Source organism: Diadema antillarum, unplaced genomic scaffold (genome assembly GCF_040938485.1).
Source record: "Diadema antillarum isolate AM-2024a unplaced genomic scaffold, OU_Dant_1.0 seq00001455_RagTag, whole genome shotgun sequence".
In the NCBI taxonomy this organism is placed as follows: Eukaryota; Metazoa; Echinodermata; class Echinoidea; order Diadematoida; family Diadematidae; genus Diadema; species Diadema antillarum.
The window spans coordinates 1,658,844-1,730,932 of NW_027272201.1; the positions used below are offsets into that span (position 1 = coordinate 1,658,844).

At 38.7% G+C, this 72,089-nt stretch overlaps 4 protein-coding genes across 4 annotated transcripts in view; 1 reads left to right on the plus strand and 3 right to left on the minus strand.

Moving 5' to 3' along the window:
* Positions 1-7,688: 7,688 nt before the first annotated feature.
* LOC139709657 (general transcription and DNA repair factor IIH helicase/translocase subunit XPB-like) lies at positions 7,689-26,911 on the minus strand. Its single transcript, XM_071621618.1, has 19 exons — positions 26,727-26,911; positions 23,634-23,705; positions 22,931-23,067; positions 21,791-21,906; positions 21,168-21,288; positions 18,497-18,571; positions 17,888-18,019; positions 17,028-17,245; positions 16,577-16,648; positions 15,973-16,079; positions 15,308-15,484; positions 14,603-14,722; positions 13,302-13,570; positions 12,190-12,326; positions 11,595-11,691; positions 11,167-11,284; positions 9,182-9,330; positions 8,483-8,602; positions 7,689-7,831 (listed from the first exon to the last, which is right to left on the minus strand). The coding sequence occupies exons 1-19, from the start codon at positions 26,758-26,760 to the stop codon at positions 7,712-7,714; spliced, it is 2,391 nt and encodes a 796-aa protein (XP_071477719.1). The 5' UTR covers positions 26,761-26,911; the 3' UTR covers positions 7,689-7,711.
* Positions 26,912-27,107: 196 nt separating this feature from the next.
* Positions 27,108-44,385, plus strand: LOC139709658 (nucleolar MIF4G domain-containing protein 1-like). The gene is made up of 16 exons (XM_071621619.1): positions 27,108-27,222; positions 28,051-28,297; positions 29,141-29,281; positions 30,130-30,283; positions 30,786-31,464; positions 31,953-32,023; positions 32,600-32,728; positions 33,650-33,774; positions 34,165-34,258; positions 35,151-35,253; positions 36,447-36,577; positions 38,799-38,922; positions 40,938-41,079; positions 41,769-41,933; positions 42,338-42,469; positions 44,077-44,385. The coding sequence occupies exons 2-16, from the start codon at positions 28,064-28,066 to the stop codon at positions 44,383-44,385; spliced, it is 2,733 nt and encodes a 910-aa protein (XP_071477720.1). The 5' UTR covers positions 27,108-27,222; positions 28,051-28,063.
* Positions 44,386-50,835: 6,450 nt separating this feature from the next.
* LOC139709629 (UTP--glucose-1-phosphate uridylyltransferase-like) lies at positions 50,836-58,921 on the minus strand. The gene is made up of 9 exons (XM_071621587.1): positions 58,776-58,921; positions 56,402-56,608; positions 55,228-55,317; positions 54,307-54,386; positions 53,627-53,742; positions 52,752-52,849; positions 52,156-52,218; positions 51,459-51,517; positions 50,836-50,947 (listed from the first exon to the last, which is right to left on the minus strand). Exons 2-9 carry the CDS (start codon positions 56,591-56,593, stop codon positions 50,836-50,838), a joined length of 810 nt encoding a protein of 269 aa, XP_071477688.1. The 5' UTR covers positions 56,594-56,608; positions 58,776-58,921.
* Positions 58,922-64,711: 5,790 nt separating this feature from the next.
* The window catches only part of LOC139709630 (uncharacterized), a 7,715-nt gene continuing 337 nt past the window's right edge, over positions 64,712-72,089 (minus strand). The window contains exons 1-9 of the mRNA XM_071621588.1: positions 72,033-72,089; positions 70,623-70,775; positions 69,501-69,641; positions 68,177-68,278; positions 67,429-67,626; positions 66,702-66,866; positions 66,143-66,269; positions 65,416-65,645; positions 64,712-64,903 (exon numbers count right to left, since the gene is read on the minus strand). The exon at positions 72,033-72,089 is cut by the window's right edge and continues 337 nt beyond it. Of these exons, the coding sequence (XP_071477689.1) occupies positions 64,712-64,903; positions 65,416-65,645; positions 66,143-66,269; positions 66,702-66,866; positions 67,429-67,626; positions 68,177-68,278; positions 69,501-69,641; positions 70,623-70,775; positions 72,033-72,089 (1,365 nt within the window). The remainder of the gene's footprint in view (positions 64,904-65,415; positions 65,646-66,142; positions 66,270-66,701; positions 66,867-67,428; positions 67,627-68,176; positions 68,279-69,500; positions 69,642-70,622; positions 70,776-72,032) is intronic.

The window sequence follows — 72,089 nt, forward strand, 5'->3', positions numbered from 1 at the left end:
CTGTTGTGCTTAAAGTCAATTCTTCGTATAGATGAGACATGATTCTCTTATATTGCACACTACAACTTAATAAGGTGTCTAAAATTAAGTCTTGATAAAAATGAGAGGCAAAGAATATGTTAAAATGGATAGAAATTCCTCAGTTTTGATGTGACTAATATGCAGTTAAGTTGACTACCTGATATTGCTATTATTCACCATTTTGATCATCAACCAAAGTGCAGAATTTATTATTTCTGTGCTGCAGTCTTATGTGTGTTTGGTTTGTGTGATATATTTTGATAATAATTCACATCATCATCATATAGAACCATAATTGTGTAGTGGAAGCATCTATAGCCATTACATGTATTTCCTCTTCTAAGAGACTTTCTAAATAAGACAGAGTCAGTTTTCACTGTCAACTTTTCTAATTTCTGTGCTTGTAATATTTCATTGTTTTTGTCTTCCAATCAACTCTCTAAATTGAGGATAAAGAGGATGATGAAATATAACATTTTATTTATTGTCTTCAAGACTCAGAGGTAAAAAAAAGAAGGAAATTGTGTCCTATTTAGCTTTGTTAGATTATTTACATGAAAATTGGGGTCACATTTACTGTACTACATGGCTAGTGTGGATTTATTGAGATCGAAGGAATAAATATATGACCTTGACTCTGGACAGTGAAGTTGTGCGATTACTATTTCCAGTGTAATGTCTGATTTTAACCTGACGTAATTGCAAGTTCCACTGGTGCAAATAAATGCAAATCAATCTCTAGTGATATACATTTGTATATATCTAGTTCAAACTGCTAATCAGCTGTTACTTGCCGTTCCGATGAATCAGCTCTAGTAATATCTGTCGTGATCATTGGTGCCAAATAAGATTAGAAATTTGGGTTCAAAGAAATAGACAGGAGTCATTAAAGCATGACTAGTTCTGGTCGTGTAACACACATCATCAGACCTCAGTCTAAGAAGGATGAAAGAGTTATTGACTAGTTGTATGATGGCATGAGGAGTTATAATGATATGCAACCATAATTTTGTATTATATGTGAGCAAGTAGTAGCATGGCTCACTCTAATAAACTTATAATTCATACCCCATGGAGAATACATTATTATATACACTGTCTGTATCTTAAAGGAGACCTCCGGATGATTTTCAGATATTTACATTTGAACAACTATAAATTAGCTATACTCAGGACAGAGTTTCAGAATTTATGATAATTGGGATGAAGAATAAGAATATTTTTGAAATTTATAACAGATTGCAATGAACAAGGATGATGACATGGCAGAGTCACCATAAGAATGCTGGAGTTGGGGCTTAAGGAAGCTGCACAAAAGAAGAAGACATGCATAGATTATACACAGGTGAACTCGCAAGCAAGCGGTATTGTAATGGAATTACACTGCTACATTTCAGAAATATGTGAACCTCCCATGTCATCATCCTTGTTCAGTGTAATTTGTTGAAGATTTTTCAAAGTATTGTTTCTGTGCTCAAGAACCACAATAAATTCCACAAATCTGTACATGGAGCTGTTGATTTATGTACTACATGATGTGAAATTATGAAAATCGTCTGGAATGCCCCTTTAAACTAAGGGAAAATATTAGATTAGCAGGTTTGTGTATCGAAGATGTGTGTTTGTTCTTTAATTTTTATGTGACGTTGTGAAGTCAGTGGAAAGGTATTTCTGAAAGACCAAAAATCACAGGCCACAGAAGAAGGAAATCTACAGAACAAAATTGATTGCGAGTTCAGTGCAAATCATGTATCTGCGTGATATTTTACTTATTATTTTTCACATGATAGACTATTGGAAATGTTCGCCTTATCTTAATACACTATTCACATGAGCAAGAGTTTGATGGGACCACCAATGTTACCTCGTGGACACCAATTTCAGCTGTTCTATAATAAGGACAATTGATATCACAGTGGCTGGCCTGGACATGGCACATATTTTATCTAATTCCAAACAAGATTGTTTCATATTATCATGTCTGCACTGCCATCATTTAGACAACACTTTATTCACCGAGATACAGGATTGGTTTTCTTTCTTTGTTCTTATAGTGAAGTTGATGCCACTTCAGGCATATCAGAAAAAAATAGTTTATATCGGATTCCTAGGATGATACACATGCACATGCATTTCAGGTTTTTATCATGCAGTATTGCTGAAGTTATTTTAAGCGATATTACTTTGTACAGGTTCTCGTTTTTAACATCATGTTAATTTGTTTTTACCCAACTTCTGCATCATGTGACTTCTGCGTCTTTTACAGAAGTTACAGATTTGTGGATAGCTTACCTCTCCATGTTCTCCATGCTGTGTAAAAAAGGATATCCATGAACCAGGACACAATCTAGAAAAGGAACCAATAATCTTACTGTATAAGCTGCTATTTTCGTGTACAGGTATTTTTGTTAAAGGTATTAGCCCACATTTGCAAACCCACGAAAATCAAAACTGCATAAAACAGGTCCAATATGACTTCAAGTACAAGTTATAACAGTAACATACCTCACCTGTTGCTCTTTGTCTATACCATTCGATAAAAAGAGAGAAAATCATCGTTTTAAAATCAATTTTCAAACCGGGTCAACCCGACCCAAAATTGAATTACGAGCGCGGGCTAGCTACGTACATGTAACTTACACATATTGTATCGCATGCATGTAGTATTGTACGTGGACCGGAGCTAGCGAGCGTTATACGCATGCATACGGTGCATTTTCATTTATTTTTATGAAAGTAATGGACTAATTGGAATGAAATTTTGCACAGGTGTTTCTGCAATCATATCCAAACTCCATGCTAACTATGAGACCAATTGCTGCAGGTTTACAAATGTGGGCTAATACCTTTAAAGAGCAGATCACAGACATTTTCATGAGATGTTGTTTTCACAAATTGACAGGCTATTGTAAATTATGCTCTATTGGCACATGGCAACATTTTTGCATGTTGTTAAATGTGCAGTCCTACTGTGATTCGTGAAATTCGCAAAAAATTAAACCCTCACAAAAATAACAGCTTATACAGTATTAGCTGTCATCAGATAACATCTACACGTGCAACTGTACTGAATGTGAATTAATGATTCATGATGGACATTGTCTTGGAGGGAAACAGGAAATTTACAGAACACTTGAATGGAAAATAAGTGTCACATGATATATTGTGTGATCAATAAAAGATTGTATCTAGACTGTATCTTCAGTGTCGTTTCCGTATATATGTGTACTACATGTTTGTACATATGTGTGCATACCAAAGAGATTATACCTAGATAGAGTAAGTAATCGCCATACACGTGTGTACAAATGGTGCGTCCAAAATTGAAGAGGGAGCGCACACTCGGGTCCTGGCACTGGATCTAAGTCTACGTTCAAGTCATATCTTCTCATATCATATCTGGAGTGATATGTTATTCTTCATTACACATTTTCATTTTCAGAGTCGCACTGTGGTTAATTGTTTAAATATTAGTTTCTACGATGATATCATATCATTTGAACCATTTGGTAGAGTCCAGACCTTTTTGTTGTTCGCAAAATTAACAGTGGGAACTTGGGTGTAGACTAGACAGTAGTTGAGCATTATGACATTTGTTTCGCGTACATTCCCACTCACGCCATAAAATCAAACATCATCAGCACCATTATGACGCTTAAACATGACCATTGTGACGTCACAATAAAACAACGCAAGGACACTGCGCCGAATATACAAGTCGAGCGCATTAAACAGTGCGCTGCCATCTACTGTACAGGATCTGTGCAATGGCGTCTCCCACAACGCGAAATGGCAGCTCCCTTGCGCGGCTGCCTCTCCACTGGACTATGCCCTCTTGTGGTATAATCTCTTTGGTGCATACTAACTGTTGGCACTATTGGTTTTCAGTGTTTCAAGTCACTAATGTCCCTCAAATCTTTGTCATCTGGATCAAATATCATGCTCTTTATATCTCACATTGTCTATAAAAATGCATCAATTTTAGCAAACGTTTCAGAAAAATAAAATCTTAAATGTGATTTTTCTTTTATCATACATCCATCCATTATACCTCTTGCCATCTACTGTAAAACTGGAAACGTTTGCGGCATGAAACTTTCGCTAACTGGAACTGCCGGCAGCTGTTTTCGCAGCATGAATCTTTTGTGAATCACCACTGGCATTGACTGCATTGTGTAGACAAACACTTTTGCATGCATTTTACTTGCTCAAATCTTAGCCTCTCGCAAATTTCATGGAAGTTTCAAGCATGCAAAAATTTGTGATTTTACAGTAAATATTATACACACACATCCATCTATACATACATGTACATATAAACACACACACACACACATTCACTCATGCTAGGTGTTACGAAAACATTTCCCACTTTTGATCATTAATAGTTAAAAAACTACATATATAAGATAACACTGAAATTGATATGAGCAATAGCTGAATAGTGTACAATTTTGTTGGCGGTAATTTAAAAATGAAAGCATAAATCAGTTTCATTAGATTCAAGATTTATTTTTTAGTAAGGTTTCAGATTTTGCTCTATTTTCAACCCTCTGTAAAAAACTTTAATTCTGCATAGGTGTCAACTGGTGTGTATGAGAGTGTGTGGTTAACACCCAGACAATGGTCCTCAACAATGGCCAGGGTTTTAATGCTCTACACGTATTACATATTCATGAGAAATTCCACTATCACAGCTAGTCTGTATTCATCCTGAAATGGAAGTGTATGCAAGCACATGAAAACATGAGCATAGTATTCTTTCCACGTGCATGCATTTTACCCTTTACCATGATTTCAGACTAGCTGTGCCCAGAGCAATCCATCACGAATTATTAATAAAGCATTCATGTGCCTTGGAGCAAGATTCCAGAAGCCTAGTCAGCAGAGCTCTGAAAAGGTGGTATTCGTGGTATACATGTCTATTGTTGAGGGTCATTGTAAGTACACACTCATACACACACCATTGGTTCTTGTGTAAAGTTCAATTTTGTACAGAGGGTTAAAATTTGACCAAAATCTGGAACTTAATCATGGATTTAATGAAACTAATTCATGCTCTCATATTCAAATCACCTCCAACTAAATTGTACACTATTCAGCTATTACTCATATCAATGACAGTGTTATCTAATGTATAGTTTTTGAACTATTAAGGATCAAAAGTGGGAAATGTTTTTGTAACACCTAGTACATACACACAAGTACATACAGTCCGACCTCTGTTATCCTGCCATATTGGCAGAGACTCCAACCCCAAGCACCTTCTGATCTGGAGATTCTCCCGCCCAAAACCCCTAGCAAACGGGAGACTCCAAGTTGATGTGTGCGAAGCGCAAAGTTCCTATAGGGTTCTAGATGTTCTCTGGTGCTACCTAAGGCTTATTTTTTCAACATACGATAGCAATAAGTAAGAAATCCTTTCCACTGGGAGACACTGAGATCAAATCTTAAACGGGAGAACGGGAGATTTTGCAAAAATGGGCTTTCGGCGGGAGATCTCCCGTCGAAAACGGGAGAGTTGGAGTCTCTGTATTGGGACTGGTGCCCATCTGGATAAGAGATTTGGCCGAATATGGGAGAAATAATGTTCATGTACATGTACATTTAGCTGTGGACACAGTGGTACCTACAGCTGTAGCTAGATCGTTACACTGCAACAGTGGTGGAATTTATGCTAGCCTAATGAAATTATAGCCCAATTTTTTATGATATTGACATATTGTTAAGTTCATAACATATTCTCTTGGGAATATTGTAGGTAAATCGTGTGAGTTTCATAGGAGATTTACTGAAGCTTAAAAATTGATTGTTTCTTCTTCTTTTTTTTTTCTAAATCTTCACTGCGTGAACATGTCCTGATGATAGAGAAGTTTGGCTAAAAGATCGCCAGATAATGAAGGTCGGACTACCATACTGTATACCGGTTCTTCATTTTCAGGTCACCAGAATGAAACACAGATGTACATTCTCTCCACATGGGGCATTCCAGCCAGGCTGCCATTTAATGACCCATCTAAGCTACAAAGTAAAAGCACATTATAGGAGGACACTGTGGATATACATGTAGTGTCAAGCTCATGGACACACATGCTGGACAAATGTCCAATTTTACAGTATTTAGTGCCTATTGGTCACATCCTGGAAGTTCAAAATCTTTTGTAGTGCCAGAATGGCACAAATATTGATATTTTTTGGTAGTGCTGGAATGGCACAATGTATTCATACAAATTTTGTACACATGATACTCTCTACAATTTCTCTTCCCTATGCTCTTTTCTATGTTAGTTTACTTGTATAATGATACAAGATCTGGAAATTCCTGATTTTTTGTTTGTTTGTTCGTTTGATTTTTTTTTTTGGGGGGGGGGGGGGGGTGGTTGAAATGCAAGTATACCCCAGTCTTACAAACCATATATATTTGATTAATCATTATTTTGAGGTTGTTCAGCCAAGAAAAGTCTGTGTTTTACATTTTTATAGCAAAAAAAAAAAAATCAATTTTCATTAATTTTTGGTACACAGTTAACAGAAATCTATGAGGTGATGACATCATCAGCTAAAATATTTGCATATTTATCACAAGTGTTTGAGAACTGTTTTGCAAATATTAGCAAAAAATTAGGAATTTCATAACTTCCCTACGTTTTATAGAATTTCGATCAAATGTTCACTGTTCAGCTCATAAAACTTTACCCTTTCTTTTCATTTCCCTGGTCTGAAATTCCCCTTTAAGAAAGGACAGTTTTAAAACTTTCATTTGTTTGAACACAGACTGCTAAAGAAACTATGTTCTTTGTGGAACTATACAAGGTGAAAAGAAAGCGTTTCGGCTTTCTCTTTGTTTCATGTAAAGCTTGTTGTGCTAAAAGCTTAGACATTTGGCTTCCTGGTTTCTTTTTTTTTTCCTCTTGGCTAAATTCCATTTGAAAATGTCATGAGCTCTCAATCATTCTTCCTGATAGAAGGCCTGATCTGTACAAACTTGTATTGAAAACAGAATGTGAAATATTGCTACTCATCCCTCACTATCCAAAGACGAGAACAATTTTTGCAGATTTCCTGCTTTAATATCTCTACTGCAAAAATAACAAAACAAAAATGTTTTGTGCCTATATCAACATAGGAACCCAAATACCGGTACTCCAATCTGTGCAACAAGAAACGAGCATGGTTCTCTCGTACTGCTCTGGAGTCAAGAGTTTCCACTTTTGCACTGTGGGTGAAATATCACAGTCTGGTATGTTCACGCAATGAGTGATAACAAAAAAAGATGCATCCTCCTCCACTATATCCACTCCAGGACTGGTGATGGTACAAATGTAGCTCATGAGATGGGACATCACCAGGGTACCTCACACCCTCAAGGCATCATGATGCACTGAAAACTTTTATAGTTTCGCTGGCGATGACTTTTAGAGTGAGTCATGTGCATCCTTGCTCCTCGTGTCCGTCTCCATAGCAACATCCTGTGGGGTTGGAAACTGCCCACTGTCTCGGTGGCTAGATGAAGGCGCTGGTCACACATGGATCCCCACGAAGCAAAAATTACATCACTGTGGGAAGTTACCATGGACGAGCAAAGATTAGAGTTAATGCCTTCCCTTAAATAGTTATACAGTGGACATTTTGCTCGTGTTCCAATACACGAAATTGATGTTTTCACTCCAGTCACTCCATGATGTGTGCTTCATTTCCTGAATTTCTTGAAGAGGGGATGGACATGTTTGGTGCCACGGGACTGATACTCCATGTAGACCTGATCGTCGGCTCCCGACAGGGAACTCATGTTGCCAACCCGACGAACCACCTGGAAAAGAAAAAGGCATAGTAACAATGAGAAATTAATGTTTTAGGTACATTTTAGTACTTCGAAAAATGGCTATTTGCTGTCCTACCGAAAGAAAAGATCACAATCATGAACACTGCAAAAACAACAATAAACCTGAAAGCCTTGATGATGAGTTACTTCAGAAAAATCAGTTGAACATGTTTACAATACCAACAAATGTAATGCATTTTTTAATGTACTAACTAACAGCAAAGTGAAAGCAGTGGAATCTTATTGGTTGTAACATCAAGGAATTGCCTTACTTTTGTTGTTTGTTTTTGTTTTTTGTCACTGGATCACCTGTGCATTACCCGCATTCATCAGAATTCAGTGCAACTGGGACCTACGTGGCAATAATAGGCATCATACCACTCAAAACAGTACTCACAAGTCACTTGCCATGCCAGAATGACCCGACTGGAGGTGTACGAGATTCTGATTACATCACCAAGATTACATGTAATGCTAATAATATGGGACCAGTGCCACATTAAGCCAATCGAAATTCAATTTCATTAAAGTTAGAACCAATGTCTTCCTCATCCCCAGTTCTTGTGGCTAACATTCCAATCACACTTGATCACCATGACCATCACAACCCCACACCATCATCTCCATCCCAGCCCCTACCTGTGATCCTGTCTTCCCGTCTCCCGGCAACCGTTCCTCCTCCGCATCCGCATCACTGGCAGCCAGGACCTGCTGGAGGAGCTGCTGCTGTTCTTGCCTGGTGGAATACTTCAGGTTCTCCTGCAATTGGAAATTCAGTCAAGATGTTGCCATTATCTAACTTTTATCATTATCTCATCAATTGAGCACTGGAAACAGTCAAATCTTTACTCCAGACATTAGTCGAAGACAAAGCACGAACATTTGAAATAATGACAGATTTAGCAAAAAATGCATCAAAACGGGAACATTCCCACAACATACTGTAAAAGCTGATATTTTCACACGACTAATTTTTCGCGCTCGGCCGGTTAAGAAGAGTTTCGCGTGTTTTTTAATTCCGTGGAATCAAGACTTTAACTACAGGAACATTATGGCAAGCAAAAATATTTGCATGCTTTTATTTTCGCGCTAGCTTCTGGTTACGCGAAATGTGCGAAAATTTCAACACCGCGAAAATTTCCACTTTTACAGTACAACTGCACAAACCTCAACAAAATGCTCAAAATTCAATCACTCCTCTATAACTTTAAGAAACTCAGACAATTTAACAATCCAAAAGACCATGGAAGACCATAAAAGAGCACAAGTATTTTACATTCCAGTGATGATAATCTAGATTAGAATTGATGAGGTCATAAGGATGGGTCATCTGGTCACCTGGTCCATGCCAGCCAGCTTTGTGATGGTCTTGAAGCTGTAGCCCTGGTTGACCAAGAAGCGTTGTCTCTTGAGGGAGTAGAACATCTCTTGGGTGTCCTGCGACACCAGGGTGTAGAAGAAGGCATTGTATTCCTCCGCTGCCGAACCTGTCATGGAGAATACAGCGCACTCTCGTTATAACAAACACGGTTATAACAAAATTCCAGTTACAGTATGTAATTTTAGGAGGCAACATTTCCCGCTCTAGGTGTTTTATTGTCTATTTGTTTGGTTATGATGAAATTTCGATATAACAAGAGAAAGATGCTGGTCCTGAGGACTTCGTTATAACAGGAGTCCACCGTACAATGATGAGTAGCAATCATATAAAAGGCAAAACATAGTTCTCAGAAGGAGTCAAAATGCATCTTCTATCATTTGGAATTTGCTTGTGATACGTCAAAAGGGTCTACCAAAAAACTTGTCTGCCTGATGTGATTTGCCAGGATAATGGGTTGTTTTGGGGTATTTTGTGATTTAAAGTGTAAGATAATACAAGTCAGTGTACCTAGCTTTTATTTCTCAAGAACCCTCCCTGTTCAAAAGTGGGTGGGTGGAAGGTTATGTGATGATTGATCGCGCCTTAGCAATCGCATTCCACAACAAGCTGCATGTGATTCACAATAGTGTGGAAGACCGACATCTACTGCTACACCTCAAATTTGATGATTATCTATTATAAAACATTACATAGCAACCACGGTTGGATATATTCTCAGACCGCAATACTGTCGGTGTACTTGTTTGGCTAATGTTTCACATTTTTGTTACCCTCCTGAATTGTGTGTTTTTACAGCATTGTTTCACACATTTGTCATACATATGTGTACATTTAAGAGCAGAAATCGACAGTTTCTGTAGGCGCATAGATGCTATGTTTTATCTTCTACTCTGTGTGCCATGTAGACGTTCACAGGCCTGACTGATACTGTATACGCTATAATTTTCGCGTACATAAATTTTCGCGAATTGCCACTGTCACACATTTTCGCGAGTGGTTAAATTTGCGATTGGGGGACCAGAGAAAATATGAAGTGGCAAAGAAAGTGTGAATTTTCAACTTACTAGCAAATAAGAATGATACTAGTTATACAGAGAAAATATGAAGTGGCAAAGAAAGTGTGAATTTTCAACTTACTAGCAAATAAGAATGATACTAGTTATACACTGCATGAAAATACTTACCAAACTCTGCGAACTAGTAAGTTAGAATTCAACATTTTTGAAGTGGTTAATTCCATCGCGCTAGATATCTGATGAGTGGTCCCCTTGCGATAATGGATTGGCTCTCTACAGTATTCATAGGTAGACGTGGACGTGCTATATGTACGTAAACAATATGGTCTGTTCGGTAAGCCGTGACATGGTATACTAGTACTGAAATGTTCGTATCATCAAGGCAAGGGATTCATTTTGGAAGGTAATATTTTCGCATGTTGTTAAGTTCGCGAATAGCTCCCGACTCGCGAAATTCGCGAAAATAAAACCCCCGCGAAATATATAGCGTATACAGTAAGTTAACAGCTTGCTAACTTTGTATATTTTGACAGCACATCTGAAGTGTCACGTGGGATTCCATATTCCTCATACATATCTACACTCAAGCAAAGCTTGCAATTTTCTCCACAATTTTGCTGTACTGTATATCTAGCATGAATGCTTCTATAAAAAAGTTACATGGTTACAAAAGTGTTCTCATTCCTGTATCAGGGCAATTTTTACAAATCCTACATTCCCTTATCACTTATCTAGACATGAGGAGATATTGAAGTTCTCGGAAAACTCCGGCAAAGTTGGGGAGACTTGGCAGATCTGAAATCAGGTGTGAATGACAGGGCAGACATGTAAGTACAGAGCTAGTCTGTTCACTTCTGATGTTAGGAGCATTTATGTGTCAACGCAGAAAGATGAATGCCACAAACGCAGTGGCTTTTGACACAAACCTTTCTTCGCCCGGAGGATGCGGCCAAGGCGCTGGGCCTCCTGTCTGCGGGATCCACCATGGGATGAGATCTGGATCAAGACGTTGGCCTCAGGGAGATCGAAGGAGTTGTCACCGACCTGCGCAAAATTAAAGTCAGAATTCATGGTTATGTACCTGTAACTATTAACTATATTTTTTGTATCATGTAAAGGTATATTCAGATGTTATTCTGTAACATCTCTTTACATTACTGTGACACAAAACTGTTCAGTATTGTGTGTGTGTGTGTATTTCAAGTGACAACATAGGCTTTGCATGTTGCATGGTTTATTGAAATAATAAATAATGCTGAACTACTACACACAATACACTGGAGCACTTTGTGTTATCCATCCCTTGAAAGCATCTTGTTGGAGTATCAGTACACAACATAGTGCGGAGACAGACCTTAGATATGAAGATGGTGTTGACCGCTGGGTTGTGCTGGAAATTCTGCAAAATCTGCATCCTTTCTCCTTGGCTCGTCGGTCCGTAGATGTATGGCCTGAGAGCAAGGAGACACAGAGAAGATTTCATTTTTTAGATACTCATGAGGGCATCATAAGTACATTTTGCTGAATTTTGATGGGCACTTGCCACAGTTTGTTTGAATTTAATATTTTTTTCTGGAATGTTACATGCAACTGATTCTTTCCTTGGAACAGAACTTCATTTGTGTCAAAAACTCTAATCTGCGATATGTATCCTACACTGAAATTTACCATTCTCATAAACTTTACAGGTCAATTGATTTTGATACTTAAAAAAATACACACATTTTTTTTTAGGGTAAAGTCTTTTACAATACATAGTGTTGCTTTGTGTACAAAATATCTTATGATTCTTGTAACTGTTTTGTTTGGCTTGGTTCGATAAGCAAAACAAACAAACAAGAGTGAATAGGTCAGTAAAGTGGGGATCAAAAATATCTCTTTGGACACACATGAAGGACAGTAAGCCAAATTATTCTGAGATGATAATGGCACAACAGCAGTTGACTCACTTGCCCATGGCCACCGCATAGTGTTTGAGGGCAAACACGTTGTCAGAGAAGACGATGACCTTGTCGTTGCGCTGCTCATGGAACCTGACCAGGAACTGGCAGGCACGGAATTTGTTTGGGTTCATGACATACAGCAGCTGTGGGAAAAACAGGAGCCAGAAATCATCATCATTTGCTTCTTCTAGAATCAATTGCATCAACAAATCAATCTGTCAAATCATACCAGATCTTAAAGTCTTGAAGGAATTCTTTTTGAATACTTGGAACAAGTGCATTTCATGAAATGACATTTGGCATGGAGTTGCATGTGATTCTAAAGGCAAATAGGACAATTGCCTGGCAAATGAAAACTTCAATATAACTGCATATTATCACATACTTTAATTGAATATCATGATTACAGTTTTTGTAATATCACTGTTCAGCAATGGACAATGTGACAATGGGATGTTACTCCATCATACATCCATACGGAATTCATCAGGGTATTTTGCTAAGGTTACATAAATTTTATTGCCTTAATTTTTAAATCAGAATGTCTTTGATAGTTTGCTATCATCCTCAGAAATTATACTTCAACACTCAACTTGACATTATCAGAAGGGAAAATTCACTCATTTGTTCTTTGCTTGTCTGTTCACTGCTACATTCATCTGTTCATCAATACATCTTTCCTTCCAACAATCTATCCATCTTTTCACACATCTATTCCTTTTCTAATCCATCTATCCATCAATTACTTCATCCTATCATTCAATCTCCAATCATGTAATCGGTCATTGAACTCATAACCTCATTCAAGCTCTTCCTATCTTAAACACTCACGAGCCCATGCCACCTGCCACTAGGCCATGTTCACTACAACTAGGCCACACCTATCACCACTAGGCTATGTCCTCCACCACCACTAGGCCACATTTGCCACCACTACACCATGTCCACCACCACTAGGCCATGTTTACCACCACGACTAGGTCATGTCCACCACAATTAGGTCACGTCCACTACCACTACACCATGTCCACCACCACTAGGCCATGTTTGCCACCACTACACCATGCCCACCACCACACTGACCACCAACCACTGTCTAAGGAACAAGGTCCACCCACCAGTCTCTTTCTGGTCCGGATGGCCAGGTACTCCCGGTAGAACTCTGGTACCATGGGGCACCACACCTCGGCGCACTGCACCCTGGCTATGAATCCGCGGTTCTGCAGCTCCATCCAGTTGGCCTCATAGAGCTTGGGGCCGATCAGGAAGTTGAGGTCGGCGATCTTGTCGTCCTCCCGGACCAGGGTGGCCGTCAGTCCCAGCTTGCAGTGGGCCTGGACCTGAGTCAGGACCCGCCGGAACTGCTTGGCTGGGATGGTGTGCACCTCTGGTTGAATGAATTATAAAGAGGAGAAGTTGGCATCATCGTGAATCATAATAAAGACTGCTTCATGAAGGTTATCTGGAAAGATAAAAGGGATTGTATAGTTTTGGTTGAGGCCTAACTTCAGGTTTCTCACATTTTTTGACGAGATGATGAGAATCCTTTTATGAAATATGAGAGAGTATGAAATTAGAAGAGGGATTCAACATTTATTTGATGAAAATTGGTTTTGAAATAGCTGAGAGATATCCAAAACAGAGCAATCCTAATAAAGGGTGGGACCCACCGTTTATAAGGATCATTTTGTTTTACTTTGTTTTTGGATGTCTCAGCCATTCCAAAACCGATTTTCACCTACTAAACTTTGAAATCCTCTTAGAATGGTATGCTCTATATTATCCAATAAGTGGTTTCTTGGTATCTTGCAAAAAGAAAAAGTTCAAAGCCAAATCCTCATCTCCACAAATGCAATGTAGCATGGAGATTTATGGAGTGGGAAGGCTAGCCCAGTTTGGATATATTTGAAAATATGTATCATGAATTGTGAACAGCTTTATCATTGATCTCTATGTAGGCTGCAGAATCTTGACTGGATTAGACTGTTACCGATGAGTGTATGCTTCGATGCATGTATTCGCTGACTGGTGTTATTTGTGGTTTTCTTATGTACCCCTGTGAGCAGTGAATGAATTGGACCACTCATGGATCTCCACACTACAAGGTCTTTAATAGTTTGGGTTTCCTTGGGGTTTTTTTTCCAGATTACACAGATGATCACAGAAAAATCGCAAGAAACTTGGAACAACAGTGGGTATGAATCACCATTACATGGAGAAACCATTTTGTTGTTGTTGTTGTTTAATATTTACATGCTTTTACTCGCTAAAACAGATCAAGAAATTGTCAGTGAAAATAAAAACAAAGCTTCAATGAAATACATGTAAGAATAATAACTTACAAAAATATTACACTTACCAGGTTTAAAAGAAAAATATTAAAGAAAACACAGAAAGAAAGAAACAAACATCTCTTTACCGTCGAGAATCATGAGGCCCCACTCTTGGGACTGCATCCATTGCATGACTTGGTCTGCCTCCCACGACCTCTTGGTGGTGTGGGCCACCATGGAGTACGTACTGATGCAGATGTTGCAACCTGGTGTGACAATAAACAGCAAAGCGTGAAATGCATTTACTGACAAAGGTCTGAAGAATGATCCAGTTTGAAGTGATGAAAGCAATGAACAATACACTGTATGTCCCTGAATGCAATTGGTTTTGAAAAGGTAATCATAGATGAATATACTACAGATGATGATACTGACAATAATCATACTATTGACACTACAACTATCAAATTATTGATACTTCTCCTCCTCCTCCTACTGCTGCTGCTGCTGCTGCTGCTACTACTACTACTAATACAACAACTTCTACTACTACCACTACTACTACTACTACTACTACTACTACTAATAATAATAATAATAATAATAATAATCCCACACCCACTTCCCGCTCGGTCGCTTCGTTCCCTCGCTCACGCGCATGCGCGTGCACCGAGACACTGAGTCAAGAAAATCTCACTCATATATTTTTTTTTAACTTGACATCTCTGCAAAATGCACATCCAGCCAAAAAGCTTTTCTTTCTTAAATAAGCCGGTGAAGCTACATCAATGCCTACAGGCCTTTATTTTGCATCTCATGAGGGCAGTCATATGACCGGCAATGACACCCACCCTTAGGTTTGTCCTTGGCATCCGATGTGAAGCGACAGATCATAGAGTCGTCCATGGTGGACCACATCCTGAACTGGGACCTCCACTGCTCTACCGCCACACCTGAGGTGCAGAGCACGATGCACCGTTTCCTGACGGTGCAGGCTGCGGTCACGCCCACCAGGGTTTTACCGGCACCTGCAGGGAGGGGGTGGGGGTGAGGATGGAGAGGTAAGGTTTTTGGAGAGGGGTTGGGATATGGGAACAGCAGCTATGAATGAATGTTTGCTTGACTTGTACTCTATGACTTCATGTCATCTGTATTTTGCACAACGCCTATGAAATATTGATCATCTTTGCTCATTTGAAGGAAACTTGCAAAAGTGAGGAAATTGTACCATCAATATACATTGCACTATTCAAATGCAAATGTTTGGACCATTTCTCTTTCTCTAGTAAACCATGCCAATGTTACCATCTACTATATCTATGAAGAAATTTGTGATGAAGTCTATTGTCAACACTCTCACCTGTCCATATCAAACAATAATTTTCCATCACAAAACAACATTATAACTACATTCTCACTGTAACACTATAATTTCAATATTCTATTTCCAAGTTTTTAATACCATACTATGCTCTTCATAACTTACAACAATGCCAGGAGTGAGTTAAAGACTTACCACAGGGCAAGACAATGACCCCTGACCTCGCCCTGCCGTTGCCAAACATCTTCCGCAGGCTTTTCTCCTGGTACGGTCGCAGAACTGTTGTGGGCTTCAGATCAATGCTGCAAGATGTGGGAATTGGAGGGGAGGGAAGGGAAAGTAGACTCAGTTTAACTATAGCACTCTGAGAGTTTATCTACAGAATCATGTAACAATCTTCCACCCTACGGTTGTAAGTTTCTTTCAACCGACACTTCATAAATGTTATCATTATCACTGCACTCTGTTAGAATGGGTTGATGACATCACATTCACTATGGAATGTCAATCATAATACGAAATTGCATCCTAGCTTCATCTTATTTTCTTCAAGCACTTCAGTCATCTCTGAGTCTGCTATAAACTGCATTCAACAATTTTGCTTTTACATGATTATAATGCAGCAATATAAAGTACACTCACATTCTATTTCACTGTACAGGCTGTGCACATTGAATGCAAGTAAAGACTTGCCATTGTTCATTTGCTGGTTGCGTGCTTACACAAATGCACAAATTGAATGGAAAAGAAGAAAACAAGCAAAACTAAATGTAAATCTAATGATTTACTAAAGTCTTACCTGAGATCTGGATTCCTTGTGTCATTCCGGAAGTCATACTCAGCTAGCAGGGGGTATTCCAGCTCTATGCACCTAATCACCACACACATAAATAATAACAAATAAAATTGTCATGTTTTATGTTTGAATATTTTCAATGATAAGTTAACAAACAATTTGAATCTTAACAAAAACATTTCATGATAAACTGATATAAGGTGGTAAACAAAGTGGCCAGATAAAAACCTTTCTCTGATTAAAAAACAAGAATTTTATGAAATTTACTTTCAAACACAAATGCCACCTACACTTGTAAATGCCCTCATCTTTACTTCACGGCCAAACACTTTAACCAAGTTGCAATTTACTCTTCAGAATAAATGCTTTCAGTAGTCTAATTTAGTAATGTCAAAAAAGAAAGGGGGATGGTTTGTAATGTCTGCTGGAATAACGGTTATGAGAAGTCACTCACCTCTTCTGCAGGTTTTCAATCTCGTCCTGGACGACTTCAAAAGAGACAGCAGTCAGGTCCTCTCCTTCATCTTCTTCTTTGTCGATCTTCTCGTAGAAGTCGAAGATGTCGGTGGGGATTTTCTCCCCGTCTGCCTCCCCTCCAGGCGCGGCATCCCCGTCCTGTGATTGGGATGTTCCAGCTCCATTGGTGTGCCCTTGAGAGTTTGGGGCATTCAACTTGAAGGGAAAGGGGATGCATGAGAGTGGTGGGATATGTTAACGCTACAATTTACATGTCTGATACCTCTTTGCAAAGATTATTTATGTAGCATCAATACTGCAAAACAATGTGTACATCCATCCACATTTCTTGGGAACAATTGATCAGCTGATTAGAAAAATCAATTACAAACACATAGTCATTGAGACAATGACTACTTTACGTTATAAATAGAAAAAGTAAGCACTTTACTGTAATGCTTGTAAATCTTGTGTATGAAAACTATAACATAGAAAGTTAGTGGATTAAATTAAGAAATGGAGCATGCATACCTGTACAGAAGACATTAATCACATAGAGACAGTGTACAAAGACCAATAGGTGGTTTTACTGTACAGGGAAAGCATCTATAAAAGGCTGGTAGATCAAGTAAAAAAACTTCAATTCCATCAATGACTTCAACAAGCCTGATCAAGGTAGAGAGTTAGGTGATGGACGATTTGAGTCATGAGTAGAAGAAGACTTGATTCTGGAAAACAGGACACATGTTTTAAAAGGTGTGCTGAAGAAGGAAACCATTTGAACATCTCTTGCACCCGTGCTGCAAAGGCAAGGGCACAGATTTGGCATGGTTATGAAGAGTGATAAATGGAGTCTACCTTGAGCACAGACGAGCCTCCTGCTGCCCTCTGGGATACCAGCAAGCCCTCCTCCGTCTCTTCCTCGTTCACATCTGACCTCAGACGACACTGCTGTATCACTGGGTCCTTCAACAGTCTCTGCAACACATCCTAATATTGAAGATTGATGGCATGAATTTAATTACATACTGATGATGACACATTTAGGTCTTATATTACTTTATATTACTTGACAGCTACTGAACAGAATCATCTAAGCTGGCTGAAGTGTTTTATAGTATTTTGTGTGTATTATTTCATATGTAGTCCCTTTGCACTTCTTTTAAGAATATAGTCATGTCATCAATATTAATGCATCCCAGGATCCGCAAACCATGAAGTAACCATTTTCACTTTTTCTTCAACTTCAATCCATAATCAAAACCCTATATATATGTCACCTACCAGTGTATAAAGTTGTCTGTATTACTATATTACCTATGTGTAACTCATAAAATGTTACAAACTTATTTTTTTTTTGTATTTAACTTAATTCTCTTCTCTTGACCAAATGAAGAGGTGTCACTTCACACATATGAGAGTGACGATACAGACGATACATTAATGACCAAGCGGGGGCGCACTTACAGGAAATGGACTCTCCACAAAGTATCTGTTGTGTTTCAGAACCAGCTTCACTTTGCCGTAACTCAGTGTGCAGAGCTGGAATAAAGACAAACAGGGAGCATGTCAGTCACCAAATAGAACAAGAGACCCGCGGGTCTAGCGCTCACCTGAGTATCGCAAGTTCACCTTTCACGCAGTCACTAATCTAAATTATTCACAGCTCTACCAAAATTTGACGAGGCATTCTCAAGTGGAAGATGAAAATGTACAATAAGGGCCCAATTTTTTCAAGATTCCTTAATTTGGGGGAATTGGGGCCCCCTGGGGCCCTCTGGGTGGGGCATGGTGCCCAGTTTGATAAATTGAGATCCTGACCACCTAGGGACGCTACCTGCCAGGTTTGACAAAAATCCATCATGAGGTTTTCAGGAAGAAGATGAAAATGTACAATTCAGGCCCCCATTTGGACCCTTCCAACCACCCCCCTCCCCCCTACCCCCAAGAGGGGCACCCCTGGATCTCCTATGAACAAACTTGAAACTACAGTCATTAATGTACTCACTCATAGTATTATCTCAGCTCTATAACTTCTGATTCTAGAGAAGATTTTTAAAGATTCCTTCATTTGGGGGGTTTGGGCCCACTGGGGGCCCCCTGGGCGGGGCATGGTGCCCATTTTAACAAATTGAGATCCTAACCCCCTAGGAATGCTACCTGCCAAGTTTGGTGAAAATGGGTCATGGGGTTCTCAAGAAGAAGATAAAAATGTACAATTTAGGCCCCATTAGGACCCCTCCTCACCCCCACCCCCCCCCCCCCCCCCCCCCCCCCCGGGTCCCAAGGGGGGCACCCCTGATTCTGCCATGAACAAACTTGAAACTACAGTCATCAATGTGCTAACTCATAGTATTAACCTAGCTCTATCACTTCTGGTTCTAGAGAAGAAGGTTTTTGCGGATTCCTTAATTTTGGGGGGTTTGGGCCCCCTGGGGGCCCCCTGGGTGGGTCATGGTGCCCATCTTAACAAATGGAGTTCCTAACCCCCTAGGGATGCTACCTGCCAAGTTTGGTGAAAATGGGTCATGGAGTTCTCAAGAAGATGAAAATGTACAATTAAGGCCCCATTAGAACCCTTCCCCACCCCCCTCCCCTGGGTCCCAAGGGGGGCACCCCTGATTCTGCCATGAACAAACTTGAAACTACAGTCATCAATGTACTAACTCATAGTATTAACTTCGCTCTATCACTTCTGGTTCTAGAGAAGAAGATTTTTACAGATTCCTTAATTTTGGGGGGTTTGGGCCCCCCTGGGGGCCCCCTGGGTGGGGCATGGTGCCCATTTTAACAAATTGAGTTCCTAACCCCCTAGGGATGCTACCTGCCAAGTTTGATGAAAATCGGTCATGGGGTTTTCAAGAAGAAGATGAAAATGTAAAAAGTTTACGCACGACGCACGACGGACGACGGACGACGGACGACGGACGACGCACGACGCACGACGGACGCCGGACGAAGGGCGATCGCAATAGCTCACTTGAGCCTTTGGCTCAGGTGAGCTAACAATACTTGAAGAGACAAATTCATCAATATTTGATCATCTTTAAAAATTCATCAATATTTGATCATCTTTAAAAATTCATACTTTGACATCACAAACACATGGTCTTCTCAAACTAACATATGATTCTTGAAACGTATATCTAACAGGGTTAAATATGCAGTAGATCTATACACTCGTATTTTCTCACTTCACTGATCACCAGAAAAAGACAAATGTGGCACAGTTCACTTTTGATGCACCTTTGGCAGCAAAATGGGTATTTATGGGAATTACAGTGAGAGCACGAAAGGATATGGTTTGCGGTTTGTAACAGGGTCAAACCTGTTGAGATGTTTTTCTTTTTACAAAGTGTATGTTATCAACTGATTTCTGTAAAGCCTCATGGGAGTGAAATGAGGTGTCATCCATGATTGATGGTACTTAAATCCTCAACATATCTTGTCTTTGTAAGCTTTTTCGCTGCTCCCCCATCCTGTCCGGGGCTTTCATCTTAATCCTGCAAAACTCTGCAGTCTCCACAATCTGTTCTCTCTCTCTGTTATTAGTTCTTTCTGTTTGGCAGAGAAACATTCCATGCATTACCCCCCCACCCCCACCCCCCCCCCCCCCCCCCCCGCCATCTTGAATTCTGAAACCTTCACAATACAGGGCTCTGCCAACCATGACCACTGCATATCATTAAACATACTGATGAAAGTCAGAAACATATTTTGAAGGCATTAATCATATTTTGGCTGAGAATTGGAAAGTCGCATATAATCTTGCTCAATGATGTTATTGAAAAAAAACCAAACACTCCTTTTCATAATTTTCTAGCTTTTATATGAAGACAAAGTACAGTCAAACCTGTCTATAGCGGCCACCCAAGGGAGACAAAAAAAAGTGGCCGCTGTAGACAGGTGGCCGCTATAGACAGGGTCGTTAACATGGCTTTTCTCTTGGGGGGAGGATTTGTGTTTAGTGTCGAATACAGCAGATGGTTGCTATAGACGGTGGTCGCAATAGACAGGTTTGACTGTATACTTAAATCACAGAAACATACTACAAGTTTGCCCTGCATACACTTTTAAGTGCATTGTTTCCGCTTCATCACCCCTCATTAAGTCGCAATCCTATCTACATCTCTCGTACCTTGATGAATTCCACAATGCCATCAGGGATGGAAGTCTTGCTGAGTCTCCTAAGGTATTCAATGATGTCACTGGTCTGGAGACCCACAGACACGGCAGCATAGAGTGAATATGCTGTTAACCTGTCAATCAAAAACAAAGTCTCAATTTAGCTCAACACAAAATCACTAAAGAGGCAAAAGATTCCCTTCATATGAATTGCTCTGATTTCTTGTCTCTGTGGTCCATACACAAAAAAACATCTGCACACCTTGTACTTGAATAGCTCTCAAGACAGCTCACTTAAACATTTAAGAAATGTGAGAAAGAGGCAAAATGAAGTATGTATTGAGATTCTTTTAAGTGCAAGCATATGAAATGCAAATCTCAACCCGTTGAAGACTGGTCCCGAGTATACATGTACTTGGGCTGGTGTCTATGGGAGATACATGTTGTAGTAAAATCAGCATGTCTTCAAAATGATAATAATGATTAAAAAAATCTTACTTAGATAAGCATAGACTTCAAATGAAGTCTAAACTGCTGGCATGGTGCACAAGGCATTCCATGATCTTTTGAATGAGGAATTCTGTCAGTAATCATGGCATTTCGACTGAGGGCCTACAAATTTTGTCTACAACTAACTTGTATTCGTGGATGTTTTCCGGTCGGCACACAGGTTCTGAGATGGCGATGAGGAAGTCATGGGCGTGCTTGTAGACTGGAGAGAAAGACTCTAGGAAGATGTGTCCATCTGGAGCCTGGTTTAAGAAGAGAATATGCCCATCATCAATATCAGTATGTTGGACTAAGCTGAGCTTTACCTCTCTGAACTACCTCCTTTACATTGAGAGTTTTCAAGGCTCTGTTGAGGCTTTCTCAAACTCTGGGTATTGGGGCATTAATGTCAGATTATTTCAGGAATAGAAAACAAAAATATTGGGAATCCCATACATTTAAAAAAAAGGCCCAAAGTGCCAACTTTACCACGGATACTACACAACCAATAAAGAAATTATAAATTTCATTCATTACAAAAGACTGTAATAATGAATTATAAAATCATTCAAACTTTTTATGACATCACAATGATGTTTGTTGTTAAAGGTCATATCATCCCTGCATTATTTCTGGATTAAAATTACCGTGCTCTCTTAGACATGACTGTAAAATAAGGAAGCTTCCATTAAAGGGATGGTATAGTATTGGGGAGATAAGGATTGAGCTTCTAACGTTTTGTGAGATACTAAGAAACCACTTATGAAATGTTAAGAACATACAATTCTAAGAGGAATTCAAAGTTTATTTGATGAAAATCGGTTTTGAAATGGCCGAGATATCAAAAATCAAAGTAAAACAAAATGATCCTAATAAAAGGTGCATCCCACCTTTTATTCTACGTATCGCTTTGTTTTTGGATATCTCAGTCATTTGAAAACCAATTTTCATCAAATAAATGTTGAATTCCTCTTGGAATTACATGCTCTTTCATATTTCACAACATGTTTCTCACTATTGCAGTCTACAATGTTCAGAACAATTGTATTCTTTATCTGGTATTTGTGTTTGTTTGTTGTTTGCCATTTTCTTCTCTGTTGTCATGTTTGAAAATGTATATATCTACCTTTTCATTTTTTGAAGTGCCATAAGCATCGAAAGGTGGACCTGTGCGCTATACAAGTAGCCACTATTATTATCATTATCATTATTTCACCAAAACAGTAAAAACCCTAAAATCAGGTCTCAACCAAAGGTGCACCATACTTCTAGAGAGAGAGAGCCTACCAGCCAGAGGGGTCTTGAACTGTGGTCCTTCTTGAGTTGCATCTGACTGCGGTAGTCCTTGGCCCCAAACTCGTCCTCATCTTTATCCTCCTTCTCCTCCTCCACCTGCCGACTGGCATTTTTGGGCAGATATGAACCTAGTGCAAGAGAACAGAAAGGCATGGTGAGATGACTGTGTGTTTGTTTTTGTTTTTGTTTTTTGTTTTCATCCTTTAATTGTATTAAATGTAACCCTTTGTGCGCTTTTGAGTACACACTGGCACAAAAACCCCATAGCATTGCACACACTGTCCAAAGTCCTTGGCAAAGAAAAGGTTAATATATCTTATCCTAACTCAATCTCTGCAATTACAGGTGACTCCCTACCTCCTTGTCTGAAATATGCAAACAAACAAAAGTCACAATTTGTCTTCAGTCTTGATGAAACATATATAAACATACATGCATAATCAGATCACTTCATCACTGAACATCTATGAAATTTCAAAGAAATTTGAATTCTTTACAGTATCAATAACTGGTATAACGACATCTCATACAGGCCTCTGGTACACAGGATTATGTTTGCCCTTTAGTATAATCATCTTGAATATTCACTGTAATGCTTCAATCAAGTAATCCATTCAAAATCTGCATGAATAAATGACTAGAATCTATTTCAATTAAAAATACAAATAGTCTACACCATGCAGACCTTACTTACCATCTGCTCCCTGAGAATCCTCATTTTCCAGATCTGGAGACTCCACTCGGAATTTCTTTGACTTCTTGGAATCTGGAGATGGAATAAAAGGAATGATAAACATCTGGCTTTTAATAACACCATTATTCATCTGCCAGCTGAAACTACATTTACCAATTATATTTTGCCAACAATCTGTCCTTATTTTCATTTACCATAATTTCTGATGTACAACAAACAAATTATGAGTCATTTCATTGCATTTACTGTTGGTGGCATATGATATGGCTCATTGGATGATCACATGTTAACATATTATTGTATTCATGATGTATGTATAGCAAGTCACCCATAATTCCACCGTAATGGTGTTGACTAGAAACCTAGAATACTGTAAAAGTGGATATTTTCGCGCTTGGCCGGGTTGGAAGATTTTCGCGTGTTTTTAATTCCTCGGAATCAAGACATCACGCACAGGCACATATGGCAAGCAAAAATACTCGCGTGCTTTTATTTTTGCGCTAGTTTCTGGTTGCGCGAAATGCGCGAAAATTTGTACACCGCGAAAATTTCCACTTTTACAGTAATAGTAGCCTGGATGCTTTTGTACAATTGTGTGAGGTTGAATTTTGGCATGGGAGGTCAACAAACCTGGGTGCAGGTTTTTTCAAGGCTTAAAAGCCTTACTTGAGATTCAGGCAGGAATGATTCATACTTTGTCTAGCGTTACATCCATGATTTACATTATCATTATTAAATCATTATCACTTACTTGGCATTAATTTGTAATACTACTGAATGAACAAACAACAGACAAACAACACAAGTGTGATACAACATTGGCCCAATGGGTACAATTTTACAGGATGTCAGGCTTTCCCTGTTGCGCTTCCCCAAGTTGCCAGGTTGGAAAAAAAAAACACCAACAAATAATCAAAATCACTTTGGCCCTTGGCCTCTCCAACCAACTTAGGGAAGCACATCATGAATAGCTGAACATGGAATTCTTTGCTGTTTTGTTGTTTGACATGCTAGCTGGGGAATTAGGTGATCCGAGTATCCTCTCGGATCACCTTCTGTATCTGTACTGATTCTTTGTTTTTCTTCTTCTTCTTTTTTATTTCTCCGCAAAAGTTGTGCAGAGGTTAGCTCAGAAAGTGCATTGCCTATCATTGTCAAACTTATACCATTAATGTATCGTGTCCCAAAGATGACAGATCTAGTTGCTTGTTGGAATGTTAGTTGTAGGTAGGGCACTTCAGTCTCTATATTTATTTCGGACATATATGCTTGATCATGTTGATTATCAAGCAAAACAACTGTGCAATTATGGAGGTTATGAAATAGGTGTAAATTTTAGACGTAAAGGGTAAAGAGTTTTCTTCTTTTTTTCCGGCAAAATCATGAAATTAGCCCCACCGCAGCGCGCATGCACCCGTGCGTTAACAAGCAGGGTTAGGGTTGTATATTATATACTTGTATTCATGGTTAAATTGGCCGTTAAATTAGTTGAGGGACATTGGGAGTCCTTCCAAGAATGAAAGGTTGAAGACCAAAGAAAAAAACAGAAGAAAGGGAGGATGAAAGATGCTACAGGCCCCACCACTGCATATCCATACTAACAGTAATTACTACAGCAGGTGGCCTGTTTATACTTGTGAATTCAGCCCCACAGTGTGAAATTCATCGGTACATATCAAGCACAGCACGCAGCGGTGGGGCTTTCTTCCACCACAGTATAATACTTATGATACTGGCTGGCCTCGAGGGAGATACCAGAAAATATTGCCCAAACTGAAATAATATTGCTCGAATCAAAGACGAGGGCAATATTCTTTCAGTGAGGGCAATATTTATCTGGTATCTCCCTCAAGGCCATTCAATATCATAATTATTACCTATCCCCTAGGTAAATAAGGAAAATATGTGAATACGGCTATACACTATGATATAGATCAAGCCACATTTGACTACCTGTAGATCATAACCAACATGTCGAAAAATTGTTCCTCAATGTAAGTCATTCAACTCCAACTTCCAAGATGTAGTTGTAACAGGCTAACTTCAAACATCTGAACGTTTTTACTCTTTATTTTTATTTTTGCTTCTGTTTCAATCTGGAGAGTTGTAATAGCTGATGGTAACTGTGCAGTTATTGAGCACAAATGGACTAGTCATTGTTTGACGCGTAGTGCATGCTGCTGGAAGTGGTCGACCTTGTACAAGTTGATTTATCGGCGTTCTTCTGCGGTGCATGTAACCGACACACAGCGACGTCCTTGAAGTTGAATGTCTTCTCTTTGTGGTCGACCGGAACGTTTACATGAAAAGTGATTGACGAGACCCGGATGCTCGTGATATGCTCTAATGTCGCCTGCTGACGACCTCCACGACCCTGCAAAATACTAATTGCAATTGCCTCTCATAACTACCTCTCATATGGGTACTAATCATGAATGCAGCCCCAATAAATTGCGTTTAAATTACTCGAGATTGATACAGCGGCAGGGCCAATTTCCACAGCACAAGCTTAGGTTAGGGACTAGGCCCCTAGTAGGGTATGCCGTCTTTTCTACCCCATCACTAAGCCCGCCGCGGGGTGCTGTAACTGTTGGGGTCGCTGGTGCGGTTACCCCATCACCTGCCAATTGTAGACGTACTTTAAACTAAATTTAATCTTAAATACTATAGAGTCTAGGTTTTGCACTATTCATGCTATTGAGTATTGGTGTATTGACTAGACTAAAGTTATTGTATTTTACTATTAACAATTAAGTATTATTGTAATTTGTAAAATTGTATGAACAGATTCTGGCTAGCTGGGCTATTCCATGGCATGGACCATGGCCATGGTCGATTCAATTCACTGTACACACCACAGACTCGAGTCTTCTAACAATAACATTACACTAATCAGGTATTGCACAGCCAACTATCAACTACAGGCTAGTTAGGCGATGATGACAACACTACAGTGAGTACAGTATTATCATACAAAACCATGTTTACCACAGGCACGGCACAGGCCCGCTGGTGCCACACACAGCATCACAGACACAACATCTAATTTATCACCATGGCCATGTTCACATAAACTCACTGAACTTAGCTTACCTCCGTCTGTACGGTCTCTTTTGTACTTGCCCATCTCTCAGCTTGATGACAAGATTTTCCCAGGATAGATTCTACTCGAGTTCGTTATCGCATTTCACGAGTTCCAGCATTATCGAGCAAAGGAGGTAGGAGAGACTTTGGGATCATTTGGCTTAGTTTCAATCTTCACATTCGGGCCGCACAATACCGGTACGTGGAATGAGCATGCAATACTAGTATGTACGAAACACACACAAAACTGACACAAACAAGCCAGCGGCAGCCAACCAGCAGCTCCAGCCTGCATGCTGCGCCTCGCTAGCTAGGCAATCCAGTCGGTCAGCGCGCGGTGTTGCAATCGCTACTGGCCCCCGCACTGCACGTGCGTTACGGAGGAGCACACACTGCACTGCACACACACTGTTCTAGAGGTGACCGCTGAATTATGGCTGCTGTTTGAGTTTATTTGAGTTTATCAAAGATCCTATACACAGTCTTTGGTAGCATACGATCATTAGTAAGTTCATCAACAAATGACACCTTATAGTTCTTTTTAATACTGCCTGAGTTACGTTTGATAAGTTTTACTTGCCTGGACACTCACATAGTTTTGGATAGGTGGGACTACGGTATTCACGTCGTGAACGCCACCACACTAACACACCTGCATGCTGCAATTTGGTGCTTGCTAATAAATAGGAATTCTAGAAATTCATGAGGCTTGGAAGGGATTCAGTGACAGATGCATGTGCGACTGACGCAAAGATCAGTGAAGAGCCTAGTTATACAAATTTACAATTGATACGTTAGGATCTTTATCTTTATTGATTTCTAAATTCTAGCCGGGCCGTGGCTGTTCAACACCCTAGTGGGTCAGTGATTGATATTAATTATATGATAAGAATAGAGAGAGCAGTAATTTATGTCTTGATTCATAAATCTTGTGTCATCATGATGTGGAAACTGCAAGCAATGTATGGTAATCTGAGTTTGATTAATTACAATCCTAACAGTGACAGAGTTGGTAGTATGCCAAAGAAAATTTGTGTAACATGTATAACATGTTTTGTAAAAAAAAAAAAAACCTGTTCTAATTGGGTTCGACCATGTAAACCCATGCCAAAATTTGACCACGCGCAAAAGGACTGGTTTTACGTGCAGTCGGCGGTAGAGTTTTGGATAGCGTTTTATGGTTGAATTTAATATGGGCTGCTTGCTTTACCTGAAAAAAAAAAGTACCAGTAGGTTCTGTAAGAACTAAGCAGGTATGCAAAGTTGCTTTTCAATGAATGGCAGAGGACTTGAATAAAGTTTTGACTGTTTTATGTTGTACTCTGTTGTGAAGAAACGAGGAGAGAATGAAAGCGAGAGGGGGACAGTCGAGGCCTCGCAGGCCGATGCAGCAGAATCTGCGGAGAGCAAGGAAAGCCATGAAGAGGATGGTGCAGGTCACCACTGAAGAGGCGAAGGAGGATGGAATGGCAGGAGGAGATAGGCGCTTCAAGAGACAGCGGGGGCAGTTGCCCCGGAAACAGAGGAGAAAAGAGGAGAGGCGGTTAAAGAAAGCAAAGAAACATGCCTTTTTATCCCGAGTGGTAAGATAAGTTGATTAGAAAAATATAAAAGACCATAAACTTATGAAAAGTTAAAGATGTTATTCTTGATCTTCCCAACACTGCTAAAGCAAGACCATTTGCATGTTTTTTTAAAAAAATCAAATTTCATGTGCTATAAAGTTTGTCAACAGTGATCTATTGAATGCTGGTTGAGTTTGTGGAAGCAGTTGTGGTGGAAATTACTTCTGACTTTTTTTTTCTGCAGTTTAATTTTTCAAGTTCTAAAATTCAAGGATGTGTATTAGCTGTGGCACCAGGAATTTGTGTTAAAAATGACTAGCAGTGATTTGTTCTGAGTAAGAAAATATCAATAGACAAGACTGGGGGAAATCATACCTATGCTTTAGCCTTAAAGATGAGTGTTAAAAAATGCACATTGGCATACAGTTTTATATACAATTTTATATTCTTCTGTGGTATGTGAATTGCTGTATGAAAGTAACCTCTGCCTATCTGAGAACTGAATGATGTCATGTGAATCCCAAGTTTTAGGCCAAACCAAATCAATGATCAGGCACCGACTGAACTTATCAAAATGGATCTTCTGTAACAAGAAATCCTCCCCCCCCCCCAAAAAAAAAAAAAAACCCAACAACAACAACAACAACAACAACAACAACAATAGTATGACTTTAAAGTTTGTATCAAGCAACTGTGCACAACAACAGCAGCTGAAGTACTCAAAGATTACCCAGACTCAAACCACTTAGGCTTGAATATCGTTCTGAAAATTGACAATTTCATACTTTATCATTGAAAGAAGACAACAACAACACTGCTGTGGTATTGATGTTATGTCTTTTCTTTATGTCCCTACAGAAATTTGATGAGCTGGAGCAAGTTTCCAAAAAGCAGAAATCCTCAAAGAAAGGAGAACTTGAAGCCAAGCCTAAAACAAAGTCAGTTACCGAGAGTAACACAGCTGAGAAGAAAAGGAGAAGGGAGGAAAAGTTACTGAAGGTGAATATTATCAAGTGTAATATACACATATCACCCTGAGAATTAACATTTTACTAAATGGTGACAGGAAAAATACACAATTACTGTTATCTAGATGTGGAGCAAAGATGTCTTCAATTTTGTTCACTTGATCTGTAGTCAATGGTATTCAAGTGCAATTGATTTTCACAACATAAAGCTGACTACGGAGAGCAGTACCAGTAGTTTCTAGCACAAGTATAAATTGAATTTTTTAAAAAAAGGACTATGGAAAGCCATTTGCAGAACAAATGCAAAAGAATAGGACTGGTCCTTTTCATGACTCCACTTTTTGATGAGTATCCTCTGGAGAAAAGCAGCAAAATAAAGACCCATAAAACACTGGTGTGTATATACCGGTAAAAATGTTTATAGGTATATGAATCTTCAAAGTATTTGATAGGCTGCTCTATTCACTGTACTACATTTTAAAACGAAAATACTGGAAGTGTCTGTCGCATCAGGTGAAAAAAAGATACAAATTTCTGAGTGACAATAAACTTCACAGTTATTCTCACAGATTACTGCTGTGGCCAGTGCAGGTTATTCTCTGTAAACTTTTTGGTGTTCTTACGTTTGTGATAAAGATCTACATGACCAGAAATTTAGAGGGTTAGAGGAGGAGTTGTAAACTGCAAAAAGTTGTAGAAATCTCTCACCAGTTCTGAGGTATATGCTACCATAATCCACTTTCATGGCTAATTCATTTAGTTAAACAGAAAGGAAAGTAAATCTGGCTGGACAGAAATTGTACACATTTAAGCCAAAAAACGTTTGCAGTCTCTAGTGTGTTTAAAATTGATTCACTGTGCCGCTCCTTTTACTGATAGGAAAAAGAAGAGCAGCGGAGGCGCGAGCTTCTGGCAGCCAACGAAGATGAGGAGAAAAGCATCCGCAGGTTGGAGAAGGAACTGAGATTCCGAAAGAAGAAGAAGACGAAGGAGAAGATCACGCCGACAGCGTTCAGGGATGATGGCCTTGACTGTATCCTTGTTTCAGGGGCAAACTTCTTCCATGTAAACTTATGGGGAATAGGGCGATGCAGTAAAGATGTTTGGGATGTGGAAATTTGTCGGGACATCTTTGTGCAAGTTGAGGAGTAAAAGACAAAATACGCCTTCAAAAAAAGAGAATGGGGTGGGGGGATGGGATATCCTGTGTTGGACTATTTTGGATGCTCTTGGATTTGGATATGAAATATGATAGATTAAGCAATTTATTTTGTGTGTGTGTCCCGAAACCATTCTTTGAAGTGCATGTAATGTACTCACGTACTCTGGAATTTTAACATAGCCAGTTATGTGCATCAGTATGTTGTCATTTCTCATCTAAATGATTTGTACGATGTATTTGACATTTGCTCATACAGGATTTATAAAAATCATTTGTACACGTGTAGTGATGTTACTAATTAGTATGGATGTTAGTGGTGTGTCATGCAAAATGTGGAAACACCTAATTTGTCTTAACCAACACATCACCAAAGATCTCTTGGACATCGTTGACCCAGCAAAACTTGAGGAAGCAGAAGAGGAGATGGAGGGTTTCATGAGCTTTGGGAAGGATTCCGATGGTGAAGATGATACTGGTGCCACAAGTGATGACGGCAATGAGGATGAGGAGGATGAGACCTTTGAAGAGGATGATGACAGTGATGATGGTGTCAGTAGATCGACCAAGAGGAGCAGAGAAGAAGGGTCAGGCAGGAGGGAGCGGCGGGAAAAGTCAAAGTTTGTCGGAGGCGATGACGACTCCGATAGCGAAGGATTTGATGATGGTAGTGATGAGTCGGAAGAACGGGAACACAGGACAAAGAAGCGGAGGACTTCCTTTCCCCAAAGAGTAGACAAGAAATCATTGGAGAGTGATGAACTCTCCGAAAACGACTCCAGTGGAGGCCTTAGTGATGAGAATAGTGCTGAGTTTGACAGTAATAACACAGATGGTGATGATGATGATGATGATGTTGATGCCGAGGAAGAAAAGAAGCCACCACTTCCAAAGATGGACCCTTATGGTAACATTGTCGGTGAGAAGCCAGTAGAGAGGACGGGGGCATACATACCACCCCACAAGAGGGCGGAGATGATGGGACAATCTCTTGATGCTGAGAAGCAAGCCAAGTTGGACAAACTGAGAAAGCAGCTCAAAGGAGCTATAAACCGGTTTGTGACACAAGCAACAATCTGTTTTTAATGAGAAACAAAACCATTACACTGTATATAAAATATGATCTTGATGTACATAAGGTTTTGAAAGCAAAAGTAGTATGCATTCCGTTGTAAGAAATTATGATATCGTACAGCTTGTGGATACTGAAATGTAAGGATGACACATCATCTTACTGAAATGTTAGTACACCACATCAGACACATCTGTTAATACAGGATTTATATCATTTGTAGTGATGTTACTATTAGTGTATCTATTCTTTTTTTTGAATGCACAACTGCCAAAATAGGCATCAATATCAGATCTAAGTATGATTTAATCAAACCAATTTTCATATTGAAAATGATTTGAGACATTTGGAAAGGCATTACAAACACCTGTCTTTTTGTTTCTGTTCTGGAATATTTTCTTTAAGAATGCTAACAATTGGAAATGAATGATTAACTATTAAAAAAGCTGATTTGTTCTCTCTCTCCTTTAGACTGAGTGAAAGTAATGCCCAGTCAATATGCAATCAGATTGAGGAGCTCTACCTCAGTAACAGTCGAAATGGTAAGCCCTTCCTATTTCAGTTTTCTTGGTTTATTTTATGGATGGGGACATGCATCTACCTTGTAGCTATATGTCAATTTTTGTGAGAAGGAACAATACCGAGAGGGAAGAGATATTTAAAAAAAAAAGAAGTAGAGAAAGCATCTTTTAATTAGAAAATATAGATCTCATAATTTCTTTGTCAGAGTTTATGTGAAATCGTCAGAGATTTCATATGTTTTTTTAGAAAGCTGAAAGATTTTCTTGTTTCATTTGGATTTCAGTACCAAATCCTCGGACATTGAGATCTATTGTCACATTGACTTATTCAAAGATTTTGCAGGTTTATTGAAGATTTCATGTAGAAATTTATTTATGTATTTATGTATTTATTTATTTATTTATTTATTCATTTGTTTTATTAATTAATTAATTTATTCATTTATTTATTTATGTATTTATTTATTCATTTGGTTTATTAATTAATTTATTTATTTATTCATTCATTCATTCATTTATCTATTCCTTTATTTTTAGAACAGATATTTCATTTCACGCTTTAATCCAAATAATCAATGGCTCTTTCTCTTTCTGCAGACATGAATGAGACACTGTGTGCCTTGGTGCAAGATGCCTGCATCAGCCCTGCCCTGACACCTGAACGACTGGCCATGGAACACGTCCTACTCGTGGCAGTCTTGCATTCCAACGTGGGCAGCGAAGTCGGTGAGACAACCAGATGGAAGAAATCTAAATCACTCATCTGACAGTTGATCTCTTTTGAACCTACAGATGTTGCTTGCCATCAGAATATATCTTGGATAGAGTGCGTGCCTTAGTAAAGTTCATGTTTGGATCTGCAGAGTTTGGCAGCCGTGCTGTAGTAAGAAGACAGAAAGTCAAATGATTATGAGAGTATAAATTTTTGAAATCAAGAGTAAAAGAAGAAGCAATTGATGGAGTTTTGAGGTATGGCATGCCCTTGCAAAATGATGCCATTAGTCTTAATTATTCAATTCATACAAGCCTATGATGTGGGGACTGTCATATACTGAAATGCCTTTATTAACATTTTGAATGCATCATGGCAACTTCTATGCATGGTGTCTGATCCAAGACTGCCTCCTATGGGGTATTCCAGTGCCTTGGTCCTGAGCTGAAGTCTCATGGTCTTTAAATGCTATCTGATCAGCCTCTAGGGACTGTAACATTTCAGAAGTGACTTTGTAAATGGAAGCATGATAACATGGATTGAAACACTGCATGGATCTGTGCATCACACCATGTCCCATGTTAAACGTCTAACTTCAAAATGTTGATTTTGTTTGTGCTCACATTTTTGTTGTTATTGGTGGTGGGTTGTTTTTGACAAAGTCCACACAGAGAGGAACATGACTGAAAAACATTGTCATTCTGTGCCGAGGCCTGGGAAGAAGGCAGGAAAAGGCCACTTAAAACTAGCCCTCTGAAGTCAAAATATGCTCCGTCAACAAAGGGAGTCATTTTTCTAGAAGGGTAGGGTGAAAGTTGAAGTGTGGACTAACTTGCCATATTCACGAGAAAGTATTGTATTTCCATTATTTTTGAGAAGTGTATATACATGAATAAAGCCTTTCCTGAAAGCCAGCTATCAACTGTATGTTTCAGGTGCTCACCTTCTCCAGTCAGTAGCAAAGCGTTTTGATGATCTCCATGGTGACGATTGTGACTATGGCAATGGGAAAGAGATAGACAACATCGTCATGCTCATTGTCCATCTCTTCAATTTTAGGGTGAGTTCTGCATCATGAATTTATTGATGGATTTGTAACCTAAAATGTGCCGACGCCTCGTCTCTTTTCATTCATTCATTTTTTTTTTTTAAGACGTCACACAGCATGTTTGTAATCTCTCTTTATAAAGTGTATCAAAGGTTATCTGTTTTCACAAGCTAATGTCAGCTTCAAAGTTGCATGCCATAGAGAGTTTCTTTGATGAAATACAAGCAATCTGTCAGGGTTTTTTTTTTTTGTTTTTTGTATTACACTGAAAGATATAATTTACTGAATGAGGCAGCTTGACAGAAGTACTTGTACCTGTAATGAGAGTCATGTGACATCTGTTTAATATACTTTTACAGTGTAGTTAAACTAAACAGACTAGTGTGCTTTTTCTTATGCCAGCTGGTCCACTGCACCTTAATTTACGACTTGATACGGAGGCTTGCAGAGAGGTTCACCGAGCGAGACATTGAGCTGCTTCTTCAGATCCTGAAATGTGAGTGTGCAATACATGGAATCCTGTCAAGACTTAGTGCTTTATTTCCACCTGATTGGACCATTGTACATCTGCTGGTTGCTCATCTTAACATATTTCGTAGATTGGTTAAAGTGATAAGAAATTTATGGCAAACTGAGCTTGCTCAGTACAGTCCGACCTTTCCTATCCGGACACGTCTGGACCGGCGCTCATCCGGATAAGGGATTTGACCGGATATGGGAGACTCAATGTTTAATGCACACAGCTGCCTACCCAATGGTAGCTATACATGTAACCTATTGCAGGTACACTGCGGTGATTTGGGGGAAGTGAATGTCTGAATGCATGTTACTCAGATGAAAATTAGATGTGAATGTATGTTAATCATGTTGGGAATGATAGGCAATTCATATGCGTTTGTGTAGGAATTTCATTTAGTCTGAAATCCCTCTTTTACACGTACCCTATTAGATTTAAAAAATAAAAAATAAAAGAAAGAACATCAGGTCGAGATTGCATCTGGACAATAGAGAGATCCGGATAAAGTGAGGTCGGATAGGAGAGGTTGACTGTACCAGTTCCTTGCCATGAATAGTCAGGTAGATGAGACTAAAGATTGAATACTCTGTGGTCATGACGTCTTTGTGTTTAAGTCATAGAAAGTATAAAATGAAAGTAGAGTGGGAAATTGCTACTGCAAGAAGCTTGCTGATGGAAGTCAGAGTTTTTATAAATGATTGACACGTGTTGAACAGAGAAATGGGATCATATTTGTCTCTTAAACATGCATAGACCTATGACAGATATGGCTTTTATTTTGGGTGCATGTGTGTTTTTCTGGAGAGCTAGTGGAAAGAAAGTTTGATGAGTTTGGTCACCTAAGCATTCCAGTGTTCCCCTTTTCAACAAGGTGCTGGTACGACCTTGAGGAAAGACGACCCAGCATCCCTGAAAGACATCATCCTCCTTATACAGGGCAAGGCTAGCCAGTGTTCAGATGAACTCAGACAACAGTGAGTAACTCCGACGGTCCCAGGATACCAATAGTTGAGCCAACAGGATCATAGACTCCAACTCCCCCGCTTTGAGGCCATTTTCACAAAATCTCCTGCTCTCCCTCTTAGACTGTATATTTTTGTCCTGATTCAACCCCCCCCCCCCCCCCCCCCCCCCCCCGAGATCTCGGCCATCGATCGCCATGAAAATTAGCACGTGCATCACCTGTGGCGTAATCTACTAAACTATATAAAAAGAAATTGAATTTTCAGATTTCAAGCATAATTATGCTGAAATTAATTGATTTCAGCCTATGAAAATTAAAATAATCATATCTTATGAAAAAGGTGAGAAAACTCCATTTGCATAGACTTTATATGCAAAATCACGTTTTTGAGCCATTTTCGGTCTGACAGGCATGTATAAAAGGTCGTGCAGCGTCGTAACGGTATGCGCGATTTTTGCGAAAATGTTGTCAAAAGATGTGCAAGACTTCAAAGTAAAAAGGTCAGCGAAGGCGTGGTCAAAAAATTTCGCACGGCGGAATAGTCGTGAAAAATGTTGAGGGGGGGGGTAGATTCAACACCCCCCCCCCCCCCCCCCCCTCCCCCCCGGCCTTTTTAGAGTGAAGATGTATTTTCTCCCTCTCAAATTCACCTTTCCCCTGCCCCAACTTTAGTTTTGTAATATGTTAAAAGATGATACACATTGCAGTTGAGACAATATTTTTCAAATGTCAGTTGACTCAAGAAAATCATGCCAACATAATACACAGTAAATACAATGTATACCACACCAATTCTACCATCAACAAAGCAGTAGGTTTCTTCAGTTTGTCAAAAGTTGTTGAAAAGGTACACAATTCAAAGGGAGGGGAATGCACGGATTGGTCCTTACTGTTGAGGCAGGTCAATATGTGCTGTTAACACTATGCCAACAATATGACCTGCTGTTACTGAAAAGGCATTTATTTTTGTTGTATTGTTTACAAAAACAGAAATTCAATCTTTAAGAGTTCTCATAGAGTGTGAGAGACTGCTGTAGCAGTTCTGTGCTTGCTTGTAGCAGAAAGCCGATACTTTGAGAGATTAAATCAAATGAGACAAATCTTTATGTGAGTTTCACTTGTATTCATTACTTTACTGTGAAGAAGTTTTTCTGTGGATTTGTGGGAAATGAATGTTTCTGTTTTCTCCTTCTGCACGAACAGGTCAAGGGTCAAATTCATGCTGGAGACAATCAGTGCCTTGCGCAACAACAACCTGAGGAAGATTCCAAACTACGACCCGTCGGACATGGAGAGACTCCGGAAGCTTCACAGACACCTGATCAAAGAGAGAGGTAAATAGACAAGCTGAGATATATAGCGTTTTATTAGATCTACTGTTAAAATGTCAGTGACCAATGAATGAATGAGTGAATGAATGAATGTGTGACGTAATCGGGAGATTCTCCAGGCCTGAACCCTCTAGCAAACTGTAGACTCTGATTGTGCAAAAAAGAGGCACAGTATTGTGTGCACGTAGTAAGCATCATGAGTACGAAGCATGATGTCCCTTGCAGCATTTATTCATTCATTGATTCAAGCCTATGGCACAATGTGCTGGTTGATACCGTTTGCTGACTATTGCTAGTCATTTGGGGCGAACCATGAGGGATCAGCATCATTTGCCCGTTTTCTTGTGTGGGTGGGAAGGGGACCACTTCACTGGAATAGCACCCTGCTCTTTACGATAAATGGATGAAGTGGGATCTTTTACATGCGTGAGTTGTGGCTAACACACACATGGGACCTCCAGTTAATGTCCTATCTGAGGGATAGAGTGTTTTGCCTCTTACTAGAGGGGACAGAATGCTTACACACAACATTGCTCAGTGAAACTCGGGGAATCGAACTCGGTATCCTTGGATCTGAAGGCAGACATGCTACAGACTGAGCCATAATCACCACCCCTACCTTCAAAGTAGCTGGAGTACAGGTGCATGCCATAACGCCCGGCCGTCCCTTACAGCCAGGGTTCAGGGCATACATATGAGGGCCCTGGAAGCTCTAGGGATGTATATTTGTCTCCGGTGCTATCTTAGCCTCAGTTTCAAGCATATGACAAAAGAAAAGTTTGGCAGGAGAATGCTAAATCTAAAAACGGGAGAGTTGAAATCTCTGTCAACGGATGCCTAAATCAACATTCTGCTTGCAGAATGATCTGAAAAATGGTAGATGTGATAATGGCCTTTGTTTTTGATTCTTTGTAATAGGCAACTTGGTAAAAGTATTAAAGGTACTGTCTACCTTTAGGAGCAGTGGTTTGAAGAATGTTTGAGTTATAACATTTGATGCATATGTGTAGGTCAGTTGTATCACAAAACATCTTACCGTATAAACATTTTACAATAGAACCTAAAATATAAGGAGATATCACTATTTTCTCACTGAACCGTAATTGTAGACAGTTTAGTCTAGAAACAATCCTATTATAACTACTGTTCACATTTTGTATATTTTATTGATTATACCGAGTAACTTTTTAACACTGGTTGTTTCTATCCATAACTCACATGCCAGAACTGTTTTGAAGCACTAAAGCTGGGTTTTTGTTTCATTTATAATTGGTTAACAATGCCTTTAATATGTAGCATATTCTTGAATAGTGTATTCCTTTCCTTATTGATGTGTGACACTGTTATTTTTCTCTATCATCAGCATTCATCAGTGAGTCAAATAGAGTAGAAACCAGTCATCCATTTCCATTATTGTGTATGGGCAGTGGACCATTTTATTGGGCATTCTCCCCCGCTCTTTGTGAGAAATAGGGAAAATTAGGTGTAGGTATGAGCGATGAATCTATCGCATACAGGACCTCTACTTATGTCCCATCCAATAGATGGAGTGTGTTGTTATTGACTTGGTGATTTCACATTATTGGAGTACATGTGGTACTTTATTTTTTGAGGTTGAAATGGCCCTCAGAAAGATATTATTCATTTTCTTACCTCCTTCCTTGAAGTTCTGTTTTCATTGATCAGATATTGAACTAGCATTTTTATGACCCTAGTTTGTCAGTCTTCTTCTTTATGTAATGGCACATTGTGTATGGTTGATACCATTTGCTGACTATTGCTAGTCACCTAGGGTAAACCAGGAGAAATTGGCATCATTCGCCTGCTCTGTGATGTAGGCATGTGGGAGGACCACTTCACCAGGTTAGCACCCTGCTCTTTGCTATGAAGGAATGAAGTGGGATCTGTCATGTGCATGAGTTTAGATTCCCTCACACACAGAACCTCCATGTACTATCCTATTCAAGGGGCAGAGTGTATTTGCTTCTCAGTAACTAGGACGTCCGGTATGATTACACACAACATTGCTCAGCTAGACTCCATCTAGACCGAGTTGGTTTCAAGGCAGACGCACTACCAAGTGAACCACTGTAAGCCTCTTTTTTTGTCATTGAATATCAACACCAAATAAGCAGGACTCAAATGTGTCAAAGAAAGACAAATAGGCTTGTGAAGATTGTGACTAATAAGTGATCTTTTTGATGTAAATGTATTTTTTTCATAGGTCACAGTGACACAGACTCCACCCTGCGCATCTCGCTGGCAGACCTCCTGAAAGCTGATGAGCGAGGGCGCTGGTGGATCGTGGGCTCGGCGTGGAGCGGGCACGGACCAAAGCAAGAACCCAGGTGCGCATGTCTGTTGCCTGAATATTGTGGGTGTACCCACAGCCTCTGGCCATGAGCGTTGTGAGGCTTTGTGTGTATATGAACAGTAATGGATTGTCAGACTTATTAAAAGATTGTTAGTATGTCTTCTACTGGAATGTACACTTTATATCTCATCTATTGTGTCAGAAGCATATTATTTTGATGGTTGGTTGACATCCTGTCCCACATAGGTCCATCCGACAGGATGCAGTTTTGTTTGTTTCCATGGTAATTTAAAAAGAATCAATCCTCTTGTCTGTAACTTTTGACAAAAGGACAGTGTCTGAGAGGAAAATATATTGCCAAGATCAAGAGTCAGATGCTGCAGTCAAAGTCTTCAAACTTCATTTTGTGTCTAATACAAGATGAATATGTGCAGGTAGTTTTATCAGATATTGTGCATGGGGTCATGTAGTTATTACTGGAGTATTTAGTGATTAGACTGTTGGGGTGGGGGGGAGGGGGGTTGGAGAAACAATCCAACTTTGACTGAGATCACAGATGTGAACTACTGAATGTTTGAAGTATGTGCGGTTACTTAAAAAGCATTTTCGACAAGTTCAAAGCTTGGTAGGTGATTGTGGTGCAACAGGCAATTCACATAAATTTGACAACTTCAGCTTAAGGTTGTGAGGTGTGTTTAAATGCTGGCATTGACCTGCTCATGGAATAACTTGGGTGTATTGATCTGTTTGCAGTCATATCAGCATTTCAGTATTGTGTGTGCTTCTTGACTTACTATGTTTAGAAAGTAACAAAGGTCAGAGGTCAACGGTTTAGATCAGTACATGGATTTTCGCTTTGCACACATTTAAATAGTCAAAATGCATTCATTATAGCATCAAAATTGAAACATTGATCGGGCATTTCAAGCAGATTGACTGATGAGATTCCTTGGAAATAAGAGTTAAAGTCACTGAGAGGTCATCGTCAGGTATATTTAGTATATATTCTGATTGTTTTGGTGTTTGTTTTTTGTCCCCGCCGAAACGAGTTCGAGCAGGGGACTATGAAACGGGCTCCGTACGTGTGTGTGTCCGTGTGTCCGTCTGTGTGTCCGTGTGTGCGTCCGTGTGTGCGTCCGTGTGTGATCAAAATCTTCAATTTGCTACTTCTCTGTCATTTATGAGCCAATTTTGATTCTGTTTGCTTGAATTATATGATAGCACTACATGGGAGCTTTGAAACTTCTACACAGAATTTCAGTCGTGACCTTTGACCTTGACCTTTGACCTATATTGTACATTTTGCTACAAAATGCTACTCCTTCGCCATTTCTAACCCGATTTCGATTCTGTTTGCTTTATGTGATGGCACTAGGTGAGGGCTTCAAAACTTCTACACAGAATTTTGACCTTTGACTTCTTTGACCTTTGACCTTGATTTTTTGACCTATATTGTACATTTTGCTACAAAATACTACTCCTTCGCCATTTCTAACCCAATTCGATTCCGTTTGCTTTATGTGACGGCACTAGGTGAGGGCTTCAAAATTTCTACACAGAATTTTGACCTTTGACTTCTTTGACCTTTGACCTTGATTTTTGACCTGTATTGTTCATTTTGCTACAAAATGCTACTCCGCCATTTCTAACCCGATTTCACTTCCGTTTGCTTTATGTGATGGCACTAGGTGAGGGCTTCAAAACTTCTACACAGAATTTTGACCTTTGACTTCTTTGACCTCTGACCTTGATTTTTGACCTATATTGTACATTGGCTACAAAATGCTACTCCTTTGCCATTTCTAACCCGATTTCGATTCTGTTTCCTTTATGTGATGGCACTAGGTGAGGGCTTCAAAACTTCTACACAGAATTTTGACCTTTGACTTCTTTGACCTTTGACCTTGATTTTTTACCTATATTGTACATTTTGCTACTAAATGCTACTTCCGGCGGGGACATATATTACGCACCGCGTAATTTCTACTTTTCCTTGTTTTTTCTGTAAGAGTGCTGAATTGATTTGTTTGTTATGCCTGTGATTTCTAGTGCTCTGTCTGGAGTGGAGATGCTCCCCACAGTGAGCAGTGTCAATGATGAGACCAGCAAGAAGATTGTCGAGTTGTCACGGCAACAGAGGATGAACACGGACATCAGGAGGACTATTTTCAGCATCATAATGACTGCAGAGGTTTGTGAACACCATGGACATATGTCATACTTTTTACTGACCACAAACAGTTCTTGCATCAACACTCGTATATGACGTTTGTTTAAAAAAAAAAAAAAATGATTGATGATTGAAAATGAAAAACAACAATGATTTGGCAAATCATTACAATCAGAATTTATAAAATGAAAAGAAGTGGAATGTCTACTTTTTTATTATTTCCTGGGTTGTTCAATTTTTATTATTTATTTATTTATTTATTTATTTATTTATTTATTTATTTATTTATTCATTTATTTATTTATTTCATTTTAGAGGGAGAGAAAGGGAGGTAGAGAAAAGAAAACATGTAGGGAGGCCTACTCAAGAGCAAAGCTTGTTATTTTGTATCCCATCATAGTTGGGGAAGTAGTGATCTTTATTTGATATGCATAGTTATTATTATTATTATTATTTATTCGGCATTTGCAAAACAATACAAGTGATACAAAGAAACAAATAAAACAAGCAAAACACAAAAAAACAAAGTGTCAGGCTTTCCCTGTTGAGCTTCCCTAAGGTGCCGGGTTGGAAAAAAGTAATATGACCCTTGGGCCCCTCCAACCATAGGTTTAATTCCAAACTATTTAGATGAAGTCTACCAAAAAGAAACAACTTGTCACAAAAGGTTAATTTTCTTTCATTTCTTTTTTTTTCTTGGACATTTCTAGGACTTCAAAGATGCCTTTGAGAAGCTGGTGCGGCTGGGTCAGAAGGGAGGGCGTGACCGGGAGGTGGTGCACATTACTCTGGACTGCTGCCAGCAGGAGAAATCCTACAACCCTTACTACGCCTTTCTCGCTTCCAGCCTCTGCCAGTATGACAGGAAATTCAGGGTAAGGCAATGCATCTTGCAGACTGAGCTGTGCTTTTCAGATCTTGTCATGCAAATCCAAAAAGGTGCTACTGTAAAAGGGGAAATTTTTTCGCGGTGTTGAAATTTTTGCACATTTTACTCAACCAGAAACTACATTATTGTAGCGTGAAAATAAAAGCACGCAAATATTTTTGCTTGCTACATGTTGCAGTAGCGCATGTCTTGACTCTGTGGAATTAAACACACGCACAACCAATCTTAACTGGCCGAGTGCAAAATATTAGACGTACAAAAATATCCACATTTACAGTAAATGTGCAAGTTTCTGACAGTGTGTATTTCTTTTGATATACATCTGCCATTTTTTTAGATTTTTCAAAGGATTTTTCATAGAAGTTGTCTATCCCTTTACTGTACATGTAGATGGCATTCCAGTTTGCACTGTGGGACAAAATCCGTCTCCTGGAAGAACTGACCCCATCAGGCTCCAGGAACCTGGCTCTCCTTCTTTCACATCTCTTGGGATCTAGGGATCTCCCTCTCTCAGTTCTCAAGGTAAGAGGGAAAACCCCCGTGACACTCGAGCAATTGATCCCCTCCCCATCCTCCTACCCTCAAAACAAGCAAGCAAACAGACAAACAAACACACTAATTAACGAACTAATTAAATAACTAACAAACAACGAAACCAAACAAAAAGCATGAAAATGAAACAGACCCTAAAACAGAACTCCCAAACAAACAAACCAAAGTAACTAAATAAATTAAGAGTTAAAGACATTTGTTGGCAGTGATCATAGAGGAAAATCTTAGTTTCACGTTACTACAATCAATCATTTTTATGCCTCCGCAACGAAGTGGCCGGAGGCATTATGTTTTCGGGTCGTCCGTCCGTCCGTACGTCCGTCCGTCCTGTTTGTTTTTGTCGACATCTCAAAAACCGTGTGGTGGTTTTACATCAAACTTGGTATGAGGGTATATCCTTGGGGGATTTTAGGGTCACAGGGTCAAAGGTCAAAGGTCACAGGTTATTTTGTGAAAAAAAAATTGAAATTTCATGTTTTTCTCCATATCTCGCAAATGGTTCAAGGTATCTTCAAGGAACTTAGTATATATGCTTGTACCGATGGGCAGTGATTATCTAGGGAAGTTGGGGGTCATGGGTCAAAGGTCATGGGGGTCAAAGGTCAAGGTCAACTCCTCAAAATATCACTACTTTCCTTAAAATGCAGTATGCCTGAAGGTTTTTTTTTTTTGAACTTGATGTATGGCATGTATTACGCAATATATATTTTTGGGGAAGTTTCTTGCCAAAAGGTCAAAGGTCAAAAGGTAAAAGGTCAAGTGAAAGTGCTAAATTGCACTTTTTCCTCCATATCTCGAAAGTAACTCAAGGTATCATCATGAAACTTACATATTTATGCATGTTCAACCTAACAGTGATTCTCTTTGGAACTGTGAGGTCAAAGGTCAAAGGCCAGGTTTAGATAATGCTATTTTCCCATTTGATACTGAAATTATACTTTTTCTCAATACCTTGAAAATTACTCAATGCATAAACTTATAAAAGGGTCAAAAGTCAAGTAAAAATCATCAGTTCCCCAAATACCTGCACTCTGACATTTTAATCATTCATCCAATTGAACCTAGTTCTAGGAAAGTGAACATTCAGCACATTTGTGTCAAACCTGTCATTTTAATATTTTGCCAATTGTGTGAAACTGTCATCACACATTGTCAAGACATTGTACTATAGACCTATTAGGAGAACCATGCATTATGGCGGAGGCATATCAGTAGCCGTAGCAATATATCTAGTTATATATGTGTGAAATGGAAGCTTTGAAGAAAAAATGTGGTTGAAATGACTGTGAAATGTTGAAATAAGTAACTATTTTGTGAATGACTGGATCTAGCATTCTCAATTGTGAATGACTGAATTTTTCATTCTTAATTTTTCTCAGAGACGGTCATGTTAGACTGATGGAATAAAAAAAAATCCCCCAAAAATATTTTCAAGACATTATATGGCTTTTGTGATGACGCATCACAAATGAAGTCCATCTGTACTCCTTTTTAATGTATGTATGCTCAGCATGTCAATTGATATTCTAATATTCATCTAGATTTCATCATTGGAATATCTTTTTTTTTCCCCTCAGGTGATAGAGTTTGCAGACATCAGCAAGCACACCGTCAGGTTTCTCCGCACCCTCCTCCTTGACCTTCTCCTCGAGAAACCTGAAGCCACCCTGGCAGCAGTCTTTGGAGCGGTCGCCGCAGTAACGAAGCTCCGCATCCTGCGGGAGGGGCTCGGTCTCTTCATGCATCACTTCCTCCTGAAGATGGGCCAGAAACAGATCCAACTGCTCCTCCAGAGACGAGGGGACGGAGCGGAGGAGTTGCTGCGGAAGAGGGTTTTACTCGCAGAGTCTGCGATGCAAGGAGAGGATGGTCCCGTGAAGTTGTGATTTCTCTCTGATTGATTTTGCTGACAGAGACAGCCATCTTTCGTAGCCACAGCTCTTGGCCAGAATTTTGTTCAAGAAGAAATCTAGCCTATTTCTGATTTATGTCATCGTCACAAGGACAGTCAAGGGGAAACTCTGTTACGAGGAGGTCTATGGGAGTACTGATAATTTCTTGTTAAAAGCAGCAATATTGGGAAAACCCATTACAGCGAGCTTGCTTACAAGGTATCTTTAACCCTTTCTTTGCCGATTTGTCCAATGTGCACATATTTCATACACAAACCTATGGACAGGTAATTAGTATACAAATAATGAATGTTTATGAGTGCAATGGACAGAATATTTCATGAGGTGAAAGATGAAATGATCCATTTAACGAGGCGCAGCAAAGTTGAATGGATCAAACATTTCATCTTTCACCGAATGAAATATTCTGTCCATTGCACGAATGAAAAACATTTATTATTTGTGTTATATAATGCCTAAAGTAGATTCTTGTCATTTGATGTTTTATTAATTTAAAAACAAGAGAGAATCTGACATCGAGAGAGTGCTCGCTGAGCGCTTTATGCTAGCGCGCTGTCGCATACACACACTGCAAACGCGAGCGTTTTACACACATAGTGTGTCGGGCTCTCAGCGAGCGTGCAATGGAGCAAATCGTATGGATCCAAAACTGCACGGTAAATGGAGCCACAGTTGCATGGATGATGACGTCATAGTGAAATGGGCTGAATGATCAATGTCAAACAACCAATCAAATGACAAGGATCTCTTCAGGCGTTATATAACGTGGCATACAGAGGGTTAACAGGTTGAAATCGGCGGTGCCGATTCTCCATTATTGTACTTGAGTGATTTTTTTTTTTTAGTTAGTTTATAATGAGGCACCGCTTGTAAACAGTAAAAATCGGGCGGTCCTGGTGACCTTGTGATCAGGGGGTTTCCCGGTAATTCTTCATAGAACACCCAATTTGCTCATTGGACTTTTTCCCAACTTTCCACAAGTTGTCACCCAATGAGACTTGATATTGAACTCAGTATTTACCTATTGTCACGTCGAGATAACTTCATAACACACAGACAGACAGATGTGTGCTGTTCCATGTGTCTGATACATGTATACTGATGATAATGTGTTCAGGTCTATATACACATATGCACAAATTGTGTATCAGTACAAGTGATCCCAGGGCATTCCTCCCAAAGGATTACAGTGTATTTCTATTCTATTACACCAGATGGTATGCGAGATGTCCATGTAATAGCGTCTATACTTTGAAGTATTTTTTATTGTCAAAGTTGAACAAATTAATATCATGGAGGTTGGAAATAAAAATATTCACTACCACCAAGTTACAGATGTGTGTGTCTGTGTATACATGTGACAATACATCTATATCACTTGTAATGCAACAACTTCATTGATGTGCTGGTAGAGAATGACAGTTCATTCCTATGTATTAGACTAAGAGTATGTATAAATGTATGTTTCTGTTTGTCTAATTTGTTGTATTCTGTGTGTTTGTGTGTGTGAATGATCGATATTTTGCAAGGATGAGCTCTTACAATCAAAGTCAAGAAATTGCTGATGGTTGCCATTAATTGTAATTGCTACGTAAGTTTTATGCCATGGGCCCATGTTATTTGTGGCAAAGGTAATGGTAAAAATATCCATACATAATGTTGTATTACAGTGTATTCCCGTTATAACGAAGTCCTCGAGACTGATGGTTTTCTTACGCTATAATGAAATTTCATTATAACTGAACAGTATGGCATATAAAGATAAAATAGAAATGAAAATGAAAGAACCTGAATTTTGATTTCATAATGAGAATTTCATTGAAACCATCTCCATAATGGGAGTGCACTGTGGTAATACATCAAACCCAAGTGTACAGGTGCCAAATCATTTTGTTCATACCTCACTCTACTTGCATGTAAGCACACAGTACATTCAGCAAACAAATAAACTAATAGAAATCTAATTTGTTTCACAGACATATAATTGCAATTATAAAATGAATAAAAGATATCACATACTAATGTAATAAGGACTAGATATATCGCTACGGCGACTGATATGCCTCCGCCATAATGCATGGTTCTCCTAATAGGTCTATAGTACAATGTCTTGACGATGTGTGATGACAGTTTCACACAACTGGCAAAATATTAAAATGACAGGTTTGACACGAATGTGCTGACTGTTCACTTTCCTAGAACTAGGTTCAATTGGATGAATGATTAAAATGTCAGAGTGCAGGTATTTGGGGAACTGATGATTTTAACTTGACTTTTGACCCTTTTATAAGTTTATGCATTGAGTAATTTTCAAGGTATTGAGAAAAAGTATAATTTCAGTATCAAATGGGAAAATAGCATTATCTAAACCTGGCCTTTGACCTTTGACCTCTCAGTTCCAAAGAGAATCACTGTTAGGTTGAACATGCATAAATATGTAAGTTTCATGATGATACCTTGAGTTACTTTTGAGATATGGAGGAAAAAGTGCAATTCAGCACTTTCTCTTGACCTTTGACCTTTTGACCTTTGGGCAAGAAACTTCCCACAGATTATATATTGGGTAATACATGTATACATCAAGTTAAAAAAAAAAAACCTTCAGGCATTGCATAAATATAAGGAAAGTAGTGATATTTTCAGGAGTTGACCTTGACCTTTGACCCCCTGACCTTTGAACCATGACCCCCAACTTCCCTAGATAATCACTGCCCATTGGAACAAGCATATATACTACATGTAAGTTCCATGAAGATACCTTGAACCATTTGCCAGATATGGAGAAAAACATGAATTTTCAACCTTTTTTTTCACAAAATAATCTGTGACCTTTGACCTTTGACCCCGTGACCCTAAAATCCAAACAAAGTATTATCCCCCCAGGATATACCCTCATACCAAGTTTGATGTAAAACCACCACACGGTTCTTGAGATATCGACAAAAACAAAACGGGACGGACGTACGTACGGACGGACGGACGACCCGAAAACATAATGCCTCCGGCCACTTCGTTGGCGGAGGCATAAAAATGATAAATATTAGTCATGAGAAAGCAGGGTGTCAAATAAATACAGTCAATTATCAAAATGTCTATATTAAATACATGTATCTATGTAGAGTGAAATCTATATATCTTAGTTTAAGTTAGAAATCCAGAGTGGTCCCACAGGGGAAAATACTGAAAAATATGATTGCTACATGATACAAAACTACTGCCGTTGTCTCTAGCAGAACTCTTCTTTCACTTCCACCATGATGTGCATATCTTGATTGACGCTGCAGCTACAACATGTAGGGGTAGACCTCTATAAAGTACATGTACATTGTCTCGTACAGGGTATGTAGGCCTCTACACTACGCTCCGTGTATGACATATATCCAAAAGAATACTCGCATCTCTAGTATTTTTTATGACATATACACATCCCAAAAACCTAAGCTTGTGCAACTATTTGTCATCCAATGCACGGCTATTCTTATCTTTTGCATGTATTTGATTTGGGTTTACTGGTAATTGTTTCTTCATTTAGACAAATAGGCATACAAATATATGTACAATTGCATCAGATCCATATACAGTGGAAATACATTATAAAAAGGTAAAGCCCCTGTTCCACTATGCCGTTCTCGCTACGATTTGACAATTTTCTCAGATCGGGAAGGATCGGGTAAAACCTGAGCCGATATGGACATAGTACGATGTTAGAACGCTCTAAGTACGCTGCAGTTACGACTACCATGTGCTTGCTACGCTCTTACTACGATGATCGGGAATGAGAAATTACAATTTCTGCCGCTGCAGTTACGCTTTAGAACGATGTAGCTACGCTGTCAGTGCGATGCTGCCGATGTTATCCGATCGATGCCCGCTGTATCTACGCTCTGAATGATCTATACGATCTTATCACGCTGTTACCCCGTTCAGAGAGCTGAAAAATGCCCGATGTGCCCCGATGTACCCCGATTCGACTGTCGATCCGCAGTCAGTCAACTTATTAACATGTAGAACCAAAGAAATATACTGTGGACCTCGAAGAGGCTACTCAACTCACGGTTCTTTTGCAGCAATGTATTGTTATACAATCAAAGACGTGCTGATCTTTCCAAGGCTTTTTCTTGAATTCCTTGCTTTTATAGTCCGTCTTCCTCCAGTTGTAGATGATTTCATATTCTTCAAAATTCTACTATGTCCTCTTCCTCCTCTTTCGGCATCACGTGCAGTCTCTCTTTCTTCGCCTTTTGGGTAGCTGCTTCGCTGCTTTCTTCTCTTTCTTCATCTCTTCTTCTTCTTCGAAAATTACAGCTAAAATCACTTCCCATTCTTGTGCTGATGTTACTACGCTCAGAAAGACCTTGTTACGCTCATACTGCTGCGTTTACGCTGTCACTACGCTCTCCCCGCTGCGTTTACGCTGTCACTACGCTTTCCCCGCTTGCCGTACGATTAAAAATAGGTCAATTTTGATCGGGTAGATTGGGAAGAAATTTTGAACAGGTTCAAAATTTCTTCCCGATCTGAAAAAATGCCCGCTCCAACCCCGACCTCCACACGCTGCTGCTACGATGCTTCCGATCCCCGCTTTAGCCGCTCTCTCCCGATCTGCTAGATTGTGACAGATCGGGGTCCAGATCGTGATAGTGGAACGGGGGCTTAAGATATCGTAAAGTAGGTGATATAAAGACGTAATCTTAGATGTCCCATTCTCTTATACTCTTTTATTTTAATCCCTGATATGAGAAGATACCCAAACTAACAGGAAGCTTCAGTGGTCGAATAATAACGAGGTTACCCTGTTATGCTCTCTTTATGGACGGGTACTCTAAACAGTTTCATCAGCACCGTCAGGCCTCTAGAAATAGGAAATATGACTCTTAAGTGATGGTGTAACACTTTTTGTGGCATGTAATTTTCATTGTGTAATGGGACTGCACATGGGTTACATGAGAGATACGGTTACATGGGAGATACATGTACATGTACTCATTCATTAATGACCTCTAACACTAGCAGGAATATGGAATTAGCTTCAATGTTTTCAAGGAAGAAATTAACGTGTGTATGAGAAAAATGCAGTCAGAGTTTAGACTTCTACCAGACTCAATAGTCATGGAAACTGGCTTAACAAATATTCAGCTGTACGTCAAGATATTATTATACGTCAGAATATTTCGAAAGTTCCACTGGGTGGGTATGACACTATTTCTCAACTTGTTTAATCATATCACCATGCTGATCATATGGCAATGATCGTATACCCGTGATTCTGGCATTATCATACTTTGGCATTTTTTCACATTGAGCAGTCAATAATCTTGGAAGATTTGAGATTAGTCCGATACAATCACAAATCATCCAGACCCTCGACCCAACCAGCCAGAGATAACCTTTCCTTGCTGCTCTTCTAAACAGTGGGTCTATCCATACCAGAATGTTGTCACAGCTAGAGGCATGGTGGCAAAACAAAAAACCAAAACAAAAAACCCAAAAAAACCCAAAAATCAGCCAAATAATGGGTCAACGATGTCCCTCGGATAGGACATAAAATGGAGGTCCCGTGTGTGAGAGAGTCACAACTCATGCACATAAAAGATCCCGCTTCATTCATTCATCGCAAAGAGCAGGGTTTAACCCAGTGAAGTGGTCCCGCCTCACATCCAACTGGACCCCATGGAAGACCAGCTTAGCATAGCTGAATATGGGCTATCCAGCCATCTTCTCAGATGGAAAAATGAACAACAACAACAAAGTCAATAATCTAGGAATGTTATGATCAGATGTCCCTAATGCATTCAATCATCATGAAAGATGGAATGTCTGAATATTTGTTGATTTATCAAACACTCTAATTTTGCTGTTGAAATAATTTGTACTGTTTTCATTCCAACACACTCTGACTTACTTGACATATAAAGCCTGGTGTAACACTAGTTACACGCTTGATTATTTTACATGGCTCTGACATGCACAACTTCATGCTTCAGGAAAAAAAGAAGAAATCTTTGGGGACTGTCATGCTATAGGTCAGAATTACTGCCTGATTAATTCATTGATTAGATGAAAATAAAAATGTTAGTTCATTGGCAATTGAGCTCCTCTAGTTTCAGCAAACTTCATTGCTTCTCCCTAACTTGACAACAAATTCTGGTTTACTTTCAAATACCCATAAACTATTCATGCCAATATGAATTCGATTGAAAACTAATGGCATGAAAGAAATCCAAAAGTCTGGACACTCTTGAAAACGGCCTAACAAACATGCAAACATTTGTAGGTGTGATGTTAACAAAGTCTAAGAAAATTGTCAATGTACTACTGATACATAAAAGTGCTAATATACAGGGACATACAATGTATAAATTTCAAGAGGTCATTGATCTTCAGATCTGGATGAGAGGTTTAATCCCTCAGTTGTAGCCAATGTCATGCTGTCTCATTCTTCTCTTTGTTCATAAAATATTGATTGCACACCTCGTAGTCCGCCAGGGAGCCCACATCGAATCGACCCGAGATGTCGTACACGTATACAGGTAACCTAGAGGGGATAATATCATAACATGTCACAGAATCAGGTGGTAAATCACTCCCGATTTATCACAAACTTTGTTAAAATAGCATAATTCTTTCCCCTTGAGTCTGTGTAGCATAATGGCCAAAGGGCAATAGTATTCTGAATCTACAGTTCTTTGGACCCATGGACCACACAAAATATGGAACGTCTTCACTAAAAACATCTTTATAATGGGAATACTGAATGTGTCACCAAGCGACACGTGAATGTACTTCACTGAAAAAAGTAATCAAATGGAAGGATCTTCATTCATGTATGTTACAGGTGAATACAAATTGGAATAGAACACTTCACCACTACATTCCTTCACATATAATACGGCATGGCCTATACACAATCAATGCTCTTCGACATTTTATGGGTAAATACTTTGAGGAGTGACTAAACCAATGACTCAAAAGGCCCAATATCTGACAGTTGCGAAAGGTCTGTGGTGCTTTCCGAATCAAATATCACCTATATATTCAAAGTTTACCTTGAATGCAGATATTTGACAAAATTTCCAGTGGCATCTTTCTCTTTCATTGGTCTATCCTGAAATGAGAAGAAAAGTTATAAATCTCTAGTTATGTTCAAGAGATTCAAGGAGTATTCAACAAATGTGCTGCAGTGTTGATAAAGTACAGAAATACATACAGGTACTTTGTACTAAGTAGTACTCATATACGTTCAGTTGACGGTACATTCAGCTCCCTTGCGGAGAAAGTTCATTCACAAATATGCATTTGAATTCTTTATGATATTGCTTGATTTGATCTCAGTTTTTCGACAGCAAATTATTTATATAATTATGATATTATGAAGTTGTTAAGATTGAGACTGGAATACAAAGGAACCACAAAAAGTAATCACAGAAAATTTCCTTTCAATAGAATACACATGCATTTCTGTTCCAATGTTCTCTTACCCCCCCCCCCCCTTTCCCTATTCATAAGGAATAAGGCACCTTATCATATATGAGAGGTGTTTAACAACGGTCTTTGGACAGGACCAGATAATCAGTTTGGCATGTAAATTGGCTTTACACAGATCTTTCTGTAATGATCATCACAAATATACACAATGCATCAGAAAAAATGTAAACACAGGTAATTTTTGTTTTAAAATCTATCAATTGAATACACAAATTTCAGCTGACTCTACAACATACATAACTTAGGAAGGTTGTTTACCTCCTGCAGAAAGTTGTCCAGATGAGGCAAGCTTCGTTGGGAGAAGAGGTAGAAGCACGGACACTGCAAAGGAATGCAAACAAATAATGAAAAAAATCAAACAAAATTTGTTTTACTATATGCAATGGTTAGTTTTATCACGGAGAAGAAATTTGCAGTTACCACAAAGGACATAGTACCCTATCTTCCTTGTAAATACTCTGCTGTGAGACAACAATGAAACTACATCAAAATTAATTGACAAACACAAAAGTACAGTAATTTTTTGATTGTCTCTAATTCAAAACTTCTGTAGGTTTGAACATTAACCTGAGTCCCGAGTATACTTGAACAGGTGTCTGTGGGAAATGTGTGTTATACCAAAATAAGCTCGGTCTCAAGAGATAAAATATGCATTGTAGTTCAAGATAAAAAACAACTGAATCTATTATCTTGATATTCACTTCCTTCAATTTTGTCAAAAATACCTGCAACCTTTACGCTGCCTTACAACAGAATGTATAGCCCAGACATATCAGAAAGAGAGAAAAGAAACAGAGTAAGGCAGCATAGTAGGCAGTCAGCCGTATCAATACCAAAGAATCTCTGATACTCACAGCTCGTCTGGAGGAGGTTTCTTGAGGTTTTGGTTTCTCTAAAAACGCTGTCACCCTCATGTCTTCATTAACCTCGAGGATGCCACGCTTTATTGTCTCTGCAAGCAATGGGAAGACATACATATTATAGTAATTTATACACACAGGAACTAAATTCCTCAATGGATAAGTGCTAACTCGTGATATGGACGAATGGTAAGACAGTACTTGGGTTTTTAAGAACGGCATGAGTGCTCACACATTACTGACTTTCATGGAAGTCACAAGTGCCCAAACAGCATAATTTCATTCAAACAGTTACTTGTGTTCATCTAACATGTATTGTGAAATTTCAAAAACACACTAAGTACATATAGTATTCATACATTACTCCATTCCATGCTTGATTTTAAAGGGCTACATCATAGCATTTCATAAAAGCTGCAAGTGTTCATACATTACTGATGAGAGGCACAATTATCCCTCCATTATAGATCCCTATTTTGACCATTTTGACAATATGAAACAGCTGACATCAAAAACAGAGAGAGATTTGTTTGACAGAAAACCTGCAGGGAAAGCATTCGTGTTTTTGGATTTTTTTATGCCTATCCCAAAGTGAGATGAGTCTTGCAAGGCTTTGCTTCAAAACATAATCTAAAAGTTACTGAAATACAATTCAGTTTTTATAACATGCTTCAGAAATGCCCTGTTTTAGGGCTGTTTGCAAGACAGTTTCCCCCAACAAAAAGCAAGAATTATGCAAAAATGTCAGTTTTGCCACATGCTTAATAGTGATACTCCCTCCCCCTTGAAAAAAGAAGAAGTAATACATAACAAACAGTTAGAACAAATAAAAAAGAAACAACAACAACAAAGCAGCAATAGAACACTACCTTCATCTGGGATCTGGTTGGAGACCACCAAACTCGCTGCCGGACTCGCCTCCTTCCTCTTCTCAAACTCTGAGAGGAAAGCCGGTAGTGAAAAGTCTTCAAAGAATAATGTGTCACTGTGGCCAACAGCAAGAGAGAAAGAGATACATACAAATCAATGTGTCCATGATTAGTGGTACTGTAACAATGATATCCCAATGAAAATAGTGGTAAGAATGACAATGGTACTGATAATAACAAAACAGGGGCAATCATGATGATAATAAAAGAACTTTGTTATCAAGTCAAACCTGTCTATAGCGGCCACCCGAGAGACAAATAAAGTGGCCATTATAGATGGGTGGTTGCAATAGACAGGTTCTTCCACATGCTTTTTCTCTCAGAGGGAATTTTTTTTAGCGGTGGTATATGGCAGGTAGTCGCTATAGACTGGTGGTCGCTACAAGCTTTACTGTACATGCAAACTCCACAGAGCACAATGTTCTAGGCACCTATAGGGCCTACACAACTTTTGTCTTGTTGCTCCCATCCCCCCACCTCTTACAGTTAACAGTTGAGATTTCATTGACTGCCTGAATTATACACTCCAACAAATAAGCACCTTTTCACCGCAGAGAATTACATGAGATATGGAAAGCTCAATGTATGACAGACAGCTACAAAGAAATAGAAACACTTACCCTCCAATGACAAGAATATCATCAGCAATATTTCCATCTCTCACTGCAAGCTGAATGCATCCAACTGCTCCAATTCTGTCCTGATGAAAACAAGGCGTATAAACATCATAACGTACTTGTGGTGACTGTAATTCACAAAATTTGTAAATACCATGGCAACAGTTCCAATGTCAGAGTGAATCAGCTGTGAGCTCAATCACCTGTGAGCTCTATACAGTAGTTCTGGCTTTGATAGATCCTAAGTGGCTTATACCAAATGTATTAAATTTGTGTTGCAAGTATCTGTTGTTTACATAGTGAAAAAAAGAAGAAGATGAGCCCCACATTGTTATCTCAATGAACACACTGATAAAAATGTACAAATCTTTAGAAACAAAAAAGTAAAACACATAGTCTTATATGGGTGAAACTTTGTTGAGTTTGCTCATAGATATCCTATAGTCCATCAACAATAGGTAGATACTTGAGTATTTCATACACTTCAAAGCTTCACTCAAGACTCACATTTTTCACCAGACATTCAATATCTAATGCTTTTGGAGGATTCTGCACCTTTGAATGTTTCTTAGATAGATATATGGCACCATACAAATGCTGTGAATCCTCATCCTTATCATAATTTTAACAGGAGGGGAAAAAAAAAACCTGATCAGGGAGGCTGTTTTATCTTGTACGGACATGACACGACAGTCTTCAGTGTTCACGAAGTCACCTGTGAATCAGGAAAACTTGGCAGCTCCACAACTGGTTTGGATTGAGGTGACTTGTAATAGCAAACTGTTTCAACTGGACACATTTAGCCACCCAGAGAGGAGAGTTTAGCCCTTCTTGTGCCAGGGATTTTGCACAAAGTGTACAATGCTATGGGGTTTTCTGTGCCATTTGGCACTCACAGCACATAAAGGGTTAAACCAGTCTCACCTCATTGGAGGTTGTCCCATCGCTGACAAGACTCACTTGGGGCCAGTCCTGCCTCCATGACTCAAACTGCTCTCTGTACAGCTCATTTGTCTGCAGGTGAGAATACGGACAAAACACAAGTGATCAAAGTAATTTAATCCACGTTTTACTGTCTGCTGTATGAGGATAACCTCTCACATGCCTAAAATCCCCCCCCCCCCCCCCCGCCCTCTTCTCTGTCCCTCCTCCTCCTCCTCCTCCTCCTGCTATTCTTCCATTCATCAAATCATATCAGTGGGCTAACACTTATTGAGTGATCTGATGAGTTCTCTTGTTTTCTCCATGTCTCCTATTATGTGCCTGGATGACTTGAAAGAGAAAGACTAGCTGTTGTTAACAGCTTGCTTCACCCTAATCCAACCCTCCACCTCATCCCTCCATCCTAAAAACAAGTATTTAAAAAAAAAAAGAGCAAACAGAATGTAACTGTTAGTGATATTCACACATGCCAATTTTGGTATCAATAATCGATACATCATTTTGAGACTTCCCAAAGTGATGTATTGATTAATTGGCATGTATGCCAATACCATGCATTTACATGCTACCCGGGTACAAAATCTACACTATAAATCATAAAGTATTGATATGAAAAATAGGAAATCACACCAAACCACAATCTGCAAATATCTATCATTCAAATTTTCTTTAAAGTGTAAATTTGCAAACAATAATGCAAGTGGTTGTCAACATCTTTGATATTGGTAACTCCTCCTTAAAGAAATTCTGTCTCAGTATTAACAGAGTAATCCCTATAGCAGCTGCAACACAGCTAGACAGGTCATCACATCTGATTTATGAGAAGTCTGTGAAAAACATTTGGAAGTTCAAACTTTCAGATTCTTTCCCCAGAAAGAATTCCATCTCACTGAACACATAGTGTTAAATGGTAGTGCAGTGGAACCTTATCATAAAGAGGTCTGATAACAAAACCTTCACAAGATCACTTCACAAGTTGCATCTCTTCCGTTCTTTGTGAGAAACTAATATTCAGACCAAATGTAGAAAGAATATTGTCTTCATTTTCAGGTCCTTGGGGGGAAAGAAAAAAGGTTCCCGCTTTGTATGTGTAGTTTTTACAGCTGGCTTGTGAAGTCCCTGATGGAGTTAGTCATGGGTTATTCCTCACACTCACCACAAGATAGACCTTGTCTATTGCTTCATGCTGCACCAGGCACTCCATCCAGCGAGAAATCAAGGGTTTGGTTGCTATGGGAACGAGAGGTTTGGGAAGACCAGCGAGGTGCGAGTATTTGCCCGATGCATCTTGGGATATGTCCCGCTGGAGGCGAGTGCCATAGCCAGCTGCCAAGAGAATCACTTTCATCTGGGTAGCAGCCAACTACATGTGTAAATTTAATAGAAGGATGACAAAATATCAGTAGAAGGTTATTTCAATATCATATGGAATCAAACTTATTTGGACAACTTGCATAAAGAAAGAGAGATATCATCTGGTACCAAATGTGTTTCAACAGTCAGGAGCAGAGGTTCCCTTTCATTCCAAGCTATGTTCTACAGGATAGCAGAACATTGTTGGATACAGCATGTATATGTACACTACAGTGCTCATACTTGTAGCTCATGCATATTTTGACCAGGTATACCCTGGTAATAGTTACATGGACTCACAAAACATACGATCATATGGTTACGGTATGCTTGATGATCGACATCTCAATAGTCATGGCTTGATCTTTATAGAAATGTATAGAATTCATCCTACAAACTACCATCCATATGTTTCACATGGAGACTGAGAGGGTGACATTTACCTACTAGCCACCACATCACCACTGTCTTGAAATCCATTCCCATATTTTTCAATGTATTCCCTTTTGATAGGCTATGGACAATTTCTTAAACCATAGTCACTAGGAAGGTCTCAGATTAGAAGTTTTGTTTGTTTGTTTGTTTGTTTGTTTTTCAAATGCAGAATACAAAAATGTATAACAAATTAAATTAATCAGCATCTACTACCGGTACTACTAGCTTTATTCAATGATATCGACCTACAATATCAATAAAGCCACAGGGAAGAAAAATAATTTCATTAATCTAATTAAGACCCCTCATCCCCCCCCCCCCCCTTCCCTGGGGTCAAGATGATGGTATCCTGGGGCGCTCCGTTGTATCATGGACCTACATCGTTGTAGGTCTATGGTTGTACACAGTTATATTCGGGCTGTTCATTCAGTCAGTGTACAGTGCCATCATGGCATTGGGCTCCACCATTGCTCTTGAGGGCTCTACCTAACATTTCCAACTGTGACCGTGCATCACAAAACCAACAAAAAGTCACAACCCTTCATTTTACGTATGGACTTTAAAAAGGGTGAAACAAGTCAACCAAGTCATTTCTTTAGTTTTCCATTATTTTCTTAAAGAGCTATTCCTCTTCTACATTATTCTAAAGTTCCAAAGTTTGGGATCATAAAATAAATGGAAAAGAGGGTTTTCAGCTGTTTTTCCACTTTTTTTTTTTTTTTTTGGTAGAGTAATGTGATCAGGTATGTCGTACTCTATAGTCTAAGTCTTAGAGGTTCCTTAATTTCATTTCTTTAAATTCCTTTGCACACTCATCACCTTCAACTACTAACAACTTTTGAAAAGATAATGCTAACTAATTGTTTTAAAAGTTGGCATTAATCATGGACTGAATTTGTTCATAGAGCATGTTCAATTTCAGCTTTAATTTGAGAATACCTTCATATAGACTAGTTGAAATGTTGTTTCTAAATTCTATGGTGGTTTGTTTACCGGTACATTCCGTTTTTTGTCCCATTCATCGCATAGCTAGCACAGCTTGGTAAAGAAAATATCAAAACAAGAGATTGAATAGACCTTGTACTTCAGAGCCTCTTCTAATTTTCTCGGTTCACACTTTTCCAGAGTGTGTGCTCTCTTTTCAATAATTAGATATTACAGGTCAGGACAATCCATTTGAATTGAATTAAAAATAATACATCATATTAAAGGAAAGCTTGCGTTGAAGTCTGCTCTTTCAGAATCTGCCCTTTATACACTAAGCCATGCCTGGCCACTTTCTGTTGGTTTTGTGGATTTATACGCTGCAATGGGATCCTTGAACTTTGAAGAGACAAGGAAATAAGGATTAATTTTAATAATCGTTGCTGAAAGAAGAAAAGAAAAACAAATCGCCTGTAAAGTGTAAGCACAGATCCACGTTGACCGAAAGATCGGTCTGTATCTGTCCGTCGGGGAATGTTCCGCGGAGACTGTGTCTGGCTTCACGGATATCCCCTCCGTATGTCTACGGAGGACGGCGTTAATGGCAAAATACAAAAGAGTCCTCCGGACAGACGGATCTTTCTGTCTAAGATCCACGGTGCGTGAAACAAAGGACGCAGCTTGGCGTGGGCAACTTGGCCATGAATTGCATTCAATCCTCGCCATCGTTGGCCGTGTGTGATGAAGCAATCAGACCGCGGCTGGCCGCGTAGTATTTGTGATAAACTGCGTTACGGTAATGCAGTAAATGCACTTACATGTACTTTCTTCACTTTTCCGGAACGATCGTGTACAAGGCAAGGTGTAGGGCAGCCGCTGAAGTGAGGACCTGTTCATCGATCAGGGTTGGGTTATCTTCTGCAGCTTCATGAAAATAAATGACAAGGTTAAAAACATGTAACAAAGTGTGTTACGTGTCATTTTGAAGCAAAGTCGCTGGCTAACTTGGACTCGGAGCGATCCCTCCGGCCGTGGTACCGCCTCGCTACCGGTGATCGTGAATCGCTGCTTGGACGTACGTGCTGGCGCGAGCACTAGCTATTACATGATTGTGTAGTCCTGTATACTGTAGACAGCGTGCGAGTGCGAGTGGTAGCATAGCCGTCCTTGCCACTCTTCACTGAACCGCGGTTTGTGGGCGGGGCTTTTGTAAACATAAGTTTTACACAACAAGAGCGGATATATCATTTTCTTTTTCTATACTCAAGTGGAAGTACTAGTATACTCCACTCGAGTATTGTATGTATTTTGATTTGAACCACCTACTGTGTCCAAGAATTTGGAACTGCAGTGTACATGACTATCGGCATACTCGTGAAATAGGTGACTATCTTTCCATCTATACTGGCCCTCTCTCTATTTCCCATATCTTTCTATTGTATATATAATGAATTTACATTCATCTACTTTAAAGCTTTCAGCCTTCAAAACGAAAGATAATTGCGTTGATTTATTCATTATGCCCAGTTGTCCCTTTTGTTGAAAACTGATTTTGCTGAACCACAACCACCAACAACATCACAGTCTTTACTCTATATATCCGTTGTAAGATACAATGTGACCCCTGTGATGTTCGCATGATGCACGTGTAATTGATTATATATATTTTTTCTTATTAGGCTGTTGAAGAAATCAATATACCTTCTCACTTTTTTCTTACGCATAAAAAATCTGAGAAATATCCAAGTAATATATCCATTCAGAGAGAAACCTGCAAAAATCATATGTCTCTTTATTTCTCTTGATCATTTGAACAGACAACTTAGACAACATGAAAAACCTTGTGTGCTAACATATAGTAATGATGTGTTGAACTTTGAAGTTTCTATGTAATGTGTGCTTAAGATCTGGAAAAAAAAAATTGACGTTGTGTAGGCCCTAATGCTCTTTTTATGTTGTCATATAAGTTAGCCTACCAGGACCGTGTTACATTTCTCAAAGTGAGGTTGCCGACTTTATGGGAGCAGGGATTGACTTTTATCAGTTTTTGACGATGGGGAGGGGGGCGGGACATTTTGCGGCCATTTGCCTTAAAGATATATGCTCACAAGCACAAAAATTGCTTTAATTTTACCATTGAAAATATGCATGATGATAAGATGAGAAATGAGTATTGCCCTTTTACACCCCAGCTGAGATAATATATGCATTGAATTACTGAGGAGACAATATCTGTACAAGATATTATGTTTAATTTGTTGATTTGCATATTATCATTAAACACTGAAATATGATTATGGTGTTGACATTATGTGAAGTATAATATATCAAGTTACATCACAAAGTAAATGTAAATCTACATCATTCTAAATTTTGTTATTTGTGCCTTAGAGCTCCAATATAATTTTGACTACATTTCTTTTAAATGTAATGGAAACCATTTTACTTCAATTTGTATCATTGATTTTGTAAATATCTAAACAGCTTTGATCATGTGAACTGCAAACATGGAAGCAATAGTCTATCAACTTTGATGGACACCACATACACTGGAAAATGTAAAACTGAATCAATGCACTGGAGGCACTCATTTCCTTTTGAAATAGAATGATACATATATTATGATACTTGTCAGAACTGTAGCCCATATTGTCATTTTTATTTACAAACCTTACTTGTCTATGTACAACTTTCTACTTCCCATAAATGAACCTCCAAATTATTTTGCACTTTTATTACCATTACCCCAGACATAATTATTATGTAAAGTGATATTTGTGAGACTTTGAATGGTAGAGGAGTATGTCACAGACCCTATTGCATTGTGGGCAGTAAATTGTATGAATAAATTAACATGCCTCTCATCCAAACTCAATCCACCCACTTCAGCCATGTTGCACATCTGGAATTTCCTGTTTATTCTCATTCTTGCCAGTACTTTCTAATAAATAAGAACTAGTTACTGTTGCTCGACTCAAGTAAAACTTTCTAATAGATAAGAACTAGTTACTGTTGCTCGACTCAAGTAAAATTAGACAATAATTGATCCTTACATTGTATACACAAATGATTTTATTAGCACAAAAAGGTGTATGTACAGGTAGATACATGTACAATGTATTTCATATACAAAGATATGCATTTCATGCAGTAAAATGAAATGTGTAAACAATGTACTCTCGTAAAGAATCAGGAAAAAATGAGACACAATGTTGCATCAGATCATAATAAATATAAAAGTGGTCCTGTTAGAAAAAAAAAGTGATAAAGTCAAGTACAAAACTTTACTACAAATTTATCATATATAGAAGGGATGTGAAACATAAATGTACAGAATGCTTTCCTACTTAATCAATGTACAAGTATTAAGAAAATTGCAAGTAAACAAATCAATATCGAACTGGCATGTGTTACTGTAATGCATAATGAAATTGCACATGTATACACATTCATGTAATACAGTGGAAACTCGATATAACGAGATGGTCGGGACCGAGTCATTTTCCTCGTTATAGCCGATATCTCGTTATATCAGTAGGCATAAAGAAGGCATAACATAAAGACATTAATTTGCACATGTGGGACTACCCATCATATTTCAATCAATACTGATAACTTGACATTGTGTGTGAGGGAATTACTCACCTTTATGGGTAAGAAGATGTTTTTCGCCAAGGAAATCCAATATCAAGAATGTGTTTCTTATTATTGAATTTGTAAATTCATATAGCTTGCGATTGCGTCAAGATCGTCTGTGGATTGGTATGTGGTTATCGTATGGGTGTGTGTTGTGTGGAAAGCTTGAATATGGTCTGCACAATGCTGTGTGTGTATGTGACACATTCTGTATGTACATTATGACTGCGTGTGTGTGAAGATGGGGAATTCCCTACGTAGAAGGCCAATCACAGCATCAGATTGCCTCACACCTGCTAAACGTCATGATGATGTCATGTATACATTATGGTCGTCCCACCACATTTTCTGCATGTATCAGTGTGCGCGCACACACACACTTACTCAAACAACATGCAGTGCTAGCTGGAGTGCACTGAAGAAAATGATCATGTGTGTACAAGACAGTTTTTGGCGCATCAAGCTTTACAATCTCGGAAGATGATAGCAAAGGCGAAGTAAAGCTTTACCGAGGGCATTTTGCTTTACCTCGCTATAGCAGGTTTGATTGACTATGTTTTTCTTTGTTTGAAAGTCACAAAATTTATCTCGTTATAGCAGTTATTTCATTATAGCCGATCTCGCTATAAGAGTAGCATTTTACATAGACTTGTGTGGAAGGAAATTTGGGACCGGGGAAATTCCCTCGTTATAACCGATATCTCGTTATAGCAGTGTTCGTTATACCGAGTTTCCCCTGTATAACCCATATCTGCAGACATCATACATATCTTTCTCAATAGGCCTACAATAATAATAATAACAATAATAACAATAATAATAATAATAATAAGGTCTTATTTATCCAGGGTAGCCTCTTAAGTGTTGCCACTGCTCTACCAGAGGGCCCTGCCTATCAGTACCAAACACATGTATTCACATGTACGTACCTTTAATTTCAACAGTTAATATTTTTGATGAAAAATTTGATACAAAGGCAGTCTCAAGAAGAAATAAACATGTTTCTTAGATTTTCAGTCTTTATGTGTGTCTAAACTACAGCATGGGACAATGACAGACTGGTATCTCACATTGGTACTGTACTGTACAAAGCATTCCCTGCAAAAGGCCTTTGTGCATTTTCAGGTTCTTCACACAAAATCTGTACACAATTTTACCCAACACACGAGAAACATAATGAATGAAAGTTCATATGATATAAACATTAAATTTTCTATAGGAGAGAAGCAAAGGATAATTGATAAGATATTGCAGTTTTAAAATTCTTCCCTTAAATTATACTAAAATTGTTATAAAAAATGTTATACATTCCATTTCTTTATGGTGTACATTGCATATAATGAATTTGTTATAAAAATACATGTATATATGTATATACATTTAAATTTCATTTTCTTGTGGTGTGCATTGTATACAGTTTGTCCCATGAACAGGAATCCTCAGAATATAGTGGTGGTGTTGGTGGTGGTGGTGTTGGTGGTGGTGGTGGGGGGGGGGGGGGGGGGTAAATGCTCCTGCCCCCTTCAGCACATGACTTTGAATATATGACCATCGTGTGTTTGTGTACTCATGTGCTTTTTTGTATGTTATATTACAGGCTTAATTCCACAGGAAGAGAAGGAAGAAAATTCCTGAGGCTATTTTCCTTTGGAGAGTACCCACAAATCTGTTTAATCCTCTTTACAATTGAATGATCAGTTTGTGTCTTATCATGCAAGAGCCTGAAGAGGAATAACAAGAGGCATGATTAAAAGGTCAGCAAGGAAGTAAAATGCAGACAAACATGGTGTAATCTGGCTAAATTTGAAGCTTTTACTACTGGAGAAACAGTATGATAAGCAGTTTCTTTACCACTCCACTGTACAATAATTTAAAACATTATTGCACACACAAAGTGAGTGGTATTTTGAGCTAGATGCTGGTCATCCATGGCAGTTATGATAATTTTAGTAAACGTAGCATTTCAGTACCTAGTTCAATCAATTTGTAAAATTTTGCCCTTCCCTTTTTTCTGGTACATATAGGCATAAAAAACTTCAGCGTAAAACATGAAAAAAAAAATTAAGGATATATGAAAAATATGTATAATTCAACTTGCATATTTCTTAAGTAGCACATGTCTTCAGAAATGGAAGACTTTAATCAGTGACAAAGGATCACATGGGCAAGAGTGACCGTGTGAATGTACACAGTTAATGTGACAGCAAACCAAATATTTCAAAGAAGCTGTTTTACAAATATTAAGCATAGAACGTACCAAGCTCAGCTCACATGACATATTTCAAACTCTTTATCATTTAGAATGATTCTTTTTATGTATGTATAGAGAGCAGACTTTGAGATTTCAGGCTCACATTTTACACACACACTTTACATCTTAGCATAAATAGACAAACAAAAAAACGTGGATAAATGCAAATCCTGTTACAGAAGTCCAACACTTATCCTATGAAAGACTTACCATTTTCTGCAAATTGCATCCTCATATAACAAAATAAACTACAGAATATAACATCATTCATATTTGAATATAATGCCCATTATCAGCTGTCATACTCACTGGTAATCAAGGTTAAAAATCAATTAGGGTTCAGTTATTACTCATTTATATCATTAATTCTCAGTAGAAAAAATACAAAACTAAGGATAAAAACTAATCAATAAAGGACACTTGAACAAAAGCAGTCATAGTGGTCCTCTTGTAGGTTTGTACACATCTGATTTTTTATACCATAATTGAGGAAACTTAAGGATAAATGTCTGGAATCAACAATCATTCAACTGATAATGGAAGCACAAAAAGTTTGTGTTATGTCAGTTTGCTCCTCCAACCAAATTGGCAGTTATACATCCGAACACAGTGAAACATGATTACCGTCAATGCGACAAACTTCTTACTGCCAAATCACCACTGACTAAACTCACACAGCATCACTGATGGAAGATTTTCCTTGGACGGGCTAGCCAGCCTCACAAACCAGTCCTTGAGCGTACCTGGTATGCCCATTGAGTCCTGCATGTGAGTTGTCTTGGAAAGCAGACACAAGAATCCATCAACCTGCTGTGGTACGCTTTAAGTCAAAGTCTGTTCCCTTTAATATGGAAGTGGAAGTATCGTCTACATCAAAGCGCAGCCCTTCTTCCCTTTCTTGGACTTTCTACGAGTCGTTGATGCCCTATCTAGGTTGGGGGAGTTGTGGTCGATGCTGTTTCGGCTCCAGCTGTCGTTGTCGGCATCGTAGTTGAATGCCACCCTGGTTCGTTGGTCCAGTGTCTCATCCCACCAGGATTCAGCGATGTAAACCTCCTCCTGTACAGACAAAAGAGATGACAATGTTTAGAATCATTGTGTGATGGAAATTTCCAATGCAATGTTAACATCAGTATCAGCAACACCTCTCTCTCCTTCTTAAGGTCGCACACTCATTAGAGTGGCAAATCACTTTTCTTTTTATTCTGAGCTGGGATGCCTTTTTGTCTCTTTGTTTTTGTTATTTGTTGTCTTTGTTATTTGTCTCTTCAATCGATGTTTTTGGCACAAATACTGTTACCTTAATGATTTATTTTGTGTCATTGCTGCTAAGAAAGCAAAGCAATGGATGCTTAATTTGGCAACTACAGGACCAATGGCATAAAGTCCCTGCAAAAGGAACCTTGATGCACTGAATAGAAGATATGGTTTTCCATGAATGTCAATCCTGCAGATTAATCCTGCAGGCAATGGTTTAAAAGTTACCAACATAATGATTGTTTGTCATGTATTGGTTAAGAATATCTATTGTAAAAATGTCTGATAATTCTCAATCTTGCTTTATTTCTCACCTGCAGTCTCTGTGGTGATGGCTCTGCTGCTGCACCCGCAGGTTCAGCTGCTGCTCCTTCCTCCTTCTTCTCCTCCTCCTTCTTTTCCTCCTCTTTCTTTTCCTCTTCTTCCTCTGGTTTCTTCTCTAACTGCTGCATCACATCCATCATTTCCTCTGTCATCCTTCCTTCGTTCTTCATCTCATCAACATACGCCTTGAGCTGGTCATCTCCGGACTCTCGGTAGCACACTGTAAATATGAGGAGATATCATCATTTTTAAAAGGTCATGATATATTCCTGGTTACTCTGTTCATCTGATATTACTGAACATACACAAAATTGAAGATAACACTACTGCTTGTGACAGGTATCTTCTGATATTTCACAGTGGTTACAATAATGTTGTAAAAATCGCTATGCGGATGTTTGATTTGTATAAATCGGTCTATTTAGGACCTTTCCTTTGATTACAGGGGGATACTTGATAACTTTCTTCCTTATAGCAATTCCCCAAATTTCTTTACATTTTATGATAACTACTGCTAATTACATTGATGTTGACTTTCTGCTTGTGCAACTTTGAACAATGAAAAGCAAAATGTCATCAATACTTAGAATCAGTAATACCAATAGTTGTATGACATAATATATATATATATTTTGCTTCAATCTCTAGATAAGGGCATCATCCAAACTAATGTTCCACGTACACAAGACTTTGACATGAAGAGAATGGCAGTCCTACCTGCAAGGAACATGTCGGTGATAAGACCAAAGTGCTGGAATTTGATATGAGCACCTCCAGATTTGCGTGCCATGTACCCGTAGAAAGAGTTGGCTGGTTCATAGCTGCGTGCCTGCACTCCGTACACCTAAAAAACATCAAAACATATCTTTAATTGCAAGACTGTGATGTGCCATAACAAGACAAAAATAACAAGAGAAAAGCCATTTTTGACTAATGCATTGTGCTTGCACCTGAATTTAAGATACAATTAAATATAAGCAAAAAACAAAAACAAAGCAAAAACAAAAATAAACAAAATGAAACTGTACTAAAACTCATGGAAAATGCATTCCATGGACATAATTGCGATGGAAGTGGCACATCTTGATTCTATATACATTAAAGCAATGAGTCCGTTGTAGTACAAAGTGTGTAAATATTACAATTAAAAGTATCAGAAAAAAAATTAATTCATATTCTGTATATAGAGTGTCTGCATGTACCCTATGACTTCTGTTTTATCAACATTTTATGATTACTATAATTATTCATCTTTTTTGAGGGGAGGGGACATTACCTTGACTTCCTTGGCAATTAAGTCATCAAGTTCTGCCCTCCAGTCCACCTGTTCAGTGGTGTAAGACTTCTCGTGTGGGACGACATCACCAATGATGACCAGAGCTTTGGCTGCGTCCTCTCGCCAGGACAGATTGTTCGCATGTCTCAAGACCCACTCGTAACACTGGAAGAAAAAAAGTGGATAGTGCAAACTTATGTCAAAAACATGAAAAGTACAGTGTGTACCCGCAAGTTGTTGGAAGGAATAACAGTACAATTACAAACATGATTATATACATAGCACATATCAATTTGTTTTGCTTATAGTCAAAGTAAGACCTATGAACAAAAAAAACACATCATGAGATTTCAAGACATCTTGTTTAATGTGACAGAAATACTTGAACATTTGTTCGTTTTTTGTCTGTTTGTTTGTTTTGTTTTTTGTTTTCTGTCACATATGCATCAGCATTCATTATTTTTAATCAAAGTCTTTGGGAAACAATGTATTTTCTGCTGACCCTACAACACTGAATTTCACTTTCAGAAGTACAGTTCCTATGCCTCTATTCAGTAATGACAGTTACAGTAAATACATCTATAGAACTTATTTCAAAAAGCTATATTGTACAGCAAATACATCTATAGAACTTATTTCGAAAACAGTTTGTGGATTCATTTCCAAGCTAATATGGGAGAAAAAAAAATTGACCAAAAAATTATGTATATCCACCAATGACACTCACAGCAAAGTTTCCTTCCCCTCCACTGCGGTCTGTTTCTGTGACAAAGTTCACAAGGTCAAGAACTTCTGAAGAGAGGTCATGCTTTCTCAGGACATAGATGTGCTGGTCACAGTAGTCTCCATGGGCCATGATACCGATCTGGATGTTGGGAATGTCTGCCAGGAGTTTGGTGACTGAGTGTCGGAGTTTTGCCTGGACCTAAGAAACATATAAATATGCAAACATATACATATGCAAACATATAAATATGCAAACATATAAATATATAAACATACAACTGCATAACTTTATATAATAAATAAAGTTGCCAACTAAATTATGAACAAAACAGATACATGTAATAGAAAAGAAACGCTGGCGCAGTTTGGTTTGGTTATATAGAAAGAAAGACACTGTTACATGCTCTAAAATATACATTTTATGACGATGATAACTTTCTTTTTTATTGACAAAGTTTTTCTGAAGAGGAACTGGGTTTCTATATGTGCCTTGTGGTGATATATTATGCGCAATTTTTTAGTTTGTTTGTTTGTCTGGGTTTTTTTGTGGGAGATATTATGACAGTGCAGTAACAGCATATTAACAGTTTGACTTGTGTCAAGTTAGTTGCTGCAATTGTACATCAATTGCACTATATGTCTTTAATGCAGTGGGTAATGAAGTAGCTAAGCACTTTATGTCAATGATTCTCTGCTGTATCAACACACACCAGGAAGTAGCGAGGTTGGTCGTCCATGATAAAACCTACCGTTGATAACAAAGAGTACATGCTGCCAGTCGTGTCGAAGGAGAATACCACGTCGACTTTACGCTGCGATGTCATGTTGGCAGCAAAGCTGTTCAAAACTTCCTGTATGCAGGGAAACAAAATAAACATTTGACTGTGTGGGGGTTCAGGCAATCAAGTGGTAAACCTTGGTATCTGGTGTGTACAAAATATGATTTTGGAACTTGCATGCATCCCTCATTTTTAATATTTTCCCATTTTTCTTAACAGGAAATAAATACAGAATTTTAATTATTATCATCAACAACAGTAACAGCAACAACTAGAAAAGCACTCAGAGAGCGCAGACCTCCACCAAGCAGCTCATTTCCATCCATACACACATATGCTGAAACTGGCTCTGTTGTCTAATGATAAAGAATCCTTTCTTGTATCTCTTCCTTGTACATGTACTTAAAACAATTCTTGCTGTGCCTTGAGCACATGGTCAGCACTTTAATATGCCCACCTCAAATCCATGCAGCCAGAATGCTCTAGTTTGTTGGGGCTATTTGCCAATGATTTTGATAAAAGAATCCTTCAAAAATTTCTTACAAAGTTCCTGGATTCAGTCAGACAAACAAACCAATGCTCAAAACAACCTTGGCAGAGGTAATAACAAAACCTAGCTTGTCATGATCAATGCACTTGAATACAAGAATTGCAAGACAGGGTTAGACTGGTCAGCACCGTTTCACTAGATTTGTCATCTGATTGCCATTAATTAAAAGGGCTGTTAGCTTGCATGGGAACTGATAATATATCAGAGCTTAAACCACACTGCAAAAGACAAATCAGTCATTCATAAACCAGAAGCAGTCGAGGACGAAATTTCACGAATTGGAACCAACAACCTTTTTTTTTGGCATGCCTCTTTGCTAAGAGTCACTGCCATTCAATACAATGTGTAGACATTCGGCTTTTGCGCACATTTCACTTTGCATCCATGCCAAAATTTCTAGGTTTGTTTTGCCTTTCACTATGTAGATACTGTAAAACGAGAAATATCCGCAGAATAAAACTTTTGCAAATTGGAGCCAATTGTCACTAGCATTACAAAATAATGTTGACAAGAACTTTCACATGCAGTTAAATTTTGCAAATCTTGACTCTCACAAAATTTGTGAAATCAGAATGCATGCAAACATTTCTGGTTCTACAGTAACCTCGACCCCTGAACCATCACTCCACAATAGACTGCCAAACTATGTGCCTAAAACATCTCCCTCCATAATTTAAAAAAAAAATCATTACAAGGGAAAAACAAATTGTGCAAAGAAAGACTGGTTTTGCAAAATGCCTATACCTGCTTATCTTCCTCTGCCATCTCTTCCTCCTCTTCCCCATCTGCTCCGGGCGGACGCTTGACGATCACATCAATCTTTTCTCCATCTTCGAGACAGTCCTCGTAGGCGTAGTTTGACATATTCAGCTCCATTTGACCAATCTTGAAGAAATACAATACAGCCAACATATATGTTACAACTTGAGTATGGGTAGGTTCTTTAAATGTAGCTATCATACCCACAGATGCTTGGTGCAATATGAATGCCGTTTTCAAAATTCTCTCATTTTACCAAACCTGTATCTCTTTCAAAAGCTTCCTGACATGCAACTAAAGAATCAAATGGAGTCATTATTATAATAAGTAGTCCGATCAAAAATGTATGAGATCAGTTTTGAGAGGAGAGAACAAAATAATCTCTCTTCATGGTTGCCGCTTTCACTTGTAAAAAATTAAACTAAAATTTCACATGAATTATAAATTCTGACATGCCTATTGTCTATACACAGACGTGCATGCAGTCATTGAGAGCAATAGTCGGTCTTCAGCCACAATATTATTCTTACTATAATAAGGTTGACATCACTGTCTTAAGACAATTTAAAATATTTATTTAGACACAGATACAATATCATTAAGACGGGATGCATAGAAACCACAAAGGAATTGTTGCTTGGCTTTTATTGCATTGACAAGAGATTATTTCAAAGATTTAATTCAAGACTTCGTAGCAAGGGAGATTCAATTTTCAGATTTAAAAAATGCAGACATCCATACTTGTACAAACGGGTATTCTCAGTGGGTAAGTCTGTCATTGATGTAATATTCAGTATAAGCTGAGATATAATAAGTAACCTTAAACATAAAAGATATACACATTCCTAATTCAATGCAGACCTGTCATGACTTACAAGGGGTGGATCCAGGAATTTCACAAAGAGGGGGTGCCTTTACAAAATAAAAGGGGGTGCATGCACCCCTCCCCCATTTTTTCTTTTTATTTATTTTGTTTTTAGAATAAAGTAAAAGGGGGCGCGCACCCGGTGCACTCCCCCTGAGTCTGCCACTGCTTGCCACCCAACCCCATCCCACTCCTGCCAACATCCCCCACATCCGATGAATTTAAGTGATTAGGAGACTTACCTTGAAAACAATCAGATTTTGGTGCATGTCAGGTTTCTCCTGCAGTAATTTGTTCTTGATTTCAGAGAGGAGAGATGTGTTATAGATCGAAAAGGAAACGATCTCATCCTTTGGCAGTTTCAAGTTCATCTGCAATGTCTGCTTGACAATCATCTGCAAGAAAAAAAATGAACAAAATGATATCATCTTCTTTGAATATGTTGATTTAATCCAAAAAGATGTAAATGTACACTGTTCTTAAAAAAGAAAAGAAATGTAGACATTTTAGAAAAATACGACACCTGTATATGTTGACTCCTATCAAACAATGGTGCCACTACATCACGAAGGTAACACAAAGCTTAATGCTGCATGGCATTACATGAAATTTCTATTTTGTGCAGCAACTACGCCTACAGGTATTCCTGATTGATTTGATACTCAAGAGAATAAACGTTTGATTGTGATTGGATGCCACTTCTGTAAAAATCATTTCATGATCAAACCCTAACACAAAGATAATAATGAACCATGTACATTAATACAGTGCATATCACACCAGATGTAGCCCCTATGCTAACTATACACAGCCCAGTCACTGTGTAAATAGCTATCCCTATGCATATGCTTTAGAAAGAGAAAGGATGGAGTAAGGGAAATGAACAGAAGAGGATCAGAGGAAATATGAAAATAAATTCAATTTTGGAGAACACAGAAACAATTAGTTTTCAGATATCAACATTAATAACCACTGATATTAACTCTAATGGAGTAAATTACTGTAAAACATGATATATTCGCGACATGAATTTTTCGCGAATTGGAGCCGATGGCCTTTTTTGCGGCATGAAATTTTCACGGACTGCCACTGGCATTCAATGCATATAGTGTAGAAAAGAACTTTCGCGTGCATTTTAATTTCGCGAATCTTTGCGCTCGCGAAATTCGCGAAATTAAAATGCACGCGAATATTTCTCGTTTTACAGTACTGTGCAATACACGACATGCATGCATGGGCATTCTATATAGACAGAATTGAGAGAGAGAGATAAAGAGGTAGAGATAAAGTGAGAGATATAGATAGGGAGAGCTAGGAACATTGGAATATCTGCAAGGAAGCAATTATGTTTACAGATCACTATGCCTACACTAAATGACTTATAAGGTGTAAAAACGTGGATTTTTAGGCGATTTTTATATGCATTAATTAGTCCACAGTAGAGCAGCTACTGCCGCTTCCGGTATATAAAATACGCTACTATTCACTTGGGTGCGGTTACCGGCAGGGGTCATGACTTGGCTGGCCTAGAATGAGCGAGCTCATGATTGTAATAGTACAATAGTATACTGGCGGCTGCAAGAGTGACAATGACATGCATTGAAATATTAACATTTCAAAATTCTTGAAGAATCAAATATGACAACAATTACCTTGACTTTCAGTACTGTTTCCACCCGGATTCCATAATCTCGGACAGTTTTGCTTCT

Coding starts and splice junctions, on each gene's coding strand:
- LOC139709657 (XM_071621618.1), bottom strand. CDS start 26,760: ATGGGCAAGTACAAAAGAGACCGTACAGACGGAG. Junction 17,246..17,887: donor GAGGCTCGTCTGTGCTCAAG/GTAGACTCCATT, acceptor TTTCCCTTCAAG/TTGAATGCCCCAAACTCTCA. Junction 13,571..14,602: donor GGGCCTCATGATTCTCGACG/GTAAAGAGATGT, acceptor TCATTCAACCAG/AGGTGCACACCATCCCAGCC.
- LOC139709658 (XM_071621619.1), top strand. CDS start 28,064: ATGAAAGCGAGAGGGGGACAGTCGAGGCCTCGCAGGCCGATGCAGCAG. Junction 32,024..32,599: donor CCTCAGTAACAGTCGAAATG/GTAAGCCCTTCC, acceptor CTCTTTCTGCAG/ACATGAATGAGACACTGTGT. Junction 42,470..44,076: donor TCCCTCTCTCAGTTCTCAAG/GTAAGAGGGAAA, acceptor TTTTCCCCTCAG/GTGATAGAGTTTGCAGACAT.
- LOC139709629 (XM_071621587.1), bottom strand. CDS start 56,593: ATGAAAGTGATTCTCTTGGCAGCTGGCTATGGCACTCGCCTCCAGCGG. Junction 54,387..55,227: donor ATGGGACAACCTCCAATGAG/GTGAGACTGGTT, acceptor TGTTTTCATCAG/GACAGAATTGGAGCAGTTGG. Junction 53,743..54,306: donor GATATTCTTGTCATTGGAGG/GTAAGTGTTTCT, acceptor TGTTGGCCACAG/TGACACATTATTCTTTGAAG.